The sequence below is a fragment of the Lotus japonicus genome, chromosome 2, assembly GCF_012489685.1.
Source record: "Lotus japonicus ecotype B-129 chromosome 2, LjGifu_v1.2".
In the NCBI taxonomy this organism is placed as follows: Eukaryota; Viridiplantae; Streptophyta; class Magnoliopsida; order Fabales; family Fabaceae; genus Lotus; species Lotus japonicus.
The window spans coordinates 17,941,297-18,013,385 of record NC_080042.1 but is presented as its reverse complement, the minus strand read 5'-3'; the positions used below and the strand labels follow the sequence as shown (position 1 = coordinate 18,013,385).

Here is a 72,089-nt window from a genome sequence, read left to right as displayed (position 1 = left end):
ATCTTCTTAGCTTAGGAATTCCTTTGCCAAAACCTATCTTAGAATTCATGGAGAATGATGCCGGAAAAATCAGATTCGCGAAACTTTCATTTTCCCGCGAATTACCATTTTCCATATATAGCAAGAAAGGTGAGAAAAATTACAAGAACTCCTCCATTTTCTCTCCAAGGCCGCGAGCTCCATAGAAGGAAGAGGAAGAAGAGCTTTTCTTCATTACTTGCTTGATCGTCGATCAATCAGTTGCTACTTCAAGGCTTCGAGGTATAGTCGCTAATCCTTACCTCCGATCGCTTTTTCCATAGCTTTTCTGTAGAGTTTTCTGAGTGGATAGTTTATGGGTTTTTGCAAAACTATCCTGAATCTTTCATTTCTGATTCTAAACCTCTTCTATATGTGCCCAAGATCACTTCTGCCGGATTAGATTTTCCGTTATGTCGTCGGAATTCCGCCGGAATCAATTCTAGCCTAAAATACCCATTTATGTAGTTTTTGAGTAAAGTTCCAACCTTTAGGCTGAAAACTATCGCCTTAGCTTAGTGCTAGTAGGATTAGTTGTCATAAACGTCGTTGGTGACGTCCCTGCAAAATTTTATTTTTGGGATTTCAGTTTTGAAAATCCTAAGTTAAAAATCATGACCAAAATACCCCTGCGACAATTTTTGATCCGATAATTTTTCCGAGTTCAGAATACCCTTAGTTACGGCTTATGAAAGCATAGGAACCAAGTTTGATCGAAGAAAAATCGAGCCCCTTAATTGTGAAAAGTGGCCGAGCCTATTAGAGGGGGGAGGAGGAAATTTCCTTTTCCGAAAACTTGTCCTTTCGCGCTAGTTTATCGTACCTTAGAGTATAGATTACTTCAAATAACCTTAGTAAGTATCGATAGCTTAGTTTCCGATAGATTCTGAGAGTATTCTGTGGTTTCATTGTAAAGGTGCTTTTGAGGATTTCTCTGAGGAACAACACTTTGAGTGCGAGGAAGCGCTTGACGATCTTACAGGAGAACCTTCAGGTGAGGGCTTCTCACTGAATCTCTAGTTAATGATTAGGGTCGATGTTTCGACATTGTTTACTGTTTATGCACTGGAATTGTGTGTGATTGTAAAATGTTTTCTGAGGCTTCGGCTGACAATGTAGATGATTCATCTACTGAATGTTTTTGAGATTGTCTTACATGCTATGTGCTATGTGGGTAATCTAGGATGTGTGGTGCATGCTTTATATGCTAAGTGCTAAGTGTTTATGATGCGATTTATTGATATATGACATGTTGTTGATTGTGATGATTTAAATATGCCCTGTACTGGAATCTGAGATTCTGAATGGTGAGAATAGCGGGCAGGTCATGCCGATTTTATTTTGAGAGTTTTGAGGAAGTTTGATAGGACGAATGAGATTCGGGCCTTGTATAGGGTTTATGGATCGAGACATTCTCTGGAGTCATTTGGGGATTTGAAGATCCCGAGAACTTATAGGAATTGCGATAAGACTAAAAAGGATATTATTTTGAAAAGAAAATTCATAAGACATTAAACAACCTCAAAATCTTTAAGTAATGATAACAACCTCGAAGGAAGGCATTGGAAGTCAAGTCATAGTTTTGGAAAAACGAGGAGTGTCGTCGGATCCAAGTGTTGAGGAGTTTGGTAAGTTCTGAGTATGTTGGTACTCCTTCGCTCGTTGAGCAGTTTGTTAGCCATCCAAGGGATGAGCCGAGAAGCTTCACTGAGGCGTGAGACCTTGTGAATGCGTGATACTCCACCGAGGCGTGAGACCTTGTGGAAAGCATGGATCTTCACTGAGGCGTGAGACCTCGTGAACAACATGAAGCTTCACTGAGGCGTGAGACCTTGTGAATGCGGGATACTCCACTGAGGCGTGAGACCTTGTGGAAAGCATGGAACTCCACTGAGGCGTGAGACCTTGTGAGAGCATGAAACTTCACTGAAGCGTGAGACTTCGTGAGAGCATTGATGACCCGAAGAGTCATCGTGAGTGGTTGCACTCATTTTATGATTATTGTATTTTGTCGCAGAATCGACTTTACCTTAGGGTAAGCTTTTAGAGACATTAATTTAGCTAGAACACGTGGCGACGTGTCGAGTGAGGTCGGAGACGTTGGTTGACTAATCATCCTGCATTCATGCAACATTAATGGGGTATTAACACAGGATGTACTCTGGACCTCGTCGGATTCCATAAATGGTCATAAGACCCGGATTTCCGTGATAGAGCGTCTGTAGACGTCTCTTGTAGCAGACCGAAATGGCAGACCTACGGGTTACGGCTGATCTGGCTACCTTGGTTTGGTGTAAGAGACACGCGGGCAGAAATGGTCCCACCGTTGCTGGTGCTAGGATTGACCCGTTGATGTCCATCCCAGAGGCACGCGAGCGGAAATGGTCCCACCGTTGCTGGTGCTAGGATTGACTCGTTGTTGTCCATACCTTTGTTGGTGTAAGAGGCACGCGGGCAGAAATGGTCCCACCGTTGCTGGTGCTAGGATTGATCCGTTTGATGTCCATCCGTTCCGGATTGCATATTGGTTGACTGGGTTAACCTGCATACATATCACGCAACATGCATACTGACTTAGTTGATGAGTGTGGTTGCTAATTGATAATCTTACTTGGAACATGCTAATTGTTATTATTGTCGTTATGAATTTGTGGAACATGCAACCCTAGGAATGATATCTCTAGTTATAAGCCTAAGTGGCTATCTATTATTTGTACCTATTGGGTTTATTATCTACATAGTTCTTTAGAGTTGACCCTCGCGTCTTCTGTGTGTGTTTTGGCGGACAACGCCTTTTGTCAGATGAATATTGCGGACTGGTACACCATGGTCCACCCTTCGGGGGGGATTAGGTATGAGATGATCGATCAGGACGACCCCGGGTCGTGGGTGGTTGACCCCGCGAGCCACCGAGCGACGTATTCGGGGCGTATCATGGAGGATCACGTGGACAGTGGAGGACTTCTGAGGTCAGGAGTGTTGAGGCGATGCTCTATCAGCTTCAATTTGCCACCGGGCGTTCACTGTGGACCAGGACTTGGAGGACCACCACCACCACCATTGTCTTCAGAAGAGGAGGATCCCTCAGAGGAGATTCCAGAGGATCCCACCGTTGCGATCATCGATGATCAGGGTTCGGGCCCTAAGCCCGTGAGTCCAGCATCGGAGCGCACTGCGGTTGCGAGGGGAGGAAGGATAGGGTTAGTAGACTTGGTCGTTCTGGATTCTGATTCAGACGACAATCATGCTAACACATAGTTTTGAGTTTTGGTATGAGCTCCTCGAGTTAGGATTAGTGTAGGAGTAGAGTTTTAGCTCTGACAGTCTTGCTTCATTTGTTACTTAGGGGACAGGGTAGATCCGCCTATAGCTTTTTGTGTGGTTTCCTTACAGGAATCACAGAGAGTTGGTTGGACTTAGGAGGTCTTATTTTCAGGCCATTGGGTCAGCTGATTCTCAGTTTTGAGGGATGGTGTTGCGGGCACTTCACCCTTTTCATTTGGTTTGTATATATTGCCTACGGGCGTTGTACTTTTCTTTCCGTCACTGGAGGTTACTCGTGACGAGGTTACTACTACAGCGGGGGCTGTTTATATATTGTATATTAGTTCTGATTATTGTTATTGTTGGGTTTTATTTAATTCAGTCTTGTCTTAGTTATTATCGAAAAAAAAATATTTCACGTTTTTCCGCATTAAGTTTACTTTTGGTTACTAAAGTGACGCCACCGAAATCGGGGTGTTACAGATTCAGATGATCCTATCCAGGCTGACCCTTTGCATGAGGCAGACCCTTTAGGCCAACAAGTCCAACCTGACCAAGTTCACCAAGAGCCCGTTCAACCAGAACCAGAACAATCTGTGTCTAACCATTCCTCGGTTAGATCACCACACCCTCTGGTTGAAACTTCTGAACCACACCTTGGAGCCTCTGAACCAAATGTCCAAACTTTTAATATTGGCTCACCTCAAGGTGCCTCTGAGGCCAACAGTAGCAACCACCCAACCTCTCCTGAAACCAACCTCTCCATTGTTCCCTACACATACCTCAGACCAACCTCTCTCTCTGAGTGCATCAGTGTTTTCAGTCATGAAGCTTCATTGATGCTACGCAATGTGCAAGGTCACACTGACCGGAGTGAGAATGCTAACTCTGTTGCTGAAGAATGGAATAGTCTGAGTACTTGGTTAGTAGCCCAGGTTCCTATTATGATGCGGCATCTGACTGCAGAAAGGGATCAGAGGATCGAGGATGCTAAGCAGCGGTTTGCAAGAAGAGTGGCTCTGCATGAACAACAACAAAGAACTAAACTACTTGACGCTGTAGAAGAGGCCAGAAGAAAGCAAGAGCAAGCAGAGGAAGCTGCACGTCAAGCAGCTGCACAAGCTGAACAAGCAAGATTAGAGGCTGAGAGACTTGAAGCTGAAGCTGAAGCCCTTAGATGCCAAGCGCTTGCACCAATGGTCTTTACTCCTGTTGCTTCTGCTTCCATTCCAGCTCATCAATCTGCTCAGAATGTTCCTTCTAGCTCCACACAAACAAGCTCGTCCAGACTCGACCTCATGGAACAACGTCTTGATACTCATGAGTCTCTGCTGATGGACATGAAGCAAATTCTTAAGGAACTTATGCGTCGCTCTGACAAGCCCTAGTCTTAGGATCTCTTCGTTTTCCCTCTTAACTTCATTTTATTTTAACTTCTTTTTATTTTATTTACGTTACTTTAGTTGTTATGCTTTGTTAGTTTTTGTTTATCTTTGCACATACATATATATATATATTTGTCACATGTGTTTGCAAAATTTTCTTTATTCATAATCATTCTGCTTATACATCATACATTTCCTTCTCCCTAAACTCTAGAATGGAGGATCCCTCCTCATTCTTCTGCACTCTCGGCGCTGCTCTGACCTCTCTTTCTCCAGACGATCCAGTGAATACTGGATGTTGTTGAGCTTGATGTTTAGCTCTTCCCTCTCCAGAATCTCTTCTGTTGTCTTGAGCTTCTCTTCTATGATTTCCTTTTCTTCCAGCAGCCTCAGCTCAAGCTGGCTGAGTTCTTGAACTTCCTTCACGAAGGCAAGGAATTCTTTCAAGTCTTTCCTCAGCTCTGAACAAAGGTCCTCTTCAAGCAGTGTCCTCGCTAGCTCCGGAACATGTCCTCCTCGAAGGCCTTCCTTCTGAGCTCTTCTAGTGCAACCATGTATGAAGCCATTTTCTTTTTATGGAATTGATCGAGTGTGAAGCTTACCCTATTCTAAATCGCTTTATATAGGCTTCATTCTCTCATTGGAAGTTATTGCTCCTACAGTTTCTCGAGGTTAAGTCCTTGGTAACTGAAGTTCTCTTTACTCCCGTGGCCGGTGGTAAACGTTCTTCTCCTGCATTAACTCCCTTCTTTACTTCGCGTAACTCTCATTCTTACCGCGTTTATTTCTCCATCTTTTCACTCAGACCTTCTCTGAGGGGGAGTACTTTGTACTTCATGCTGAGTTTTTCACACCCCATTCTTTTTGCTTATGACAAAAAGGGGGAGTACACCCAGTTTTTGATGTGTAAGAGTGTGATTTATTTTTATTTTGGAGAATTTAAGAGTTCCACTTTTATGACCATAGATGTGTCACCGGGCAAATACAAGGAATACATTTCACTTCTTCTGAAGTGATTCAATTTAACTCTGATACCACTTATCGTTGACTCTGAATACTTATGCGCTCTGATTATTCTTTTTCATCTATGTCATGCGCCTTCACTCTGAACTATTATATTATTTAGCTCAGAATCTAGACATTTTTAACGTTTTCATTAAGTCTTAGATTCAGGGGGAGCTATGCTCAGAATCAAGCTGTGACTTGGATTCAGAAGGAGCAAAATAAACTATTCACATCAGGATAAGTCTTACTCTATATCTCTAAACTCTGAGTGAATTCAGTTTATTGTTTAAGAATTGTTCATCAAAAATCTTAGTTTTGTCATCATCAAAAAGGGGGAGATTGTAAGATCAAGTTTTGATCTAGTAGTACAACTCTATGTTTTGATGATTACAAGTTAACCTTTTGATATGAACAATTATGGTACTCTAACGTGTTTTTTCTGAGTGTGCGATTTACAGGCTCTGACCTCAATTCAATCTCACACAAATCAGAAGCACTGTGCATAAAGAGTGACCCAAGCAACGCTTTCGCAACATCTATGTTCACTCTGAACAGTAGAAATGCTTCAGAAGATCTGAAGTTATACAGGCTCTGATAAGGACTCAGTCACTTGAAGTTCTGAAGATCCAGAAGTTCTGACGACCAAGAAACTCTGAAGGTTCAGATGTTCTGATGGTGTAGAAGACTCTGAAGATCCAGAAGCTGAAAAGTGGAAACTCTGATGTCCAGAAGCAAGAAACTCTGAAGACCATGTACTTCCCTCTGAGTTCAGAATCAGAAGATACAACGGTCAGAGGTTCTGTGCTTTCCATCTGACTCTGATCAACTGGCTTCACAAGTTCCAACATGAAGCATTCCCCTGATCAGAAGTCTACTAGGTTTAAAGGTCAAGTCACTATCCAAGTACAAAAGCAAATGTACTATCCTGGCGACCTACCTAACGTTCTCAGCCAAAGCAGAAGCTGGAATTTCCAGAACTGCCCTCCAACGGTAGCATTTCTATGCAGCGTTCAAACCCTAATCCTTGGAGTATAAATAGAGGCTGAAGATTGAAAGATGCGGTTGGAAGAATTACACACGCGCAAGCTATATTCAAAAACTTCTAAGCATTCCTTCATCTGAATTCATTGTGTTTACTATTAGCTTTTCAGAAGCAAATCTCTTGTAAACATTCTTCTTAAACAGTTTGTTTAGTTACCTTTAGGAGATCAAGGTTGATCGGATCCTAGAGAAGACTAAGAGAGTGAATCTTAGTGTGAGCTAAGTCAGTGTAATCGTTAGTCACTTGTAGGTTTCAAGTGCAGTTGTAACTCTTACCTGATTAGTGGATTGCCTTCATTCTAAGAAGGAAGAAATCACCTTAACGGGTGGACTGGATTAGCTTGAGGGATTTATCAAGTGAACCAGGATAAAATCCTTGTGTGCTTTTCTATCTCTTATCTTAAGCACTTAGTTCTCGGAAGATTTGTTAAAATCTTTAAGGTGGAAGTTTTATCTTGAAAACGTTATTCAAACCCCCCCCCCTTTCTACCGTTTTTCATACCTTCAAACTTCTCTCCATGTTGAAGTAGAAGATATTGATGATCGTTTCTGAGTGATGAGCTCTGAGGCTTATTTTTCGCTTAATCGTGTTGAGCTTAAAATCTCAATCATGGTGAGCTATTCTTCGGAATGTTTTGAATTACTTGAATTTACAATGAGATTATTATCTGTATCATGAGATTGTCTCATTCTTCGGAATGCTTTGAAACTTGAAGTGGCAATGAGATGGTTAATTATTTGTCACATGATTTTGTCTTATTCTTCAGAATATTTTTTATTACTTGAAGTGACGATGAGGTAGTGTTGTCCCACGTCATTATCTCGTCTTGTGAGACGCTCTTGATCGGTCCATCTTGGTAGTAGCATATAGTCGCACTATAGGCACTAACCTTTGATTTGCTTGATATCTGAAATGATTGTATGTTGTTGGATGTGTTGTCATCTATCTTGAATTAAGTTGTTAGCTTATCTATCGGAATGTTTTGGATCACTTGAAATTGCAATGATATGGTTTTTTGTCTATCGGTATTAGATATTGTATTAGATATTGCATTACCAGTGTAAATTTGTTTTACACACGTATCCAATAAATTTTCACCACACAAAAAATGCATTTTTTATTAAATAAATTATATATGAATGTATAATCGGTTGTTCTTTTGTGGCATAACTTAATTGGAAGTCGTGTAAATCTATTATACATTAAATATTATACTTGTATTCAAAATGTTTTTTTTACTAGACACTAAAAATACTTTATTTTTCATGTCTTAGATTAATTTCCAACTGAATTTAGAATACTAAAGAGATTAATATTGATGCACGGGCATTTTAACTTTTCTTATATAATGACAACCAATGAGATCTCGAAAATGTGCAACATCTATGAACTAAACCAAATATAAAATTTATTTTTTCAACATCTAATCTGATTGGGTGATTGTATAAGAAATGTGCATTATTCCTCAATATTTAATGTATACTTTATGAAGATTAAAAATGATTTTTTTTACTTGTATGTTTGATATAGTTATCGGAAAAAATTATTGAATTATTTTTAATATGTATAAATATGAGATTTGTTTTTGAAAAATTCGGGTGAGTTCAGCTCTGATCACGATCACGAGTTATTACATGCATCTAGGACCATAGATCAATTAAAAATGTGCTTATGTATTCCTCATCAACACAACCCTCACATCGACAGTGGAAATCAAACAAACAACCTTTTGAAGAAAGTGGTCTATCATTACCATTTGGTCCAACATACATGTGTTTTTTTTTTGTACATCAGAAAGAATACATGTGAATCTAACAATAGTTAAATTTTACTCGGTATAAAAAACGCATGAGTTTTCTTTTTTAATCTTTTTAAAATGTATAACAGAAACATCTAGACCATACTTAATAATAAATTCTAATGTTGTTGACATGAACTACGATCATTCCTTTAAAAAAATACAAGATACAATCTCATATTTAAGACTGTATATATGATCTTCAAAGCATTTATTGGTTCTTCATATGTCAGGATGAACATTATTACTCGCAAACACATATGTTGTTCACACACATGGGTGTTCCTTCACATGACATGTTGTAGCAATCTTTGTTATTAAGACAATGAATAAGGGCGCCATCAGGGCAGCCAGAGCATTTAGGGTCATAGTTCACTTTAACTTCATTCACCACACCAGCCTCTTCTATGGGTGCACCTGAGGATGAAAGTACGACAAAATTTTGCGCATGATTTCAATATTTCATGAAGATTATTATATAAAAAACATCACGAATAAAAATAAAAGATGAAATAAGTACATACCATAGCAAGATGCTTCTATTGCAAGAATAACAAATATGAATGTTGCAAATTTCAACGAAGCCTTCACCATTTCTTCTTGAGTTGTAGTGAGGGAATGAAATATGTAACTTGATAATTTTCCCAGAGAACTTTGCATACAATTTAACTTAGTTTTGAATATTTATATTAGAGGGGAAGATCATAATATTAATGGGATGAAACATTTTATGTTGACTATGAACCCCTAAATAATCATTTTTAAATAAGATCTCAATTTGCAATATGGACGGATTTCTTCAAATCTTCACATTTACAAATTTCCTATACTTAAACCTACCATGTTTGGACTAAATTATCATATATCTATATTTGTTAGAAATTTAGTTAAAATTTTAAACATGACATTCATCAAATATTTTATATTATAATTTATAAATATTATAATATAATAATATATTTTATCTTAAAAGAAATCTTATTAATTCGAAGAATTACAAAAATTTAATACATTATAATAAAGATATTATCAAAAAGAAATCTAAAAATAATAGTATAATATTTCTTAGAAAGTTTAGAATAATATTAAAAAATATTAATATAGTCAAATATAATATTAAAACATGTATAAAATATTATCAATTTGAAGAGTTTAAAAAATATTAATAGAGTCAAATATTTATATTTAATGCATTAGCCTCTTTTGCCTCTTGATTTCGTTGATGATATTTCCAATTTAAAAAAAAAATCATATTTAATGGCATACTTTATATTTTAGTTTTTTTATCAGTCTTATTACATAAGTTATTTTTATTTTTTTTTAAAAGCAAAATCTTTATTGAATAAAGAGTCGAGATTCAAATCCTCTCGACTTTGGAATAATTACAACGACGCAAACAACGACCATAAACAATGATCGCAAACAACGACGACTAACACCAGCAATAAACAACGGCTGCAATCAACGCAAAGCCTTTAGTCGCATTCAACACTTAGCTTCAAGAGCAATAACAACAACTTCGTGACCAACAACTACAATAACGACCACTGGAGGACTATGAGTGCACAAACACCTACCAAACAACGAGATTAGAACAAAAGTTCTTGCTATCACAACCTAGAAACGAAGCCACGAAACAGAATCAAAGCCACCAAACGTTGAACGCTATGCCTAACACCATCTACCACCCCGCTACCCCTAGGATGATCATCTCTGAAGAAAGTGTCTCGTTAAAACCTTACTAGGATAAACCCTGTGGAAAAAATCCTAATAAGGAAAAAAAGTACACATATCAACAAGAGAATCAACACATGTTGAGGGAAAACTGGCAACATCGTCGTCCGCGATAGCCATCAAGGTAAACCAAAGATGCACACTTCCTGTCCTGAAAACAACAAAAGATGAACCTAGATAAAATACCTCCTCTATTTTGAAAATCAACTTTCAAGTAAAGAACTGAAAGAAAAGCAAAAAGAAGGAGAAAACAAAGAATAAAAACACAAGATGTATCTAGTTGTCGTTCCTTCTGTCACACCACTCTGAATCCTCAGCCGCTTCTTACAAAGAAACCATCACAAATGGATAAGGACGGCCAGAGGAAGCCACCAACTGTACTGCAAGAAACCCCAAATCTTCAATCTAGTTTTAGAAATAGAAGGGTAACAGCGGACGACAAACCAACATCGCGCTGATACCCACGCCGTCACCAACGGACACTACCTCTTCTCTTCTGCGGCGAATCACCCAGTTCGCGAGTGTAAGAGAAAGCCCCACCAAAAGACCCCAATAAGAAAGAACCTTTCCGAACAGCGCTGTCAAGGATTGTACATCATTGCGAACAAGAAACCTGAATAGCAAGAGGCAACCACCAGCAGTGGCTCTGCAAGGGAAGAGAAACCCGAGCGTGCTCTTATCTCCCTTCTCTATCTATGTACGATCGTGCTCACGAACAGAGAGAAATGCGATCGAAATAAGCACGAAAGGCATAGGCCCTACAACATCGACTAGCGAAGGCGCGCGACAGCCATAAAAGGACGATGAAAGGATGAAGGCCGGCTGCAAGCCAAACCCTAGCAGAGGCGGTTTTTGAAGGTATGAAAAACGGTAGAAAGGGGGGGGGGGTTTGAATAACGTTTTCAGTATAAAGCTTCCACCTTAAAGATTTTGACAAATCTTTCGAGAACTTAAGTGCTAAAGATAAGAGATAGAAAAGCACACAAGGATTTTATCCTGGTTCACTTGATAAATCACTCAAGCTACTCCAGTCCACCCGTTAAGGTGATTTCTTCCTTCTTAGAATGAAGGCAATCCACTAATCAGGTAAGAGTTACAACTGCACTTGAAACTTAGCTCACACTAAGATTCACTCTCTTAGTCTTCTCTAGGATCCGATCAACCTTGATCTCCTAAAGGAACTAAACAAACTGTTTATCAAAGAATTGTTTACAAGAGATTTGCTTCTAAAAAGCTAATAGTAAACTCAATGAATTTCAGATGAAAGAAAGCTTAGAAGAATTTGAATTTGTCTTGCGTGTATGTGAATGCTTCTAGCCGCTTCTTTCAGTCTTCAGCCTCTTTATATACTCCAAGGATTAGGGTTGAGCGTTGCATGGAAAATGCTACCGTTGGAGGGCAGTTCTGGAAAATCCAGCTTCTGCTGTGTCTGAGACTGTTAGGTAGGTCGTCAGGAAGGTACAGTTGCTTTTGTACTTGGATAGCGACTTGACCTTTAAACCTAGGAGACTTCTGATCAGGGGAATGCTTCATATTGGAACTTGTGAAGCCGGTTGATCAGAGTCAGAGGGAAAGCCCAGATCCTCTGACCATTGTTTCTTCTGATTCTGAACTCAGAGAGAAGTACATGGTCTTCAGAGTATCTTGCTTCTGGACATCAGAATTTCACTAATCAGCTTCTGGATCTTCAGAGTCTTCTACACCATCAGAATATCTGAGCCTTCAGTGTTTCTTGGTTATCAGACTTTCTGGATCTTCAGAACTTCTAGTGACTGAGTCCACATCAGAGTTTGTATAACTTCAGAACTTCTGAAGCTTTTCCACTGTTCATACTGAACATGGTGAATGCGAAAGCGTTGCTTGGGTCGCTCTTTATACACAGTGCTTCTGATTTGTGTGAGATTGAGTTGAGGTCAGAGCCTGTAAATAGCACACTCAGAAAAACACGTTAGAGTACCACAATTGTTCATATCAAAAGGTTAACTTGTAATCATCAAAACATAGAGTTGTACTACTAGATCAAAACTTGATCTTACAATCTCCCCCTTTTTGATGATGACAAAACTAAGATTTTTGATGAACAATTCTTAAACATTAAACTAAATTCACTCAGAGTTTAGAGATATAGAATAAGACTTATCCTGATGTGAATAGTTTATCTTGCTCATTCTGAATTCAAGTCACTGCTTGATTCTGAGCTTAGCTCCCCCTGAATCTAATACTTGATGAAAACATTAGTACAGTCTAGATTCTGAGCTAAATGATATAAGAGTTCAGAGTGAAAAACTTATGACATAGATGAAAAAGGAGTAATCAGAGCGCATAAGTAATCAGAGTCACGGACAAGGTATCAGAGTCTTGGGTATCAGAGTCAAATTAGAATCACTTCAGAAGAAGTGAAATGTATTCCTTGTATTTGCCCAGTGACACACCTATGGTCATAAAGGTGGAACTCTTAAATTCTCCAAAAGAAAAATAAATCACACTAACACATCTTACACATCAAAAACTGGGTTTACTCCCCCTTTTTGTCATAAGCAAAAAGCTTGGGGTGTGAAAAACTTAGCTTGAAGTACAAGGTACTCCCCCTTAGAGAAGGTCTAAGTTTAAAGAAAATGAAAACGATGCAAGAATCAGAGTTAGGCGAAATAAATAGAAGAGTTAATGCAAGATAAGAACGTTTACCACCGGCCAAGGGAGTAAAGAGGAGGGTCAGTTACCAAGAACTTAACCTCGAGAAACTGTAGGAGCATTAACTTTCAGAGAGAAAGTGAAGCCTATATAAAGCGTTGGAGAGAGAGATAAGCTTCACAACTCGAGCAATTTTCAGTAAAAAAAATGGCATCATACATCGTAGCACTAGAAGAGCTGAAAAAGAAGGCCTTTGAGGAGGACTTGTTCCTGAACATTAGGCATCCAGAGGGTACAAAGACCATCTCAAAGCTAACACGGACACTGCTGGAGGAGGACCCACGTCCAGAGTTGAAGAGAGACTTGAGGGAATTTCTTGCCTTCGTGGAGGAGGTGCAAGAACTCAGCCAGCTTGAACTCAAGCTGCTGGAAGAAAAAGAGATTTTTGAAGAGAAGCTCAAGACTGCAGAAGAGATTCTGGAGAGGGATGAGCTAAAAGACAGGCTCAACAACATCCAGTATGCACTGGAGCGTCTGGAGAAGGAGAGGTCAGAGCAGCGCCAGGAGTGCAGAAGAATGAGGAGGGATCCTCCATTCTAGGATTTTAGGAAAAAGAAAGAGAATGTATGATGTAAAAGCGTTTATGATGAATACTAATAAAAAATTAATTTGCATACATAATGTCAGAAATATATATATATATATGCATAGATAATCACAAACGAACAAAGTAAAGATTAATAAGAAAGAGCTAGAGGTTAACGAAATAAAACATAGATAAAGAAAAAGAAATCAAAGCGAAGAGATCCTAAAGCTAGGGTTTATCAGATCGACGCAGAAGTTCCATCATCATTTGCTTCATTTCAATCAGCAGAGACTCATGAGTGTCAAGACGTTGTTCCACAATGTCGAGTCTGGACGAGTTTGGCTGTGCAGAACTAGAAGGAACATTCTGAGCAGCATGAGGATCTGGAGTGGAAGCAGAAGCAGCAGGAGTAAAAACTACGGGTGCAAGTGCTTGGCATCAAAGAGCTTCAGCCTCAGCTTCAAGTCGTTCTGTCTCTAATCTGGCTTGTTCAGCTTGAGCTGCTGCTTGACGTGCAGCTTCTTCTGCTTGTTCTTTCTTTCTTTTGGCTTCTTCAATAGCTTCAAGTAGCTTATGTCTCTATTCTTGTTCATGAAGAGCCACCCTTCTAGCAAACCTTTGCTTTGCAGCCTCGATCCTCTGACTTCCCTCTGCATGCAGGAGCTGCATCATAACTGGAACTTGAGCCACTAGCCAAGTGCCCAGATTGTTCCACTCTTCAGCCACATGTTCAGCATTCTCGCTTAGGTCAGTCTGACCTTGCACATTGCGTAGCATCAAAGAGGCTTCATGATAGAAAATATTGATGCACTCAGAGAGAGATGTGGGTCGGAGGTGAGTGTAAGGAATTATAGAGAGGTTGGTTTCAGGAGAGGCTGGGTGATTGCTGCTGTGAGCTTTCAGAGGCACCTTGTGGAGAGCCAATGTTAAACATTTGAGCATTTGGTTCAGAGGTTCCAAGGTGAGGTTCTGAAGTTTCAACCAGAGGATGGGGTGATCTAACTGAGGATTGGTTAGACACAGATTGTTCTGGTTCAGGTTCTGGTTGAATAGGCTCTTGTTGGTCAGGGGCAGGGTGAGCTTGTTGAGCCAAAGGGTCTGCCTCATGTAAAGGATTGGCCAAGATAGGTTCATCTGGGTCAACTAGACGTTCGGGTCTAGGGCCAGGTGAAGGTATGAAAAACGGTAGAAAGGGGGGGTTTGAATAACGTTTTCAGAACAAAACTTCCACCTTAAAGATTTAGACAAATCTTTCGAGAACTTAAGTGCTAGAGATAAGAGATAGAAAAGCACACAAGGATTTTATCCTGGTTCACTTGATAAATCACTCAAGCTACTCCAGTCCACCCGTTAAGGTGATTTCTTCCTTCTTAGAATGAAGGCAATCCACTAATCAGGTAAGAGTTACAACTGCACTTGAAACCTACAAGTGACTAACAATTACACTGACTTATCTCACACTAAGATTCACTCTCTTAGTCTTCTCTAGGATCCGATCAACCTTGATCTCCTAAAGGAACTAAACAAACTGTTTATCAAAGAATTGTTTACAAGAGATTTGCTTCTAAAAAGCTGATTGTAAACTCAATGAATTTCAGATGAAAGAAAGCTTAGAATATTTTGAATATGTCTTGCGCGTGTGTGTTGCTTCTAGCCGCTTCTTTCAATCTTCAGCCTCTATATATACTCCAAGGATTAGGGTTGAGCGTTGCATGGGAAATGCTACCGTTGGAGGGCAGTTCTGGAAAATCCAGCTTCTGCTGTGGCTGAGAACGTTAGGTAGGTCGTCAGGAAGGTACACTTGCTTTTGTACTTGGATAGCGACTTGACCTTTTAACCTAGGAGACTTCTGATCAGGGGAATACTTCATATTGGAACTTGTGAAGCCGGTTGATCAGAGTCAGAGGGAAAGCACAGATCCTCTGACCATTGTATCTTCTGATTCTGAACTCAGACGGAAGAACATGGCCTTCAGAGTTTCTTGCTTCTGGACTTCAGAGTTTCCACTATTCAGCTTCTGCAACTTCAGAGTCTTCTACACCATCAGAACATCTGAACCTTCAGTGTTTCTTGGTTATCAGAACTTCTGGATCTTCAGAGCTTTTAGTGACTGAGTCCTCATCAGAGTTTGTATAACTTCAGAACTTCTGAAGCTTTTCCACTGTTCATACTGAACATGGTGAATGCGAAAGCGTTGCTTGGGTTACTCTTTATACACAGTGCTTCTGATTTGTGTGAGATTGAGTTGAGGTCAGAGCCTGTAAATAGCACACTCAGAAAAACACGTTAGAGTACCACAATTGTTCATATCAAAAGGTTAACTTGTAATCATCAAAACATAGAGTTGTACTACTAGATCAAAACTTGATCTTACAATCTCCCCCTTTTTGATGATGACAAAACTAAGATTTTTGATGAACAATTCTTAAACATTAAACTGAATTCACTCAGAGTTTAGAGATATAGAATAAGACTTATCCTGATGTGAATAGTTTATCTTGCTCATTCTGAATTCAAGTCACCGCTTGATTCTGAGCTTAGCTCCCCCTGAATCTAATACTAGATGAAAACGTTAGTAAAGTCTAGATTCTGAGCTAAATAATATAAGAGTTCAGAGTGAAAAACTTATGACATAGATGAGAAACGAATAATCAGAGCGCATAAGTAATCAGAGTCACGGACAAAGTATCAGAGTCTTGGGTATCAGAGTCAACTTAGAATCACTTCAGAAGAAGTGAAATGTATTCCTTGTATTTGCCCAGTGACACATCTATGGTCATGAAGGTGGAACTCTTAAATTCTCCAAAAGAAAAATAAATCACACTAACACATCTTACACATCAAAAACTGGGTTTACTCCCCCTTTTTGTCATAAGCAAAAAGCTTGGGGTGTGAAAAACTTAGCTTGAAGTACAAGGTACTCCCCCTTAGAGAAGGTCTAAGTTTAAAGAAAATGAAAACGATGTAAGAATCAGAGGTAGGCGAAATAAATAAAGGAGTTAATGCAAGGAAGAACGTTTACCACCGGTCAAGGGAGTAAATAGAAGGGTCAGTTACCAAGAACTTAACCTCGAGAAACTTTAAGAGCATTAACTTTCAGAGAGAAAGTGAAGCCTATATAAAGCGTTGGAGAGAATGGTAAGCTTCACACCGTGAGCAATTTGTAGTGAAAAAATGGCATCATACAACGTAGCACTAGAAGAGCTGAGGAAGAAGGCCTTTGAAGAGGACTTGTTCCTGAATATCAGGCATCCAGAGGGTACAACTACCATCGCGGAGCTGACACGGACACTGCTGGAAGAGGACCTGCGTCCAGAGTTGGAGAGAGACCTGAAAGAATTTCTTGCCTTCGTTGAGGAGGTGCAAGAACTCAGCCGGCTTGAACTCAAGCTGCTGGAAGAGAAGGAGTGTTTGGAAGAGAAGCTCAAGACTTCAGAAGAGATTCTGGAGAGGGATGAGCTAAAGAACAGGCTCAGCAACATCCAGCATGTACTGGATCGTCTGGAGAAGGATAGGTCAGAGCAGCGCCAGGAGTGCAGAAGAATGAGGAGAGATCCTCCATTCTAGACGTTTTAGGGAAGAAAAAAATGTATGATGTAAACACAAAAAGATTATGAATAAAACAAGAATTTTGCAAACATATGTGACACAAATATATAGATATGCATATATAATCACAAACGAATAAAATAGAATAAGTAAATAAAAAAAGAAACAGAGTTTAAATAAAACAACGTTAGATAAAAAGAAAGAAAAAGAAGAGATCCTAAAACTAAGGTTTGTCAGTGCGTCGCAGAAGTTCCATCATCATTTGCTTCATCTCAATCAGCATGGATTCATGAGTGTCAAGACGTTGTTCCATGATGTCGAGTCTGGATGAGCTTGTCTGAGTAGAGCTGGAAGGAACATTCTGAGCAGCTTGAGGATCTGGAATGGAAGCAGAAGCAGCAGGAGTAAACACAACTGGTGCAAGTGCTTGGCATCTAAGAGCTTCAGCCTCAGCTTCAAGACGCTCTGCCTCAAGTCTGGCTTGTTCAGCTTGAGCTGCGGCATGACGTGCAGCTTCTTCTGCTTGTTCTTTCTTTCTCTTGGCTTCTTCAATAGCTTCAAGTAGCTTATTTCTCTGTTCTAGTTCATGAAGAGCCACCCTTCTAGCAAACCTTTGCTTGGCAGCCTCAATCCTCTGACTTCCCTCTGCATGCAGGAGCTGCATCATAATTGGAACTTGAGCCACTAGCCAAGTGCTCAGATTGTTCCACTCATCAGCCACACTTTCAGCATTCTCACTGAGGTCAGTCTGACCGTGCACATTGCGGAGCCTCAAGGAGGCTTCATGGTAGAAAATATTGATGCACTCAGAGAGAGATGTGGGTTGGAGGTGAGTATAGGGAATGATGGAGAGGTTGGTTTCAGGAGAGGCTGGGTGATTGCTGCTATGAGCTTCAGAGGCACCTTGTGGAGAACCAATGTTAATCATGGGAGCATTGGGTTCAGAGGTTCCACGGTGAGGGTCTGAAGTTTCAACCAGAGGGTGAGGTGATCTAACCGAGGATTGGTTAGACACTGATTGTTCGGGTCCAGGGTCTGGTTGAATTGGCTCTTGTTGGTCAGGGACAGGGTGAGTTTGTTGAGCCAAAGGGTCTGCCTCTTGTAAGGGATTGGCCAAGATAGGTTCATCTGGGTCAACTAGACGTTCAGGTCTAGGGCCAGGATATCTCCTAGGGCTTGGACAAGTAAGGTAATATTCCTCTAAGGTAGACACCTTTTCTTTTCTAACCTCCATGAATTTTCTATTGGATTCAGAGTTATTGGAGGGAGAAGAGTCAGCAACATTGATTGGAAAGGATACAGGTGTAAAGGCTGTTGAAGAGTCTGTATCCGTGGTTCTGACAGCAGGACGTTCTGATGCTCTGGTAACAGAGTGATCAGACGTTCTGGGTGGTGGTTCTGTTTGGTTTGGCTCGGGTTGGTCATGGATGATGGGTTCAGAAGATAATGGGTCGTATGGAATGGTAATGAGAGAGGTTGGATCTTCTGACCTAGAGGGTTGGCTCTGAAGCAAATTCCAGAGAGGTGCTTCAGTAGGGGAAGGTTGAAAGAAGGAAGATCTTGGGGAATGTGGTGGAGTGGTGGTTTGTGCGGCTGGCTGGGATTCAGGAATAGGAGTGAGGGGATTTGAGGAGTGTTTGAGCATAGCAGAAATAAGGAGTGCATCAAATAAATTCAAATCATCATCAGAAGCAAGTGCAGGCTTACTTGAATGTGCTGATGATCTAGTCACTCTGGCAGGAGGTTCAGTCCTTCTGACTTCCTCAGCAGCTGGTTCCACCCGAGTAGGCTTCACCACGATTCTGACCTTCTTCTGCTTCTTCTTAGGAGGACCATCCTCACTATCACTATCATCACCATCATCAGGCTTTCTCTTCGTCTTCTTGACCAGAGGGACATCAGATTCTTCAGAGGATTCTTCCAGAACCATCTTCCTCTGAGCTTTCATCTTGGGAGGAGAAGGAAACTCTGGAGCTGGCGGCAGTCTGCTGAAGAATTCATCAAGATCAATCTCGAATCCTTGAGCCCTGAGGTCTTCAACATAGCATCTGATGGCTTCAGGATTGTCTGCTTGAGTCCACAATGGGTAGTCATTCAGAGGCATCCTTCTTCCTCTGATCTCAGAAGATGTGTCTTCATGAGCAGGAGCAATCTTCTTCTGGACCAAACCCATCTTCTTCAGAGAGTTTGCAGTGAAGACATCGCTGACAATTGTGCTCAAATCCTCTGTGCAACCAGCATTGATCAGATCTTGAATGAGGCCACTCTCAATGAAGAGATCAGACAACAGTCTCCCAAAGGGAATGTACTTGATTGCTGACTTGATGGAGGCAGTAGTCCTAGACTTCCGGATACACTCCTTCAAGTAGGAGAACAGGAAATAAGGAAGGCAGATCTTCCTCTTGTCTTGAATGAAGAACAGCATCGCCTTCTGGTTGAAGTTGATGTAATCTGGGGAACTGCCCTTCGGTCTCTGGTTTATGCAGTTGAGTAGGATCTTGTGCCAGATCCTGAGTTTGGGGTGAAGGTCCATCACCTTGTAACTCGTCTTGCCCGGTTTGAAAGTGGTGTACAGGGCCTGGTTGATTTTGTCTTTGGTGCTGGGTTTCAGCTTCGACTCAGTGAATTGGAACCGATACCCATGAGCAGTGTCTGCACCTAGCAGATTCACAAATGACTTCTCAGTGATGATGATCTTTCTTCCAAGAATGTGAGAAACCACCTGAGTATCATCGCAGTCGGCGTGCTTCCAGAATTCCTTTACCAGCTTCTCATACACCGGTCCTCGAAGTCGGTTGAAGTAATTTCCCCAACCTTGAGCTTGGACTTCAGGACGAAGATCATACCCATTTGCAGCCAGGTTGTCGAGGTCGAATCTCCATTCTGCCAGGACTTGGAGTTCCTCAGGAGCAAATACGCAGTGAACGGCACAGCCCCGTTCTGCAATTGGAACAAACTGCTCTTGAGCTTGAACTTGTTCTTGTGCCGGGTTCTCAGAGCCCCTTTGACCCGTTGCCAAACCAACTACCATGTGAGGGAACTGAGGTGCATCTGCAGTAGATCTTCTGGTTTGTCTCACCATTTTGAAGTGGTTGAAGGTTTGAGGTAGAAGATGAAGTTTGAAAGATGAAGAGAGATCGAGAGAGAAATCGAGAAAAAAGGCGGTTTTGAAAAGCAGAGAGTGCGAGAGTGAAAACCGGAAGTGAACGAGAACGTGTGTGTATAGTGGGTTTTATCAAATAACCGTTGTTGATTCAAAAAGCACTTTAAGATCAACGGTTGAAAATTAAAGATAGATAGTAACAGTAAAATACACAATCACACACAGGAGATAAGCATATCTACACGCAATCATAACAGACTGTCACACGGGCACAAGGAACTATGCATCAGAAATTCTGACACACATGTTGTTGTCTCAGCGTCAGAGTCAGTACCAGTGGGTACACACACTCTGATTGAGTTACCTTCTGGACTAGACATCTTCTGATCAAGAAGTATCATAGTCAGAGGTTCTGATCCATCTTCACTCTGGACAAAAGTCCATGTTTAGATTTTTCAGAATAAAATTAAATCTATCCTCTGCTAAGGGCTTTGTAAAGATATCTGCCCATTGATGGTCAGTATCAACAAACTTCAGAAGAAGTACGCCCTTCTGTACATAATCTCTAATAAAGTGATACTTTACCTCAATGTGCTTTGCCCTTGAATGTAAGATAGGATTCTTACTCAATGAGATTGCAGCAGTGTTATCACAATAGATTGGGATATTGCTCTCAAGGATCTGATAATCCTCCAGCTGATGTTTCATCCAGAGCATCTGAGTGCTGCATATTGCTGCTGAGATATATTCTGCCTCTGCAGTTGATAGTGCAATGGTTGATTGCCTCTTGCTTGCCCATGAGACTAGATTACTTCCCAGAAATTGACAATTTCCGGAAGTACTTTTTCTCTCTGTTCTATCTCCAGCATAATCAGCATCACAATAACCTGAAAGCTTATACTCTGATGTTTTCTTATACATCAAGCCAAGGTTAGTGGTGCCTTTCAAATACCTTAGGATCCTCTTAACAGCAGTTAAGTGGGTTTCCCATGGATCTGATTGGAATCGAGCACATAAATGAACACTAAATAATATGTCTGGCCTAGATGCAGTTAAGTATAGAAGTGAACCTATCATGCCACGATAGAGCTTCTGACATACTTTACCACTTTTATCTTCTTTCTCCAGAATGCATGTAGGATGCATTGGAGTCTTGGCCACTGTAGATTCCAGCATATTGAACTTCTTCAGAAGTTCTTTAGTGTACTTGCTCTGATGGATATATGTTCCTTCTGGTGTTTGATCAACTTGTATTCCCAAAAAGTACTTTAATTCTCCCATCATACTCATCTCAAATTCAGCCTGCATCATCTCAGAAAATTCTTTGCATAGAGATTGATTAGCAGAACCAAATATAATATCATCAACATAAATTTGCACAATTAAGATATCATCTTTATAAGTCTTGCAAAAAAGAGTTGTATCTACTTTACCCCTTACAAACTCATTCTCCAGAAGGAATGAACTGAGTCTCCCATACCATGCTCTGGGAGCTTGCTTCAGACCATAGAGTGATTTCTTCAATTTGAACACATGGTCTGGTTTCTTCTCATCTTCAAAACCTGGGGGTTGATGAACATAGACTTCCTCTGAAATATAACCATTTAGGAAGGCACTCTTTACGTCCATCTGATGTAGAACTATGTTGTGATTTACTGAGAAAGAGATCAATAGTCTGATTGCCTCCAGTCTTGCTACTGGAGCAAATGTTTCTGTGTAGTCTATTCCTTCCTGCTGGCTGTAGCCTTGAGCAACTAGCCTTGCCTTGTTTCTGACTACATCACCTTTCTCATTCAGCTTGTTTCTGAATACCCATTTCGTTCCAATAACATGAACATTCTCAGGCTTCTTCACTAAGCTCCAAACATCGTTCTTGGAAAATTGATTCAATTCTTCTTCCATGGCCAGAATCCAATCCTTGTCCTGAAGAGCTTCATCTATGGACTTGGGTTCAATTAAGGACACCAATCCTTTCAGACTCAGCAAGGTCTCTTCAGAGGGTCTGAAGGCAGATCTGGTTCTGACTGGTTCGTCTTTGTTGCCCAGAATCAATTCCTTAGGGTGAGCTGCAGTGATTCTGCTCTTCTTCAGAGTTTGTGAGTTAGAGGGACCAGCTTCTTCCTCTGGTTCATCTTCCTCTGGCTCAACTTCCTCTGGAGCTTTGCCTTTGTCAGAAACATTAATGCTTAAATCTGCAAACTTTTCAACTAGCTTTGACTGGTCAGAGTCAAGCTTATCATCAAATCTAACATGAATAGATTCTTCAATAGTCTTAGCATCAGTATTATACAATCTAAAACCTTTAGATCTATCAGAGTAACCAAGTAATAGACACTTAGAAGACTTAGCATCAAATTTATGCAATCTATCCTTAGTATTGAGAACATAACAAACACAGCCAAAAGGATGAAAATAAGAAATGTTGGGTTTTATGTTCTTCCACAATTCATAGGGAGTCTTATTCAGAATTGGTCTCACAGAGATTCTGTTCTGAATGTAACATGCTGTATTTACTGCCTCTGCCCAAAAGTGCTTAGCCATGCCAGTTTCTTGGAGCATGGTTCTAGCCATCTCCTGAAGAGTTCTGTTCTTCCTCTCAACAACACCATTTTGTTGAGGAGTTCTGGGACAAGAGAAATCATGTGCAATTCCATAGGAATCAAACAGACTCTCAAACTTGTCATTCTCAAACTCTCCACCATGGTCACTTCTGACACGCACAATCCTACAAGCCTTCTCGTTTTGCACTTGAGCAATGAAGGTAGAGAACACAGCATGAGACTCATCCTTGCGGGTTAGAAACTTTACCCATGTCCAGCGGCTATAGTCATCAACGATAACCATCCCATATCTCTTGCCACCTATAGACTCAGTTTTCACTAGTCCAAACAGGTCGATATGCAGAAGTTCTAACGGCCTTGAGGTTGAGACAACATTCTTTGCCTTGAAAGGGACTTTTGTGAATTTGCCTTTCTGACATGCTTCACAAAGAGCGTCTGAAGCGAACTTCAGATTGGGTAAGCCCCTGACAAGGTTTAGCTTGCTCAGCTGAGAAATCTTTCTCATACTGGCATGCCCTAACCATCTATGCCATACCCACTGCTCTTCATTAACAGACAGAAGGCACTTCACATTCTGAGCCTCCAACTCAGATAATCTGATCTTATAAATGTTGTTCTTCCTCTTGCTGTTAAACAGAACAGAGCCATCGATCTGACTTACAGCCCGGCAGGACTTTTGATTGAATATAACATCATAACCCTTGTCAGCTAATTGACTTATAGACAATAAGTTATGTGTTAAGCCGTCTACCAATAACACATTATCGATGCATGGACTACTATCTACACAAATAGTACCAGTACCAATAATTTTACCCTTTTCATTTCCTCCGAAGCCAACTTCGCCTCCAGGCTTAAGTTTCAGCTCTCGGAACATACGCTTTTCTCCCGTCATGTGACGCGAGCATCCACTGTCCAGATACCATGATTGGTGTTTCAGTGGAGCTATCAAGGATATCTGCAACATAGATAATCTTGTCCTTAGGTACCCACTTTCTGGGTCCTCTTTTGTTAGTTACCCCAGAGGTTCTGATCACCTTGGGTGTCTCAACATAATATTTTAAAGGAATATTTGCATGATATTTAGTCATAGAGAAAGATCCCTTTTTAAGAGGATGTTTAGCAACTTTAGCAGGTACAGGATCAGGCAATATGGTACCAGAGGGAACAAAGCATTCATATAAGGATTTAGCTTTAGACATAGAGGGCTCATTTCTAATTGGTTTAGAATAGCCAATGCCATGCATTCCATTTCTGCTTACGCCATAGATCATTGAAGCCATTAAGCTTCTATCCACGCTTTTAGCTAGGAATCTTTGAAAAGACTTTTCATACTTAGATTCATTTCTACAATCAGAGGCATCACAGGCAACAATTTCTTCTAACTTCGCAATCTGGTTCTTAAGCACAGAGTTAGAATTTACCAAAGCATGATTTTCATTTTTTAAATCAGAAATAATTTTCTCATGTTCAGAAGGAGTCTTGGAAACAGCAGATAAGTTCTTTTTCAACTTTTTATGCTTAGACAATAAAGAGTTATACTTATCCATGATATCAGACAAAGCATGTTTCAGTTCAGAGGTAGAGAAAGAAGCGAATACCTCATTTTCATCGTCTGAGTTAGGATCTCCTTCTGATTCTGAGTCAGAGTCAACAGCTTCCTTTGACTCTGCTCCTTTGTCTTTGACAATTGCCATGAGTCCTTGGACTTCACCATCAGAGTCAACATCCTCTGACTCTGATTCATCAAATGTCACCATCAGACTCTTCTTCGTCTTGAAGTGCTTCTTTGGCTTCTTGTCTTTCTTCAACTTTGGACAATCACTTTTGTAGTGCCCAGATTCTTTGCACTCAAAACATGTGACTTCCTTGATTGAAGACTTCTTCTGACCTGAGGATTCAGACTTTCCTCTTGCCTTTCCAGAGCCTTTGAACTTGCTCTGCCTGTGCTTCCAGATGCGGTTGAGTCTCTTGGAGATCAGAGTCAGCTCATCTTCATCAGAATCTTCTGATGCTTCTTCAGATTCTTCTTCTTCAGCTTCAAGAGCCTTTGACTTCTCAACCTTAGCCTTTTCAGATTTGGATTTCAAGGCTATGGACTTTTTCCTCAGATCTTGCATCTCTGAGCGCTTCAGCTCATGGCATTTCAAAATGCTGATGAGTTCTTCTAAACTCATATTCTCAACGTCTCTCGTGAGCTCTATTGAAGTCACCAAAGGCATCCAACTTTCAGGAAGACACCTAATGACCCTTATGACATGATCTTTTGTTGTGTAGCTCTTGTTGAGAGGTCGTATGCCAGCTACAAGCAACTGAAATCTGGAGAACATTTCTTCAATGGACTCATTTGGCTCCATGATGAAGGATTCATACTTTTGGATCAAAGACAATGCCTTTGATTCTTTGACTTTCTTGTTTCCTTCATGAGACATCTTCAGAGATTCAAAAATGCCTTTAGCAAACTCACGATCTGTAATCTTCTGGTACTCTTCATAGGAAATAGCACTTAGAAGAATTGCTCTTGCTTTGTGATGTTGTGAGTACAGCTTCTTTTGATCTGCAGTCATCTCTGACCTTGGGATCTTCTTGCCATCTGCATCAACTGGACGCTCGTAGCCATCCACAATAATATCCCAGAGATCTGCATCGAAACCCAGAAAGAAACTTTCCAGTCTATCTTTCCAATATTCGAACCTTTGACCGTCGAACATAGGAGGCTTTGCATTGTAACCATCTCTTTGAGTTTCACTGGTGGTGGCAGCCATTGTTTTTCACACCGGCCCGGATCACTGAACACTGTTAGGTGTGGTAATCAGAACTTGCGCTCTGATACCAATTGAAGGTATGAAAAACGGTAGAAAGGGGGGGTTTGAATAACGTTTTCAGAACAAAACTTCCACCTTAAAGATTTAGACAAATCTTTCGAGAACTTAAGTGCTAGAGATAAGAGATAGAAAAGCACACAAGGATTTTATCCTGGTTCACTTGATAAATCACTCAAGCTACTCCAGTCCACCCGTTAAGGTGATTTCTTCCTTCTTAGAATGAAGGCAATCCACTAATCAGGTAAGAGTTACAACTGCACTTGAAACCTACAAGTGACTAACAATTACACTGACTTAGCTCGCACTAAGATTCACTCTCTTAGTCTTCTCTAGGATCCGATCAACCTTGATCTCCTAAAGGAACTAAACAAACTGTTTATCAAAGAATTGTTTACAAGAGATTTGCTTCTAAAAAGCTGATTGTAAACTCAATGAATTTCAGATGAAAGAAAGCTTAGAATATTTTGAATATGTCTTGCGCGTGTGTGTTGCTTCTAGCCGCTTCTTTCAATCTTCAGCCTCTATATATACTCCAAGGATTAGGGTTGAGCGTTGCATGGGAAATGCTACCGTTGGAGGGCAGTTCTGGAAAATCCAGCTTCTGCTGTGGCTGAGAACGTTAGGTAGGTCGTCAGGAAGGTACACTTGCTTTTGTACTTGGATAGCGACTTGACCTTTTAACCTAGGAGACTTCTGATCAGGGGAATACTTCATATTGGAACTTGTGAAGCCGGTTGATCAGAGTCAGAGGGAAAGCACAGATCCTCTGACCATTGTATCTTCTGATTCTGAACTCAGACGGAAGAACATGGCCTTCAGAGTTTCTTGCTTCTGGACTTCAGAGTTTCCACTATTCAGCTTCTGCAACTTCAGAGTCTTCTACACCATCAGAACATCTGAACCTTCAGTGTTTCTTGGTTATCAGAACTTCTGGATCTTCAGAGCTTTTAGTGACTGAGTCCTCATCAGAGTTTGTATAACTTCAGAACTTCTGAAGCTTTTCCACTGTTCATACTGAACATGGTGAATGCGAAAGCGTTGCTTGGGTTACTCTTTATACACAGTGCTTCTGATTTGTGTGAGATTGAGTTGAGGTCAGAGCCTGTAAATAGCACACTCAGAAAAACACGTTAGAGTACCACAATTGTTCATATCAAAAGGTTAACTTGTAATCATCAAAACATAGAGTTGTACTACTAGATCAAAACTTGATCTTACACCAGGATATCTCCTAGGGCTTGGACAAGTGAGATAATATTCTTCTAAGGTAGACACCTTTTCTTTTCTAACTTCCGTGAATTTTCGAAGGGATTCAGAGTTGTTGGAAGGAGAAGAATCAGCAACATTTGTTGGGAAGGATACGGGTGTAAGGGCTGTGGAAGAGTCTGTATCCGTGGTTCTGGGAGCCAGACGTTCTGATGCTCTTGGGACAGAGTGATCAGGGGTTCTGGGTCCAGGTTCTGTTTGGTTAGGCTCTGGTTGCTCATGAATGATGGGTTCAGAAGTTAATGGGTTGTACGGGATGGTAATGGGAGAGGTTGGTTCATCTGGCCTAGAGGGTTGGTTCTGGAGCAAATTCCAGAGAGGTGCTTCAATAGGAGAAGGTTGAAAAAATGAAGACCTTGGGGAATGTGGTGGAGAGGTGGTTTGTGCAGCTGGTTGGGACTCAGGAATAGGAGTGAGGGGATTTGAAGATTGTTTGAGCATGGCTGATATGGGGAGTGCATCAAATAAATTCAAATCATCATCAGAAGCAACTGCAGACTTACTTGATTGTGCTGATGATCTTGTCACTCTGGCAGGAGTTTCAATCCTTCTGATCACTTCAGCAGCTGGTTCCACCCGAGTAGGCTTCACCACAATTCTGACCTGCTTCTTCTTCTTCTTAGGAGAAGGAGGACCATCCTCATTATCACCATCATCACCATCATCGGGCTTGCTGGTTTCATCATGTTTTCTCTTGGATTGACCAGCCTTCTTCTTTTTGGTCAGAGGGACATCTGATTCCTCAGAAGATTCTTCTAGGATCATCTTCCTCTGAACTTTCTTCTTGATAGGAGAAGGAAACTCTGGAGCTGGCGGCAGTCTGCTGAAGAATTCATCGAGATCAATTTCAAAGCCTTGAGCCCTTAGGTCTTCAACATAGCACCTAATGGCTTCAGGATTGTCTGCCTGTGTCCACAGAGGGTAGTCATTCAGAGGCACCCTTCTACTTCTGATTTCAGAAGATGTGTCTTCATGGGCAGGAGCAATCTTCTTCTTGACTAGGCCCATTTTCTTTAGAGAATTTGCAGTGAAGACATCACTGACAATGGTGGTCAGATCCTCTGTGCATCCAGCATTTACCAGATCTTGAATGAGGCCACTCTCAATGAAGAGATCAGACAACAGTCTCCCAAAGGGAATATACTTGATTGCTGACTTGATGGAGGCAGTGGTACGAGACTTCCGGATACACTCCTTCAAGTAGGAGAACAGGAAGTAGGGAAGGCAAATCTTCTTCTTGTCTTGGATGAAGAACAACATCGCCTTTTGGTTGAAGTTGATGTAGTCTGGGGAACTGCCCTTTGGTCTCTGGTTTATGCAGTGGAGCAAAATCTTGTGCCAGATCCTGAGCTTGGGATGAAGGTCCATCACTTTGTAATTAGTCTTGCCCGGTTTGTAATTGGTGTACAGGGCCTTGTTGGTCTCATCCTTCGTCTTGGGTTTCAGCTTTGATTCAGTGAATTGGAAACGATACCCAAGAGCAGTTTCTGCACCCAGCAGGTTCACGAAAGACTTCTCTGTAATGATGATCTTTCTTCCAAGAATGTGAGATACCACCTGAGTATCATCGCAGTCGGCGTGCTTCCAGAATTCCTTGATCAGTTTATCATACACCGGTCCTCGAAGCCTGTTGAAGTAATTTCCCCAACCTTGAACTTGGACTTCAGGACGAAGATCATACCCATTTGTAGCAAGGTTGTCGAGGTCGAATCTCCATTCTGCCAGTACTTGAAGTTCCTCAGGAGCATATACGCAGTGAACGGCACAGCCCCGTTCTGCAATCGGAATAATCTGCTCTTGAGCTTGACCTTGATCTTGAGTCGGATTCTCAGGACCCCTTTGACCTGTTGCTAGACCAACTACCATATGAGGGAACTGGGTTGCATCTGCAGTAGCTCTTCTGGTTTGACTCACCATTTTTGGAGCGGTTGAAGGTTTAGGTAGAAGATGAAGGTTGAAAGATGAAGAGAGATCGAGAGAGAAATCGAGGATAAGAGGTTTTGAAATAGCAAGAGAGAGAAAGAGTAAAAACCGAAAGTGAAGGAGATCGTGTGTGTATAGTGGGTTTTGACAAATAACCGTTGTTGATTCAAAAAGCAATTTAAAATCAACGTTTGAAAATTAAAGATAGATAGTAACAGTAAATACACATATCACACACAGGAGAGAAGCACATCTACACGCAACATGACAGACTGTCACACGGGCACAAGGAACTATGCATCAGAAATACTGACACACGTGTTGCTGTCTCAGCTTCAGAGTCAGTACCAATGGGTACACACACTCTGATTGAGTTACCTTCTGGACTAGACATCTTCTGATCAAGAAGTATCATAGTCAGAGGTTCTGATCCATCTTCACTCTGGACAAAAGTCCATGTTCAGATTTTTCAGAATAAAATTAAATCTATCCTCTGCTAAGGGCTTTGTAAAGATATCTGCCCATTGATGGTCAGTATCAACAAACTTCAGAAGAAGTACGCCCTTCTGTACATAATCTCTAATAAAGTGATACTTTACCTCAATGTGCTTTGCCCTTGAATGCAAGATAGGATTCTTACTCAATGAGATTGCAGCAGTGTTATCACAATAGATTGGGATATTGCTCTCAAGGATCTGATAATCCTCTAGCTGATGTTTCATCCAGAGCATCTGAGTGCTGCATATTGCTGCTGAGATATATTCTGCCTCTGCAGTTGATAGTGCAATGGTTGATTGCCTCTTGCTTGCCCATGAGACTAGATTGCTTCCCAGAAATTGACAATTTCCGGAAGTACTTTTTCTCTCTGTTCTATCTCCAGCATAATCAGCATCACAATAACCTGAAAGCTTATACTCTGATGTTTTCTTATACATCAAGCCAAGGTTAGTGGTGCCTTTCAGATACCTTAGGATCCTCTTTACAGCAGTTAAGTGGGTTTCCCTTGGATCTGATTGGAAACGAGCACATAAATGAACACTAAATAGTATGTCTGGCCTAGATGCAGTTAAGTATAGAAGTGAACCTATCATGCCACGATAGAGCTTCTGACATACTTTACCACTTTTATCTTCTTTCTCAAGAATGCATGTAGGATGCATTGGAGTCTTGGCCACTGTAGATTCCAGCATATTGAACTTCTTCAGAAGTTCTTTAGTGTACTTGCTCTGATGGATATATGTTCCTTCTGGTGTTTGATCAACTTGTATTCCCAGAAAGTACTTTAATTCTCCCATCATACTCATCTCAAATTCAGCCTGCATCATCTCAGAAAATTCTTTGCATAGAGATTGATTAGCAGAACCAAATATAATATCATCAACATAAATTTGCACAATTAAGATATCATCTTTATAAGTCTTGCAAAAAAGAGTTGTATCTACTTTACCCCTTACAAACTCATTCTCCAGAAGGAATGAGCTAAGTCTCTCATACCATGCTCTGGGAGCTTGCTTCAGACCGTAGAGTGATTTCTTCAATTTGAACACATGGTCTGGTTTCTTCTCATCTTCAAAACCTGGGGGTTGATGAACATAGACTTCCTCTGAGATATAACCATTTAGGAAGGCACTCTTTACGTCCATCTGATGTAAAACTATGTTGTGATTCACTGAAAAAGAGATCAACAGTCTGATTGCCTCCAGTCTTGCTACCGGAGCAAATGTTTCAGTGTAGTCTATTCCTTCCTGCTGGCTGTAGCCTTGAGCAACTAGCCTTGCCTTGTTTCTGACTACATCTCCTTTCTCATTCAGCTTGTTTCTGAATACCCATTTCGTTCCAATAACATGAACATTCTCAGGCTTCTTCACTAAGCTCCAAACATCGTTCTTGGAAAATTGATTCAATTCTTCTTCCATGGCCAAAATCCAATCCTTGTCCTGAAGAGCTTCATCTATGGACTTAGGTTCAATTAAGGACACCAATCCTTTCAGACTGAGCAAGGTCTCTTCAGAGGGTCTGAAGGCTGATCTGGTTCTGACTGGTTCGTCTTTGTTGCCCAGAATCAATTCCTTAGGGTGAGCTGCAGTGATTCTGCTCTTCTTCAGAGTTTATGAGTTAGAGGGACCAGCTTCTTCCTCTGGTTCATCTTCCTCTGGCTCAGCTTCCTCTGGAGCTTTGCCTTTGTCAGAAACATTAATGCTTAAATCTGCAAACTTCTCAACTAGCTTTGACTGGTCAGAGTCAAGCTTATCGTCAAATCTAACATGAATAGATTCTTCAATAGTCTTAGCATCAGTATTATAAAATCTAAAACCTTTAGATCTCTCAGAATAACCAAGTAATAGACACTTAGAAGACTTAGCATCAAATTTATGCAATCTATCCTTAGTATTGAGAACATAACAAACACAGTCAAAAGGATGAAAATAAGAAATGTTGGGTTTTATGTTCTTCCACAATTCATAAGGAGTCTTATTCAGAATTGGTCTCACAGAGATTCTGTTCTGAATGTAACATGCTGTATTTACTGCCTCTGCCCAAAAGTGCTTAGCCATGCCAGTTTCTTGGAGCATGGTTCTAGCCATCTCCTGAAGAGTTATGTTCTTCCTCTCAACAACACCATTTTGTTGAGGAGTTCTGGGACAAGAGAAATCATGTGCAATTCCATAGGAATCAAACAGACTCTCAAACTTGTCATTCTCAAACTCTCCACCATGGTCACTTCTGACACGCACAATCCTACAAGCCTTCTCGTTTTGCACTTGAGCAATGAAGGTAGAGAACACAGCATGAGACTCATCCTTGCGGGTTAGAAACTTTACCCATGTCCAGCGGCTATAGTCATCAACGATAACCATCCCATATCTCTTGCCACCTATAGACTCAGTTTTCACTGGTCCAAAAAGGTCGATATGTAGAAGTTCCAACGGCCTTGAGGTTGAGACAACATTCTTTGCCTTGAAAGGGACTTTTGTGAATTTGCCTTTCTGACATGCTTCACAGAGAGCGTCTGAAGCGAACTTCAGATTGGGTAAGCCCCTGACAAGGTTTAGCTTGCTCAGCTGAGAAATCTTTCTCATACTGGCATGCCCTAACCGTCTATGCCATACCCACTGCTCTTCATTAACAGACAGAAGGCACTTCACATTCTGAGCCTCCAACTCAGATAATCTGATCTTATAAATGTTGTTCTTCCTCTTGCTGTTAAACAGAACAGAGCCATCGATTTGACTTACAGCCCGGCAGGACTTTTGATTGAATATAACATCATAACCCTTGTCAGCTAATTGACTTATAGACAATAAGTTATGTGTTAAGCCGTCTACCAATAACACATTATCAATGCATGGACTACTATCTACACAAATAGTACCAGTACCAACAATTTTACCCTTTTCATTTCCTCCAAAGCCAACTTCGCCTCCAGGCTTAAGTTTCAGCTCTCGGAACATACGCCTTTCTCCCGTCATGTGACGCGAGCATCCACTGTCCAGATACCATGATTGGTGTTTCAGTGGAGCTATCAAGGATATCTGCAACATAGATAATCTTGTCCTTAGGTACCCACTTTCTGGGTCCTCTCTTGTTAGTTACTCCAGAGGTTCTGATCACCTTGGGTGTCTCAACATGATATTTTAAAGGAATATTTGCATGATATTTAGTCATAGAGAAGGATCCCTTTTTAAGAGGGTTTTTAACAACTTTAGCAGGTAAAGGATCAGGCAATATGGTACCAGAGGGAACAAAGCATTCATACAAGGATTTAGCTTTAGACACAGAGGGCTCATTTCTAATTGGTTTAGAATAGCCAATGCCATGCATTCCATTTCTGCTTACGCCATAGATCATTGAAGCCATTAAGCTTCTATCCACGCTTTTAGCTAGGAATCTTTGAAAAGACTTTTCATACTTAGACTCATTTCTACAATCAGAGGCATCACAGGCAACAATTTCTTCTAACTTAGCAATCTGGTTCTTAAGCACAGAGTTAGAATTGATCAAAGCATGATTATCATTTTTCAAATCAGAAATAATTTTCTCATGTTCAGAAGGAGTCTTGGAAACAGCAGATAAGTCCTTTTTCAGCTTCTTATGCTTAGACAATAAGGAGTTATATTTATCCCTGATATCAGACAATGCATGTTTCAGTTCAGAGGTAGAGAAAGAAGCGAATACCTCATTTTCATCGTCTGAGTTAGGATCTGCTTCTGATTCTGAGTCAGAGTCAACAGCTCCCTTTGACTCTGCTTCCTTGTCTTTGACAATAGCCATGAGTCGTTGGACTTCACCATCAGAGTCAACATCCTCTGACTCTGATTCATCAAATGTCACCATCAGACTCTTCTTTGTCTTGAAGTGCTTCTTTGGCTTCTTGTCCTTCTTCAACTTTGGACAGTCACTTTTGTAGTGCCCTGATTCTTTGCACTCAAAGCATGTGACTTCCTTAAGTGAGGACTTCTTCTGACCTGAGGATTCAGACTTTCCTTTTGCCTTTCCAGAGCCTTTGTATTTGCTCTGCCTGTGCTTCCAGATGCGATTGAGTCTCTTGGAGATCAGAGTCAGCTCATCTCCATCAGAATCTTCTGATGCTTCTTCAGATTCCTCTTCTTCAGCTTGAAGAGCTTTTGACTTCTCAGCCTTAGCCTTTTCAGATTTAGATTTCAAGGCTATGGACTTTTTCCTCAGATCTTGCATCTCTGAGCGCTTCAGCTCATGGCATTTCAAAATGCTGATGAGTTCTTCTAAACTCATATTCTCAACATCTCTCGTGAGCTCTATTGAAGTCACTAAAGGCATCCAACTTTCAGGAAGACACCTGATGACCCTTATGACATGATCTTTTGTTGTGTAGCTCTTGTCGAGAGGTCGTATGCCAGCTACAAGCAACTGAAATCTGGAGAACATTTCTTCAATGGACTCATTTGGCTCCATGATGAAGGATTCATACTTTTGGATCAAAGACAATGCCTTTGATTCTTTGACTTTCTTGTTTCCTTCATGAGACATCTTCAGAGATTCGAAAATGCCTTTCGCAAACTCACGATCTGTAATCTTCTGGTACTCTTCATAGGAAATAGCACTTAGAAGAATTGCTCTTGCTTTGTGATGTTGTGAGTACAGATTCTTTTGATCTGCAGTCATCTCTGACCTTCGGATCTTCTTGCCATCTGCATCAATTGGACGCTCGTAGCCATCCACAATAATATCCCAGAGATCTGCATCGAAACCCAGAAAGAAACTTTCCAGTCTATCTTTCCAATATTCGAACCTTTGACCGTCGAACATAGGAGGCTTTGCATTGTAACCATCTCTTTGAGTTTCACTGGTGGTGGCAGCCATTGTTTTTCACACCGGCCCGGATCACTGAACACTGTAAGGTGTGGTAATCAGAACCAGGCTCTGATACCAATTGAAGGTATGAAAAACGGTAGAAAGGGGGGGGGGTTTGAATAACGTTTTCAGTATAAAGCTTCCACCTTAAAGATTTTGACAAATCTTTCGAGAACTTAAGTGCTAAAGATAAGAGATAGAAAAGCACACAAGGATTTTATCCTGGTTCACTTGATAAATCACTCAAGCTACTCCAGTCCACCCGTTAAGGTGATTTCTTCCTTCTTAGAATGAAGGCAATCCACTAATCAGGTAAGAGTTACAACTGCACTTGAAACCTACAAGTGACTAACAATTACACTGACTTAGCTCACACTAAGATTCACTCTCTTAGTCTTCTCTTGGATCCGATCAACCTTGATCTCCTAAAGGAACTAAACAAACTGTTTATCAAAGAATTGTTTACAAGAGATTTGCTTCTAAAAAGCTAATAGTAAACTCAATGAATTTCATATGAAAGAAAGCTTAGAAGAATTTGAATTTGTCTTGCGCGTATGTGAATGCTTCTAGCCGATTCTTTCAGTCTTCAGCCTCTTTATATACTCCAAGGATTAGGGTTGAGCGTTGCATGGAAAATGCTACCGTTGGAGGGCAGTTCTGGAAAATCCAGCTTCTGTTGTGTCTGAGACTGTTAGGTAGGTCGTCAGGAAGGTACAGTTGCTTTTGTACTTGGATAGCGACTTGACCTTTAAACCTAGGAGACTTCTGATCAGGGGAATGCTTCATATTGGAACTTGTGAAGCCGGTTGATCAGAGTCAGAGGGAAAGCCCAGATCCTCTGACCATTGTTTCTTCTGATTCTGAACTCAGAGAGAAGTACATGGTCTTCAGAGTATCTTGCTTCTGGACATCATAATTTCACTAATCAGCTTCTGGATCTTCAGAGTCTTCTACACCATCAGAATATCTGAGCCTTCAGTGTTTCTTGGTTATCAGACTTTCTGGATCTTCAGAACTTCTAGTGACTGAGTCCACATCAGAGTTTGTATAACTTCAGAACTTCTGAAGCTTTTCCACTGTTCATACTGAACATGGTGAATGCGAAAGCGTTGCTTGGATCGCTCTTTATACACAGTGCTTCTGATTTGTGTGAGATTGAGTTGAGGTCAGAGCCTGTAAATAGCACACTCAGAAAAACACGTTAGAGTACCACAATTGTTCATATCAAAAGGTTAACTTGTAATCATCAAAACATAGAGTTGTACTACTAGATCAAAACTTGATCTTACAGTTTTAATAATAAATTAGAGATATTAAAGTTTGGCCAAACACTAGTGTAAGACCCAAGTTTTTAAGCTTAGAATAAGTGGAAGAGATTTCCATTTACGATTAGGCTTGACGTATCGTGAAGGAAAAACCTGAACAAAAGTTCATCGGATGGAATAAATTTATGTAGGAGAAAGTTCAGGAAAAGTCTAAGGATTTCATCAAAGTCGATAAAAGTTATAGCACGATCGATATACGCTTAAACCTAGGGCAAAAACACTAGTAAATAGCTAATTTACTCTTAAAGACACGATGGAAACTAATTCCAAAAATCTTTAGAGAAATGTTAGAACTTCTCTTAAATCCATCTATAACAAGCGTTTCAAGGCGAAACCCTAGAATGTACGAACGTCCGATTCCAATCCTCGGAAGTTTGCCGAAACTAAAACCCTGATAGTCCAAGAAACCTAGAATGAACGGTCGAGGAAGACTTTTTCTATTCGGAGCTTCAAATGAAGATTCCACATGAGTACACCCATTTCTCTTGATGTTATCAATCTTTCTTCAGAAGGAAGTTTTCTTTTCCGACATCCACTGCAAAAAGTAACTTATCGGGTAAAATAGATTTACACCGTCTTTGAATTATTCACTTTAATTCCAAGAAACCTCTTTTTAGTTTTGGAATTCTACCGCCAGAACCTATCTTAGGATTCACGGAGGAATGTGCAGGAAAAATCGGAATCGCAAAATTTTGATTTTGAGTTAAATCCTCCGATATCTAAAACAAATCTGTACCGGTTTACAAAATATCTTCTCAAAATATCTTTGATAAATATCTATTCATTCTTATCCGATCTTTGATAAATATCTATTCATCCTTATCCGATCTTTGATAAATATCTATTCATCCTTATCCGATCTTTGATAAATATCTTCCATTTCATTCACTATATATATGTGTAGCTTGAAGAATGAAAAGAAAACAAAAATCTCACCCAAAAACCCACCCAAAACCGCGGCCACAAGAGGAGAAGGAGGAGAAGAGTTTTTCGCCGATTCTTGCTTGATCGTTCCACAGTTCGTTGCTACGCGTAGGCCTCAAGGTACTGATGCTAATCCTTACTTCTGATCGTAAATTCTGCCGCTTTTCTCTATACTTTTATGTGCTCTTAGTTTTGAGGTTTTTGCAAAACTATCCAGATAACTTCATCTTTATATCTAAACATCTTCCCTACGTGCCCAAGAGCATGTTTAGCGAATAATATTACGCCGATTCTCGAAAAACTACCGTCGAGTTTCAATTCTGCTCATAATACCCATTTTTGGCTAAAGTTCCAACCTTTGGGCTTAAAACCCTCGATTGAGCTTAGCGTTAATAAGATTAGTCGTCATAATCGTCGTTGGTATCAACCCCATCTAAATTGTTTTTCGAAATTCTGATTTTGAAATTCTGAGCTGAAAATAATGACCAAAATACCCCTGCGACAGTTTTCGATCCGATAATTTTCCGAGTTTAGATTCACCTTAGTTACGACTAATGATAACCTAGGAACCAAGTTTGATCGAAGAAAAATCGACACACACAATTACCATGTGTGGCCGAGAGCTACCCTAGGAGGAGGAAGAAAATTCTTTTTCGAAAACTTGTCCTTTCGCGCTAGATTATCGTACCTCGGAGTATATGCTACTTCGTGTAACCTTAGTGAGTATCGATTGCTGGGTTTCTGATAGATTCTGAGGGAATTCTGTGCTTTTTACTCTAAAGGTTCTTTTGAGGAATTTCCTGAAGAACAAGGAGCTGATTGTGAAGGAGCGTTTGAAGAGAACCCTGGAAAATCTACAGGTGAGGGCTACTCACTGAACTATTTGTTAATGCTTAGGTGTCGACGCATTCGACTTGATTTACTGTTTATGCACTCAATGATGATTATTCATCTATTGATTGTTTCTGAGTTTGAGTTACATGCTATGTGCTAAGTGGATAATCTAGGATGTGTGATATTTGCCTTATATGCTAAGTGCTGCGTGGTTGTTCTAGGATGTGTTGATATATGTGACATGTTTGTTGACTGTTCTGATTTAACTATGCCATTTCACATATATCTGTGATACTGAGGAGTGAGAATAACGGGCAGGTCATGCCGATTTTATTTTGAGATTTTGGGGAAAGTTTGATAGGACGAACGAAGATTCGGGCCTTGTTATGGTTTTAGTGGATCGAGACATTCTCAGGGAGTTAATTGGGATTATGGGATCTTCGAAAACTCGTAGGAAATACGATAAGACTAAAAGGAAGCTATTTTTACAAGGAAAATTCATAAGATATTAAACAACCTCTAAACCTTTAAATAATGATAACAACCTCGGATGCAAGCTTAGGACTGAGATACTAGTTTTGGAAAATGAGAAGTGTCGTCGAATCCAAGTTTTAGGGAAATTGTAAGTTCTGAGTATGTTGATACTCCTTCGCTCTTTGAGCAGTTTGTTTAGCCATCCAAGGGATGAGCCGAGAAGCTTCACTGAGGCGTGAGACCTTGTGAATGCGTGAAACTTCACTAAGGTGTGAGACCTTGTGAAAAGCATGGATCTTCACTGAGGCGTGAGACCTCGTGAACAGCATGGAACTTCACTGAAGCGTGAGACTTCGTGCAAGTGTGTAAATTCACTGAGGCGTGAGACCTCGTGAAAGCATAAAACTTCACTGAAGCGTGAGACTTTGTGAATGTGTGAGATTTCACTGAAGCGTGAGACTTCGTGAAAAAATAGATGACTCGAAGAGTTATCATGAGTGTTTGCACTCATTTTACGATTAATTGTATTTTGTCGCAGAATCGACTTTTACCTTAGGGTATGCTTTTAGAGACAATAAGTTAGCTAGAACACGTGGTGACGTGTCGAGTGAGGTCGGAGACGTTGTTTGGCTAATCACTTTGCATTCATGCACTAATTTTGAGGTATTAACACGGGACGAACTCCAGACCTCGGTGGATTCCAAAATGGTCATAAGACCCGGATTTCCATATAAGAACACTGCGGTGATTCTTAGTAGCAGACGGAAATGGCAGACCTTCGGGTTCACTGCTGATCTGACTACACTTTGTGTGGTGTAAGAGACACGTGAGCGGAAATGGTCCCACCGTTGCCGGTGCTAGGGCTGACTCGTTGATGCCCATCCGTTCCGGAATTGCATCTTGTCAACCAGCATTGCATTTCATGCAACACGCATACTAAATTAGTCGCTGAGTGTGATTGATACTTGTTAAACCTATTTGATGCATGCTAATTGGTATTATTATCGTCTTTATATTTATTGTGAACTGTACAACCCTAGGATGCTATCTATAACTTATAAGCCTAAGTGGCTACTCCTTATCTTTACCTATTGGATTTATTATTTACATAATTCTTTGGAGTTGACCCTCGCGTCTTCTGTGTGTGCTTTGGCGGACTACGCCCTTTGTCAGATGTCCATGGCGGACAGGTTCACGATGGTTCACCCTTCGGGGGGAACTAGGCTGGAGATGCTTGATCGGGAGGACTACGATTCATGAGTGGTCGACCCCGCTGGCCACCGAGCGACTTACTCGAGATAGGATTAGTGTAGGAGTAGAGTCTTAGCTCTGACCGTCATGTTTCATTGGGGACATGGTAGTTTTCTACCGATAGCTTTTCGTGTGGTTTCTCTACGGAAATCACAGAGAGTTGGTTGGACTAAGGGGTCTTGTTTTAGGCCGTTTGGGCTGCCTTATTCCCTTTTTTGAGGGATAGTGTTGCGGACACTTGACCTTCCTTTTGGATTGTACCTTTGCCTACGGGCGCTACTTTCTACTACTTCCCGTCACTGGAGGTTTACTCGTGACGTGGTTTGCTACTTACAGCGGGGCTGTAATTATTTATCGTATATTAGTTCTGTTATCTTTTGTTGGGGAGTTTTATTTCTTTCAGTCTCTGATGGTATTATCGAAAAAAAAAATATTCACGTTTTTCCGCATTAAGTTTCTTTTGGTTACTAAAGTGACGCCACCGAAATCGGGGTGTTACACAAGGGTCAACTCAAGAATTACATAATAGTACATCCAATAGGCAAATTTTAAGTAGTAGCCACATAGGCTTAGATATGAATGACGACATTATAAATTGTATATCCTGCCAAATAAGAATAAATAACATTTGCTGGCAATTAACATATCTCAAACAGTGTTAATAGGTAACAGATACAATCAGCAACTAAATCAGCATGAATGGTGCATGAAATGCAAATGCTAAGGAACAAGATGCAATCCGGAGGGATGGGCACCAACGAGTCAGCCCTAACACCAGCCACGGTGGGACCATTTCTGCTCGGGCGTCTCTTATGCCAAACAAAATGTAGTCAGATCAGCAGTGAACCCGTAGGTCTGCCATTTTCGTCTGCTACTAAGAATCACCGCAGTGTTCTTATGTGGAAATCCGGGTCTTATGACCATTTTAGAATCCACCGAGGTCCGGCATCCCACCGTGTATTAACCTCAAAATGTGTGCATGAATGCAAAGTGATTAGCTAATCAACGTCTCCGACCTCACTCGTCACGTCGTCACGTGTTCTAGCTAACTTATTGTCTCTAAAAAGAATACCCTAAGGTAAATGTCGATTCTGCGACAAAAGACAATTAATTATGAAAAGAGTGCAATCACTCGTGATAACTTCTCGAGTTATCCGACTCATCTCCATCCGATGGTTGTATAAGACTTCACTAAAGCATGAGACTTCGTGAAAGCATTAGGGGAGGGACGAATTAGGGTTCGATTCCGGAGAGGGAGCCTGAGAAACGGCTACCACATCCAAGGAAGGCAGCAGGCGCGCAAATTACCCAATCCTGACACGGGGAGGTAGTGACAATAAATAACAATACCGGAGAGGGAGTCTTTTGTTTGGCATAAGAGACGCCCGAGCAGAAATGGTCCCACCGTGGCTGGTGTTAGGGCTGACTCGTTGGTGCCCATCCCTCCGGATTGCATCTTGTTCCTTAGCATTTGCATTTCATGCACCATTCATGCTGATTTAGTTGCTGATTGTATCTGTTACCTATTAACACTGTTTGAGATATGTTAATTGCCAGCAAATGTTATTTATTCTTATTTGGCAGGATATACAATTTATAATGTCGTCATTCATATCTAAGCCTATGTGGCTACTACTTAAAATTTGCCTATTAGATGTACTATTATGTAATTCTTGAGTTGACCCTTGTGTAACACCCCGATTTCGGTGGCGTCACTTTAGTAACCAAAAAGAAACTTAAAGCGGAAAAACGTGAATATTTTTTTTTCCAATATTGATGATAAAATTAAAGACTGAAAGGAATGAAACTCGACAACAAAAGATAACAGAACTAATATACAATAATATTTACAGCCCCCGCTGTAAGAAACAAACCACGTCACGAGTATCCTCCAGTGACGGGAAGTAGTAGAAAGTAGCGCCCGTAGGCAATATGTACAATCCAAAGGAAAGAGTTAAGTGTCCGCAACACCATCCCTTAAAAATGAGAATAAGATAGCCCAAACGGCCTAAAACAAGACCCCCTAGTCCAACCAACTCTCTGTGATTTCCGTAGAGAAACCAAACAAAAAGCTATCGGCAGGAAACTACCCTGTCCCCAACTAGAAACATGACGGTCAGAGCTAAGACTCTACTCCTACACTAATCCTGTCTCGAGGAGCTCACACTAGCACTCAGAACTACATGCTAGCGTGATCGTCGTCCGAATCTGAATCCAGAACGACCAAGTCTATGTACACCATCCTACCTCCTCTCGCTACCCCGATGCGCTCCTGTGCTGGCCTCACGGGCGTACGGCCCGAGCCAAAAGCATCGATGACAGCAACAATGGTGAGCTGGACTCCGCAGAAGTCCCTCCCACAGGCTCCTCCTATGAGGGATCCTCATCATCAGAAGATTACGGTGGTGGTGGTGCTCCTACTCCTGGTCCGCAGTGCACGCCGGGTGGCAAGTTGAAGCTCACAGTGTACCTCCTCAGCACTCCCTTCGTCAGGTGTCCCAGTCGGTCGACACGGTCCTCCATAATCCTCCCCGAGTAAGTCGCTCGGTGGCCAGCGGGGTCAACCACCCATGAGCCGGGGTCATCCTGGTCCAGCATCTCAAACCGGGTCCCCCCCGAAGGGTGGACCATCGTAAACCAGTCCGCCATGGACATCTGACAATGGGCGTAGTCCGCCAAAGCACACACAGAAGACGCGAGGGTCAACTCCAAAGAATTATGTAAATAATAAATCCAATAGGTAAAGATAAGGAGTAGCCACTTAGGCTTATAAGTTAGAGATAGCATCCTAGAGTTGTATATTTCACAATGAATATAAAATACGATAATAACAATTAGCATGCATCAAATAGGTTTAACAAGTATCAATCACACTCAGCGACTAAGTTAGTATGCATGTTGCGTGAAATGCAATGCTGGTTGACAAGATGCATTCCGGAAGGATGGGCATCAACGAGTCAGCCCTAGCACCAGCCACGGTGGGACCATTTCTTCTCGCGTGTCTCTTATACCACACAAAGTGTAGTCAGATCAGCAGTGAACCCGAAGGTCTGCCATTTCCGTCTGCTACTAAGAATCACCGCAGTGTTTTTATATGGAAATCCGGGTCTTATGACCATTTTGGAATCCACCAAGGTCCGGTATCCCGCCGTGTATTAACCTCAAAATGAGTGCATGAATGCAAAGTGATTAGCCAAACAACGTCTCCGACCTCACTCGACACGTCGCCACGTGTTCTAGCTAACTTATTGTCTCTAAAAAAGAATACCCTAAGGTGAATGTCGATTCTGCGACAAAATACAATTAATCATAAAAAGAGTGCAATCACTCACGACAACTCTTCGAGTCATCAATGCTTTCACGAAGTCTCAGGCTTCAGTGAAGTCTTATATAATCACGAAGTCTCACGCTTCAGTGAAGTTTTATGCTTTCACGAGGTCTCAGGCCTCAGTGAATTACACACTTGCACGAAGTCTCACGCTTCAGTGAAGTTCCATGCTTTTCACGAGGTCTCACGCCTCAGTGAAGATCCATGCTTTTCACGAGGTCTCACGCCTCAGTGAAGCTTCTCGGCTCATCCCTTGGATGGCTAAACAAACTGCTCAAAGAGCGAAGGAGTATCGACATACTCAGGAACTTACAGTTTCCCCAAAACTTGGATTAGACGACACTTCTCATTTTCCAAAACTCATATTCAATCCTATGCTTGCATCCGAGATTATTATCTTTATTTAAAGGTTTAGAGGTTGTTTAATATCTTATGAATTTTCCTTGTAAAAATAGTTTCCATTTAGTCTTATCGTAATTCCTATGAGTTTCAAAGATCCCTTAATCCCAAGTAATTCCCAGAGAATGTCTCGATCCACTAAAACCATAACAAGGCCCGAACTCCGTTCGTCCCGTCAAACTTTCTCAAAATCTCATAAAAATTTGGCATGACTTGCCCGTTATCCTCACTCTGAAGTACAGCAGATATATGAGTAATAGCATAGTTAAATTAGCACAGTCCAACCATCATGGCACAGATATCAACACATCCTAGATTAACCACGTAGCACTTAGCATATAGAGCAGATATCACACATCCGAGATTAACCATTTAGCAGATAGCATGTGATTCAAACTCAAAAACAGTCAATAGATGAATAATCATCATTGTCAGCCGAAACCTCAGAAAACATTTTCCCAGTCAAACACAAACAAGTGCATCAGGAAGAAAGTTTTCCTAACTTAAAGGGCTACAACTCTCATGAAGGAAGGTTTCCTAAATGAGGTCGTTAAGACCCTCTAAAAATTCACACAAGTTGACAGGAAGAATCTGTCAACCTTCAAACTTAACTTAAAAGTTCATTTTATTCAAAGTTTTGCATAAATGGCACTAAGACAAGTCTAGGGCCTTACAGCTCGCGGGTTTGGGGAAAGAAATGGGTAAGTTTTGCCAAAATTTCTCATTTTCTTGCTATTTATAGGTTTTGGAAAATGCGGAAAAATGAAAATTTCGCGATTCCGATTTTTCCGGCTTCATTCTCCGTGAATTCTAAGATAGGTTTTGGCGACAGAATTCCAAAACTCAAAAGAGGTTTCTTGGAATTAAGGTAAACGATTCAAAGTCGGTGTAAATCTATTTTACCCGAAAAACTACTTTTTGCAGTGAATGTCGGAAGAGAAAACTTCCTTCTGAAGAAAGATTGGAAACATCAAGAGAAATGGGTATACGCGTGTGGAATCTTCATTTGAAGCTCCGAATAGAAAAAGTCTTCATCAACCGTTCATTTTAGGTTTCTTGAACTATCAGGGTTTTAGTTTCGGCAAACCTCCGAGGATTGGAATCGGACGTTCGTACATTCTAGGGTTTCGCATCGAAACGCTTGTTTATAGACGAGCAAGAGAAGTTCTAACATTTCTCTGAAGATTTTTGGAATTAATTTCCATCGTGCCTTTAAGTGTAAATTAGCGATTTACTAGTGCCCTTGCCCTAGGTTTAGGCGAATATTAGTCGTGCTATAACTTTTATCGATTTTGATACAATCCTTAGACTTTTCCTGAACTTTCTCCTTCATAAAATTTATTTCATTCAATAAATCTTGTTCAGGTTTCCCTTCACCATACATCAAACCTAATCGTGAATAGGAATTTTATTCACTTATCCTAAACTTAAAAACTTGGGTCTTACATTACTACCCTCCAAACAGAAAGTTTCGACCTCGAAACTTAGGGTTCAGTAAAAAGTTTTGGATACTGTTCCTTGATCTTTTCTTTCAGCTCCCATGTCGCATCACCGGTGTCTTTGTTCCAAATGACCTTCACTAACTCGATCTCTTTTCCTCTCAACTGTTTTATCCTTGTGTCACCAATGCTAATTGGCGGTGTCTCGAAAGACAGATCATCCTTCAACTCAATGTCATCCAGCTCGATAACATGTGTCAGATCAGCAATATACTTCCTCAGTTGTGACACATGGAATACATCGTGAATGTTTAATAGAAAAGGGTTGTAGTTCAATCTGATAAGCTACCGGTCCTACACGACGAGTAATCTGATAAGGTCCAATGAACTTTGGCGTAAGCTTTCTTGACTTGATTGCTCGACCAACTCCTGTAGTCTGGGTAACTCGCAGAAATACATGGTCTCCTTCTTCGAATTCTAGAGTTCTGCGCCTTTGATCTGCATAACTCTTCTGTCTACTTTGAGAAGTCTTCATTTTCTCTCTAATCTGCTTGATCTTCTCGGTTGTCTGTTGCAGAAGTTCTGGTCCTACTAACAGATTCTCTCCATTTTGATACCAACATAAAGGTGTTCTACACTTGCGGCCATACAAAGCCTCATACGGTGCCATACCTATGCTCGTATGAAAACTGTTGTTGTATGTGAACTCAATTAATGGCAATAGGTTATCCCAACTGCCCTTGTTGTCTAACACGCAAGCTCGTAGCAAATCCTCCAATGATTGGATAGTTCTCTCAGTCTGTCCATCAGTCTGTGGATGATAAGCAGAACTTAATCTCAGCCTCGTTCCCAAAGCCTCCTGAAGAGCTCCCCAAAAATGTGAAGTAAACTTTGGGTCTCGATCGGAAACAATAATTGTTGGCACTCCATGAAGTCGTACAATCTCAGCTATATATATCTCTGATAGTTTCTCCATGTTGTACGTAGTTCTCACAGGTATGAAATGAGCCGACTTAGTCAATCGATCCACTATTACCCAAATCGAATCATATCCCTTCTGAGTTCTTGGCAAAGCCACGACGAAATCCATCGATATGCTATCCCATTTCCATTCTGGTACATCCAAGCTTTGTAGCATACCTGAAGATTTCTGATGTTCCACCTTCGCTTTCTGACAGGTTAAACATGCAGCTACATACTCAGCCACTTGTCTTTTCATTCCTGACCACCAAAAATTCACCTTCAAGTCCTGATACATCTTTTTCATTCCAGGGTGAATGCTCAACTTGCTTTTGTGACCTTCGTCCATAATCAATCTCCTCAAGTCAGGGTTGTTAGGTACGCAAACTCTATCCTTACACCATAGGATATTGTCACTTCCTACCTTGAATTCCGGGTCCTTACCCTGAATTACCAAGTTCCTTTTCCCGAGTAGAAATTCATCTTGTAACTGTTGGTCTCGGATTTCTTCCATCAATCCATTGGCGATTCTGATCATTCCGAACTTCAGTTCTCCCTCGGATAATCTCACATCTAAGCTCAAATCTTGAAATTGTTCCAGCAGTTGCAGCTCTTTAACCATCATTGACGAGATATGCATCTTCCTGCTCAAGGCATCGGCAACAACATTAGCCTTTCCGGGATGATATTGTAGGGTAAACTCGTAATCCTTGAGAAATTCCATCCAGCGTCGTTGTCTCATGTTCAGCTCCTTCTGCTCGAACAAGTACTTCAAGCTCTTGTGATCACTGAATATGGTAAAATTGCATCCATATAAGTGATGTCTCTAGATTTTCAGCGAAAATACGATGGCAGCGAGTTCTAAGTCATGAGTCAGATAGTTCTTCTCATGATACTTCAGTTGTCGTGAAGCATAAGCCACCACTTTCCGATGTTGCATCAGCACACATCCCAAACCTTGATGCGAAGCATCACAATACACTTCATACGGTTCCTCTAGTTGTGGTAGGACGAGTACAGGTGACGTCGTCAAACGTTCCTTCATCGTCTGAAAGCTAGTTTCGCACGCTTCGGTCCATGCAAAAGGTTGATCCTTCCTCGTAAGTTGAGTCAAAGGTCCAACAATCTTGGCGAAATTCTCGATGAAACGACGATAATATCCCGCCAAACCGACAAAACTCCTGATCTCAGTCACAGTCCTTGGTCGTTCCCATGACAATACTGTAAGATCAAGTTTTGATCGAGTAGTACAACTCTATGTTTTGATGATTACAAGTTAACCTTTTGATATGAACAATTGTGGTACTCTAACGTGTTTTTCTGAGTGTGCTATTTACAGGCTCTGACCTCTATCTCATCTCACACAAATCAGAAGCACTGTGCTTAAAGAGTGACCCAAGCAACACTTTCGCATCCTCCATGTTCACTCTGACCAGTGGAAAAGCTTCAGAAGATATGAAGCATATCAAGCTCTGATAAGGACTCAGTTCACTAGAAGTTCTGATGATCCAGAAGATCTGACAACCAAAAGACTCTGAAGGCTCAGAAGCTCTGATGGTGTAGAAGACTCTGAAGAGTGAAGACTCTGAAGTCCAGAAGCAAGATGACTCTGAAGACTGTGTACTTCCCTCTGAGTTCAGAATCAGAAGATACAACGGTCAGAGGATCTGTGCTTCCCTCTGACTCTGATCAATCAGCTTCACAAGTTCCAACACGAAGCGTTCCCCTGATCAAAAGTCTACTAGGTTTAAGGTCAAGTCATTATCAAAGTACAAAAGCAAAGTGTACTATCCTGACGACCTACCTAACATCCTCAGCCAATGGCAGAAGCTGGAATTTCTAGAACTGCCCTCCAACGGTAGCATTTCCATGCAACGTTCAACCCTAATCCTTGGAGTATTAATAGAGGCTGAAGATTGAAAGAAGCGGCTAGAAGCATTCACCTACGCGCAAGAAATATTCAAATCCTTCTAAGCTTTCTTTCATCTTGAATTTCATTGTGTTTACTACAAGCTTTTTAGAAGCACTTTCTTTGTAAACAAGAACTTCTTATACAGTTGTATAGTTTGCCTTTAGGAGATCAAGGTTGATCGGATCCTAGAGAAGACTAAGAGAGTGAATCTTAGTGTGAGCTAAGTCAGTGTATTGTTAGTCACTTGTAGGTTTAAAGTGCAGTTGTAACACATACCTGATTAGTGGATTGCCTTCATTCTAAGAAGGAAGAAATAACCTTAACGGGTGGACTGGATTAGCTTGAGTGATTTATCAAGTGAACCAGGCTAAAATCCTTGTGTGCTTTTCTATCTTCTTTCTTTAGCACTTGTTCTCAAAAAGATTTGATAAAATCTTTAAGGTGGAAGTTTTATCTTGAAAACGTTATTCAAACCCCCCCTTTCTACCGTTTTTCATACCTTCAAATACGGTCTCTACCTTTGCTGGGTCCACAGCTATACCCTCTTTAGAGATCACATGGCCTAAGAATTTTACTTCTTCGAGCCAAAATTTGCACTTAGAAGGGTTGGCGTACAACTCTTTCTCCCTCAGTACTTGTAAAACTTGACGCAAGTGCCCCTCATGATCCTCAGCATTCTTTGATTAAATTAGAATGTCGTTAATAAACACCACGACGAATCGATCTAAGAATGTATGGAAAGTCCTGTTCATGTAATCCATGAAAATGGCAGGTGCGTTTGTCACCCCAAATGGCATCACTAAATACTCATAGTGTCCATAACGAGTTCTGAATGCCGTCTTCTGGATATCCTCAGTCTTTACTCTGATCTGATGGTAACCCGACTTCAGGTCTATCTTTGAGAATATCACAGCTCCTCGCAGTTGATCCATCAAATCATCAATTCTAGGTAACGGATACCTATTCTTGACGGTTACTTTGTTCAGTTGTCGGTAGTCGACACACAATCTAGATTTCCCGTCCTTCTTCTTCACCAATAAGACAGGCGCTCCCCAAGGTGAAACGCTTGGTCGGATAAATCCCTTCGACAGAAGATCCTCTAGTTGAGTCTTCAATTCCACTAACTCCGCAGGTGCCATACGATATGGTGCAATCGAAATCGGCCCTGTTCCCGGTACGATGTCAATAGCAAACTGAATGTCGCGTACAGGCGGCAATCCAGGTACATCGCCAGGAAAAACATCCATGAAGGTGCACCTTATTCAGCTGTCGGTAATCTACACACAATCTGGACTTCCCATCCTTCTTCTTTACCAATAGCACAGGTGCACCCAATGGCAATACACTAGGTTGAATGAATCCCTTTGAGGATAAATCATCCAACTACTTTGCCAATTCTGCCAACTCCGCTGGGGCCATACGATAAGGTGCCATTGATATTGGTCCAGTACCGGGCACAATGTCAATAGAGAACTCTGTCTCTCTGACTGGTGGCAAATCGGGTACATCTTCTGGGAACACATCGTCATACTCATGTACCACCAAGGTATTGCGCACATCACCATCGTGTTTCGCCTCCGCAACGATAGAGTTCACATACGCCGGTGAACCCTTCCCCAAGTTGTACGAATTTAAGTAATCCGTAACGCCGGGATCTGGGAATACTACAGCCTTGTTAGCACAATCTAAGAGCACGTGATATTGCGCTAACCAATCCATTCCCAAAATCACATCCAGCTCCTTGAGCCCTAAACAGACGAGGTTCGCAAAGAACTTCCGATCCTCGTAAATCAACGGACATTGCAAGCATGCCGTGCGTGTAACTAATCGATCGACGGCAGGGGTTGTCACCACCAGATCGAAGGGTAGGTCAGCAGTCAATAACCCCAATCTCTTCGCACAATCCTCCGCAATGAATGAGTGCGTAGCACCCGAATCAAATAAAACCATCAGTGATGTTCAAGCAATAAGACACGTACCCTGGATAAGGTCATCAGTAACAGCAGCCTGCTCGCCTGAAATAGCAAAGAAACGACCTGGAGCAGATGGTCGTCTCCCTCTGGCGGTATTCAGCACTAGTTCTGTCTTAGCAGCACTTGGGCAGTTTCTCTCCACGTGTCCTGGCTTCCGGCACCTCCAACACACAATCTCCTTGCCACATTCGTTGGCGTAGTGTCCTTTCTCATTGCACTTGTAGCAGGTCACATCTTCCTTTGAAATAGGGGCTGCTCCCCTCACAGTATTTGGCACTTGGGCGACTGGGCGCTGGTAAGGCTTCCTCATTGGCGCCTTGCCCTTATCAAACTTCCCTACTGATCTCTGCCCACTGAATCTTCCCGGCTGGTTCTGTCCCGGGCGCATTGGTACTCCACTCTCTGTACGGCCTCTCTGTCGGTTCTCCATAGCCTCAACTTCACGAGTCTTCTCAACCAGCTGTTGGTAGACTCTGATTCCCAAAGGCCTCACAGCCTTCTCAATCTCATTCCTCAGCCCTCGCATAAAACGGTTGCACAGGTAGGTTTCATCCACCTGATTCTAGAAAAAGCGGAAATGTCTGGATAGGGTTTCCAAACGAGCAGCATACTCCCCTACTGTCATAGCCCCTTGCCTCAAGCTGAGGAACTTATTCTCTATCTCTTCCCTTGCTGTCTCAGCGAAGTATTTGTCCATGAAAGCCTTCTTGAAGGACTCCCAATTAATGGCTTCCTGGTTGGCCGTCATCAACTGCTTCGCACTTCGCCACCAGTATTCCGCATCACCTTTCAGCATGAAAGTTGCCAGGTTAACCTTCTCGGCATCCGGAGTATGGAGAGCCTCAAAGATCTTCTCCGTTTCCTGAACCCAAAGATCAGCCTTCTCAGGTTCGGCTTCGCCCTGAAACTTGGGCGGTGCATGTCGGTTGAAATCCGTCCTCATACGGATCTGGTCTTGGGCCAATTCTCTCTCGGCCTGCTGAGCTCTCCTAGCATCTTCTTCAACTCTTCTATTATTCTCTTCAGCCTCCCTTTGTGCCTGGGCTGTCGTCTGAGCCGTAGCAACGGCAACCTGCTGGGCGACAACTTGCGCCAGCTGTGCCATAGCCTGGGCCAACTGAGCATTAGTGGGGTCCTGTCTCGGAGGCATCCTGCTTGAAATAGAACCACGATCTAATGTCAGTGCCCACAATAATAATAAAATTTTAAAAGTAAAATTTAACTACTTTAACCCAGGTACCACGACAATGGTACTACTTCAGACAATCTCAAGCCAAGCAATCATCTTAGCACACAAGTCTACCCAACCTCACCGCGGAAACTTAAAAACTTGTCAAAACAAACAGCAACGAGTTCAAACTCGTGTGCCCAAAGCCCTTAGTGCTCTGGTTTCTCAACCGGAGCTCTGATACCACAATGTAACGCCCCGACTTCTCAAGCGTCAAGTAATTACCAAAATTTCGTAAATAATTTTCGCTGATTCATTTACTCTTCTTTATTTACTGATAAGGGTTCATTTTTTCTTTTTAGAAAACCCTTTATCATCACGTCTCCAGAAAGCTTCTTTATCCTAACTCCGACGAAAGAACAATAAATATAAACAGCGGAATGATAATGATAACTTGAAATAAAGTCATAATCAACGTCGAGCATTAAATAACATCATCATAAAACAACCGTAGAAAATAATGTCGTGGTCACACCCATGTGTGGAAAAACCCATTGTGAAAGTAATCCGGTTACATAAAATAGCCAATTGCCTCCTCAAGTTTAGCAAAATAAGAAAATAAATAACTAAATGAAGTTCCAAGGACAGATATGCGCTCTCACTGGGACCCCCATGCACTCACTGCCCCTCTTGCCCCGCAGAGTCCTTCTACGGAACCTCGACCTCGCCACCCCGTGCTTTCTTCCTCGGCCTTGGACCAACCTTCGTGTTGAATATCCAACGGGCACCACCACCGTAAAGACGTCGCTTCGTTCCAGCATCCGCGTTCACTGAAGCAACGGACTCTTCACTATCCTCGTGCTTAACCGGTGACACTCGTGATTCTTCATCCTTGGGTTGAAGGAACCTCGCTGGCGGGTATAGCATGTCATAGATCCCTCCCCGAATCATCTGACTCTCCACTATGTTGCCGTCCACGTCCTCCCCAATGATGCACACATCTCCGACATAGATCTTCCGAATCCCAGAGGTGTCGGTCCCCCATGCTTCGTCATCGTACTGGTCCTCAAGTTTCATGGTCCACCGATGGACATGTGCCATCGTCGTCGTTCTCGTCATCTACCCCCCCCCCCAAATAAACACATAGCAAACAAGAAAAGGTCAGGTCAAACATAAAAACAATAACAAATCACAGTAAGGAACAGTATATTTATATATATAACATATCTCTTATGGAAAGTTTCAAGTTAATTAGTCAATGCTAATGGATTCCTCACTTCACACAACCCACCAAAACTCCTTGGCCAATCACGTGCGTCCGCAGAGGCACAATTCTCAGAGGGGGACTCACCGTCCAAGACCTCAATCACGTGGATCCACAGTATCCACAAAACACATCACGTACGTCCGCATAGGCACAGTTCTCAAGAAAATCTCCCTCGCGTGCAAGGTACCATCGTTCCCATGGCCCATAGTCCACTCTAGACCTATGTCCATCTCAAATCTCATCATTAAAATTACACTTGCATGCGAGTTATGTCTCATTCTCTTTAAAGTTTGGCTCTATGGTTATCCTAGAGTCTTGTTAAATCTTGTCTCAACTATGTTAGCACAATATCACATTCACAATGAATAAAGGGAATTACGGCTAGGTGAGCGACCCCTTATTCAATTAATTAATAAACACAACAATTTACTTAAGAAATATCATGAATATAAATCTCATGCATCTCAACACATAATTCATAGCAATTCCATTAATCATAGCATCATGTGAACTTGTGCATAAATCGGAAGAAAGAATTTCACCAAAACCCTTAAAAAGAGTCTCGGCCATTTTTTTTTTAAAAGACAGCAGGAACAGCGCTCACTAAAATCGACCTACAGAGCTCGTTTCTCAACCAAAATTTTCGAAATACACATGTCTGGAAAGCTAATTCAAAATCCCACAACTTTCTAGTTTACCACGTTTTCATCTGAAGACCGGAAATAGGTGATATCGGGCCATGAAGTGCGCTGTCCAGTGCAGAAAACTGGCAGGGTCACTTCTGCCCTAAGTTAAAATTTTGGAGATGCAAGTACAAGGTTTCAAAGCCATTTTCCAGCAACTAAAACATTTTATAATCATGTGGAATCATCCATAGGAAAGATTTCAGAACCTAACACATCTCAAACATCATGTTGGACAATTAAGTTTCATGTCAAACTTAGCAAGTATTGCATGGGATCTTCACAAAGCATCAAGAACTAAAGCACGAATAGCATATGGAATAACACATGGCCCATGGCAAATCCAGTAAGAACATGATCATAAGAAGAATCCAGCAAGTTAATCCCAATATCCAACCCTCATGCAAAACCCTCCAACACAAACCTTTCATATCAAGTCATGGCAAACAATTTCCTAATGAAGCTACCCATCCTAGACCAGCCGTTACCTTGAGGGTGATCTGAATATAGAGGATGTAAGGTTCAGAAAGTCGACTCCCCTTGCTGTCCAATGTTCTCTCCACGCGTTCCTCTTCCTTTCCCTCTCTCGCTCGCGTCGCACTCTCTCTCGCAGTCGCTCCCTCCTCCTCTCTGGCTGGCGGCGGCCGGCGGTGGTTGGGTGGTTGCTGGGGTGGCAGCCGGTGATGGTGAGGAGATGGTGATGATGGCTCTCTGTAGTGTTTGGTGTTTCACGTGTTTTGTTTTCTGTTTTGCACAGTAGGGAAAAAAAATAGGATTTCCCCCCTTTTGTTAGTGTGGCTAGGGTTTTCATAACCATAGCTCCCTCTTTTGCAATCCAAACACACTTGGCCCACTAAGCTTCCTCTTAATCTTCTGATTATGATCTTCTGAGCCCACTAATCAGCCCAATTAACACATTAAACAAGGCTTTAACCCAAAGTTTTAAATTAGAGTTCGCAAGGTCTGGACAGTTGGACCTTTGTCCATTAAATCACGAATATCTGGAGCTACAGACATCGGATTAACGCGAAACCACTTGGAGAATTTTTTTAACTTAAAGCGCTACAACTCTCATGAAGGAAGTTTTCCTAAATGAGGTTGTTAAGACCCTCTAAAAATTCACACAAGCTGACAGGAAGAATCTGTCAACCTTCAAACTTAACTTAAAAATTCATTTTATTCAAAGTTTTGCATAAATGGCACTAAGACAAGTCTAGGGCCTTACAGCTCGCGGGTTTGGGGAAAGAAATGGGTAAGTTTTGCCAAAATTTCTCATTTTCTTGCTATTTATAGGTTTTGGAAAATGCGGAAAAATGAAAATTTCGCGATTCCGATTTTTCCGGCTTCATTCTCATGAATTCTAAGAAAGGTTTTGGCGACAGAATTCCAAAACTCAAAAGAGGTTTCTTGGAATTAAGGTAAACGATTCAAAGTCGGTGTAAATCTATTTTACCCGAAAAACTACTTTTTGCAGTGAATGTCGGAAGAGAAAACTTCCTTCTGAAGAAAGATTGGAAACATCAAGAGAAATGGGTGTACGCGTGTGGAATCTTCATTTGAAGCTCCGAATAGAAAAAGTCTTCATCAACCGTTCATTTTAGGTTTCTTGAACTATCAGGGTTTTAGTTTCGGCAAACCTCCGAGGATTGGAATCGGACGTTCGTACATTCTAGGGTTTCGCATAGAAACGCTTGTTTATAGACGATCAAGAGAAGTTCTAACATTTCTCTGAAGATTTTTGGAATTAATTTCCATCGTGCCTTTAAGTGTAAATTAGCTATTTACTAGTGCCCTTGCCCTAGGTTTAGGCGAATATTAGTCGTGCTATAACTTTTATCGATTTTGATACAATCCTTAGACTTTTCATGAACTTTCTCCTTCATAAAATTTATTTCATTCAATAAACTCTTGTTCAGGTTTCCCTTCACGATACATCAAACCTAATCGTGAATAGGAATTTTATTCACTTATCCTAAACTTAAAAACTTGGGTCTTACACCTTGCGCGTGCTACCTGTGTATGGGGGGCTATGTATGCCCTTTTTGTCAGATGTCGATGGCCGATTGGTTCGAGATGGTCGTCCCTTCGGGGGGGACTAGGTTTGAGTTGTTGGATACGGACACCCCGGGCTCATGGGTGGTCGACCCCGCCGGTCACCGAGCTATTTATACGGGGCAAATAATGGAGGACCGCGTCGACAGAATGGGAAAATTCACGCACGGAGTCTTGAGACGCCACACCGTCAGCTTTAACCTACCACCGGGCGTGCACTGTGGCCCTGGAGTTGTAGTACCACCACCACCGTCGCCTGAGGACGAGGAGGACCCTTCGGAGGAGTTGCCTGTAGGAGGGACTTCATCTGATTCTAGTTCACCCACTGTCGCGGCTGCTGTTGATTTGGGATCGGGTACAGTACCCGCCGTACCAGCTGTGAGGACTGATGCAGTCATAAACCTGATCGTCTTGGATTCAGATTCAGACGACGATCATGGTGATGCGTAGTTGGGAGTGGTGTGTTGTACTCCTCTAGTCAGGATTAGGGTAGGAGTAGCGTCGTGGCTCTGATCTTCTGTTTTCTAATTTTGGGGCAGTGTAGGTCCCCGACCTTTAGCTTTTTGTGTGGTTCTCTTTACGGGAGTCACAGGGAGTTGGTCGGACTAGGAGGTCTTCGGGCTGTTTTTGGGCTGACCTACTTTCGTTGGAGGACTGTATTCAGAATACTGACCTTATATTTTGTTCTGCACATATTTGCCGACAGGCACTACTTTCCGTCACTGGAGGATTATTTGTGACGTAGCATGCTACTTACTGTGGGGGTTGTAAATATATCTGTATATTAGTCATGTTTATCTTTCGTCGATACATCCTTAATTCGACAAGTCTTTTATTTACTTAAAACAATTATCGAAAAAAAAATATTCACGTTTTTCCGCCTTTTATTTTCTTTTTGGTTACTAAAGTGACGCCACCGAAATCGGGGTGTTACATTGTGGTATCAGAGCTTGTCGAGTCTTTCGGGAGTCTTTGGGAAATAGGTCTTCTGTGCTAGGTTGTGTGACTCTGCAAAGAGTGAAAATTGATTGTCTGCAAGCGATTTTTCGCTTAGAATTGATTGAAGTTATTGCTTAATCATATTGTATAGTTATGTTAGATGATATCTTATGATGAGTACTAACTGTTTGTTTGACTTAACAGAACATGGTGAACACTAGCCAACTAGCTGAGATGATGACCACTATGGCCCAAGTTGTGACTGCACAGGCTAATGAAAATGCTATGAGACGTGCGGCTGAGGAAGCACGTGATCAGCATCAGCGTCAGAGAGAAGTAACTCTGGATCAGAATAAGGGATTGAATGACTTTAGGAGACAAGATCCTCCTAAGTTCACTGGTGGAACCGACCCTGACAAAGCGGATCTTTGGATCCAGGAGATTGAGAAGATATTCGGTGTATTGCAAACTGCTGAAGGTGCCAAGGTTGGCCTGGCTACTTATCTGCTGCTTGGTGATGCTGAGTACTGGTGGAGAGGCGCCAGGGGAATCATGGAAGCCAACAATGAGGAAATCAACTGGAATTCTTTCCGAACTGCATTCCTGGAAAAGTATTTTCCAACTAGTGCTCGGGATGAGCGAGAGGCACAATTTCTAACACTTCGTCAAGGGAGCATGTCAGTACCTGAATTCGCTGCTAAGTTGGAGTCTTTGGCCAAGCATTTCCAATTCTTCAATGATCATGTGGATGAGCGCTACATGTGTAAGCATTTCGTCAATGGACTGAGGCCGGATATTGAGGATTCCGTGAGGCCGTTGGGAATCATGCGTTTTCAGTCGCTTGTTGAGAAAGCCACAGAAGTTGAACTGATGAAGAATAAGAGGTTGAACCGTGCTGGAATGGGAGGACCAGTGAGATCAGGTTCTCAAAACTACCAAGGAAAAGGGAGATTTCAGAACAAGAAGCCGTATCAACGTCCTATTGGGAGAGGGTTTACCCCAGGATCTTACAGACCTATGGCTGGTACTGCTGGCGGTTCTGGAAATCAGGCTGTGAACCGAGATGTGAATTGTTTCAAGTGTGGAAAGCTGGGGCACTATGCTAATGCGTGTACAGACACGAGGCCTAAGTGCTTTAATTGTGACAAGTTTGGACATACTGCGAGTTAGTGTAGGGCACCCAAGACTGAACCGTCTGTCAACACTGCTCGAGGAAAGCGCCCTGCTGCCAAAGCAAGAGTTTACACCATGGATGGTGAAGAGGCTGAAGGAGTTGATGGTCTGATCAGAGGGAATTGCGAGATTGACGGTAATCTCCTAACTGTACTTTTCGATTCCGGTGCAACGCATTCGTTTATTTCTAGGGAGTGCGTGACCAGACTGAAACTACCTGTTACTGCTTTGAGCTTTGATCTTATTGTCACTACACCTGCTAAAACCCTACTTGCTAATGCTGCATGCATGTACTGTCCGGTGACATATAGAGATAGAGTCTTTCATGCTAATCTAGTATGCATAACTCTCAAGAACTTAGATGTAATCCTAGGAATGGATTGGCTAAAGAAAGTGGTATTTCCTGACTTTGATCTTTTCGAGTATCTATCTGCAAACCATATTAGTGTTTCTTTGAACGAAGGATCTCAAGAGTATTCTTTATTGCTGAACCTGGAAGGTAAAGGGAACCCGAACGTGAATGGTATTCCAATTGTGAGAGATTTCACCGATGTTTTTCCTGACGATGTACCTGGATTGCCGCCTGTACGCGACATCGAGTTTGCTATTGACATAGTACCGGGAACAGGGCCGATTTTGATTGCACCATATCGTATGGCACCTGCAGAGTTAGTGGAATTAAAGTCTCAGATCAAAGATCTTCTGTCAAAAGGATTTATTCGTCCAAGTGTTTCGCCTTGGGGAGCGCCAGTTTTATTGGTAAAGAAGAAGGATGGGAGATCTAGATTGTGTGTTGATTACCGACAACTTAACAAAGCAACCGTCAAGAATAGGTATCCGTTGCCTAGAATTGATGATTTGATGGACCAACTTCGAGGAGCTGCGGTATTCTCAAAGATAGACCTGAAGTCGGGCTATCATCAGATTAGAGTGAAGACTGAGGATGTTCAGAAGACTGCATTCAGAACTCGCTATGGACACTATGAGTATTTGGTGATTCCATTTGGAGTGACAAATGCACCTGCTATTTTCATGGACTACATGAACAGGACCTTTCATGCATTCTTAGATCGATTTGTCGTAGTGTTTATTGACGACATTCTGATTTACTCAAAGGATGCTAAGGACCATGAGGAGCACCTACGCCAGGTTTTGCAAGTGCTGAGGGAGAAGGAGTTGTACGCTAATCCTTCCAAGTGTGAATTTTGGCTTGAAGAAGTTAAATTCTTGGGTCATGTAATCTCTAAAGAAGGTATAGCTGTGGATCCAACAAAGGTAGAGATAGTATTGGCTTGGGAGCAGCCAAAGACTGTGACGAAAATCAGAAGTTTTGTTGGTTTAGCTGGATATTATCGTCGTTTCATCGAGAACTTTGCCAAGATTGTTGGACCTTTGACTCAACTTACGAGGAAGGATCAACCTTTCGCATGGATCGAAGCTTGTGAAACAAGTTTCCAGACGATGAAGGAACGTTTGACGACGTCACATGTACTAGTTCTGCCACAACCAGAGGAACCGTATGAGGTCTACTGTGATGCTTCACATCAAGGTTTAGGATGTGTGCTGATGCAACATCGGAAAGTTGTAGCTTATGCTTCACGACAACTGAAGACTCACGAGAAGAACTACCCAACTCATGATTTAGAGCTAGCTGCCATCGTATTTTCACTGAAGATCTGGAGACATTATTTATATGGATGCACTTTTACCATATTCAGTGATCATAAGAGTTTGAAATATTTGTTTGACCAGAAGGAGCTGAACATGAGACAACGACGATGGATGGAATTCATCAAGGATTATGAATTTACTTTGCAATATCATCCTGGAAAGGCCAATGTTGTAGCCGATGCCTTGAGCAGGAAGATGCATATCTCGTCAATGATGATTAAGGAGCTGCAATTGATGGAACAATTTCGAGATTTGAGCTTAGACGTGAGATCATCCGTGGGAGAACTGAAGTTCGGTATGATCAGGATCGCAAATGGATTGATGGAGGAAACCGAGACCAACAGTTACAAGATGAATTTCTACTCGGAAAAAGGAATTTGGTAATTCAGGGTAAGGACCCGGAATTCAAGGTAGGAAATGATAATATCCTACGGTGTAAGGATAGAGTTTGCGTACCTAACAACCTTGATTTGAGGAGGTTGATTATGGACGAAGGTCACAAGAGCAAGTTGAGCATTCATCCTGGAATGAAAAAGATGTACCAAGACTTGAAGATGAATTTTTGGTGGCCAGAAATGAAGAGACAAGTGGCTGAGTATGTAGCTGCGTGTTTAACATGTCAGAAAGCGAAAGTGGAACATCAAAAACCTTCGGGTATGTTACAAAGTTTGGATGTACCAGAATGGAAATGGGACAGCATATCGATGGATTTTGTCGTAGCTTTGCCAAGAACTCAGAAAGGTTATGATTCGATTTGGGTAATAGTGGATCGATTAATCAAGTCGGCTCACTTTATACCTGTGAGAACTACCTACAACGTGGAGAAACTGTCGGAGATTTACATAGCTGAGATTGTACGCCTTCATGGGGTATCGACTAGTATTGTTTCTGACCGAGACCCAAAATTTACTTCACATTTTTTGGGAGCTCTTCAGGAGGCATTGGGAACGAGGCTGAGATTAAGTTCTGCTTATCACCCACAGACTGATGGACAGACTGAGAGAACTATCCAATCATTGGAAGACTTACTACGAGCTTGCGTTTTGGACAACAAGGGTAGTTGGGATAATCTATTGCCATTGATTGAGTTCACTTACAACAATAGTTTTCATACGAGCATAGATATGGCACCGTATGAAGCTTTGTATGGTCGCAAGTGTAGAACACCTTTGTGTTGGTATCAAGATGGGGAGAATTTGTTAGTTGGACCAGAACTTCTGCAACAGACAACAAAGAAGATCAAACAGATCAGAGAGAAAATGAAGACTTCTCAAAGTAGACAGAAGAGTTACGCCGATTAGAGGCGCAGAACTCTAGAATTTGAAGAAGGAGATCATGTGTTTCTGCGAGTTACGCAGACTACAGGAGTTGGACGAGCGATTAAGTCAAGGAAACTTACACCAAAGTTTATTGGACCTTACCAGATTACTCGTCGTATAGGACCAGTTGCTTACCAGATTGCACTACCACCATTTTTATCAAACATTCACGATGTGTTTCATGTGTCGCAACTGAGGAAGTATATTGCGGATCCGACGCATGTTATCGAGCTTGATGACATCGAGTTGAAGGATGACCTATCTTTTGAGACGCCGCCAATTAGCATTGGTGACACAAGGATAAAACAATTGAGGGGAAAAGAGATTGTGTTGGTGAAAGTCATTTGGAACAAGGACACTGGTGATGCAACATGGGAGCTGAAGGGAAAGATCAAGGAACAGTATCCGGAACTTTTTGCTGAACCTTAAGTTTCGAGGTCGAAACTTTCTTTTTGGAGGGTAGTAATGTGAGACCCAAGTTTTTAAGTTTGGAATAAACCAAATGAAATTCCTATTCACGATTAGTTTGATGTAACGTGAAGGAAAACCTGAACAAGTGTTTATTGAATGGAATAAATTTGTGAAGGAGAAAGTTCAAGAAAAAGCTAAGGATTGTATCAAAGTCGATAAAAGTTATAGCACGATTAGTATTCGCTTAAACCTAGAGCAAGAGCGCTAGTAAATAGCTAATTTACACTTAAAGACACGATGGAAACTAATTCCAAAAATCTTCAGAGAAGTGTTAGAACTTCTCTTATTGGTCTATAAACAAGCGTTTCGATACGAAACCCTAGAATGTACGAACGTCAAATTCCAATACTCAGAAGTTTGCTAAAACTAAATCACTAATATTTCAAGAAACCTAAAATCAACGGACGATGAAAACTTTTTCTATTCGGAGCTTCAAACGAAGATTCCACACGCATACACCTATTTCTATCGATGTTTTGAATCTTTCTTCAGAACGAAGTTTTCTCATCCGACATCAACAGCAAAAAGTAGTTTTTCGGGTAAAATCGATTTACACCGACTTTTGATCGTTTGATTTAATTCCAAGAAACCTGTTTTGAGTTTTGGAATTCTGTCGCCATAATCTATCTTAGAATTCTCCGAGGAATACGCAGGAAAAATCGGAATCGCGAAATTTTCATTTTTCCAAATTTTCCAAAACCTATAAATAGCTAGAAAATGAAAAATTTTCAAAAAACTCACCCATTTTCACCCAAAACCCGCGAGCATAGGAGGAGAAGGAGGAGGAAGTGATTTTCGCCGTTTCTTGCCCGATTGCTGCACCGTTCGTTGCTAATCGAAGACTTCGAGGTGTAGATACCATCTCTCACTTCTGATTGTCAATTCTGTCGTCTTTCTCTATGTCTTTCTGTGCTCAAAGTTTTGAGCTTTTTGTAAAACTGTCCAAATAACTCGATTTCTCTGTCTAAACTTATTCCCTGCATGCCCATGAGCGTGTTTAGCGGATTACATTTTGCCGAATGTCGCCGAAATGCCGCCGGAATTCATTTCTGTTGGAAAAACCCATTTCTAGACAAAGACTCATCCTTTAAGCTGAAAACTCACGACTTAGCTTAGCGCTAGTAGGATTAGTCGTCATAAACGTCGTTGGTAACGTCCCCATCCAATTTGTTTTTCGAAAATCCAGTTTTGAAATTCTGAGCAGAAAATATTGACCAAAATACCCCTGCGACAGTTTTCGATCCGAAAATTTTTCTAAGCTTAGATTCGTCTTAGTTACGACTAATGATAACCTAGGAACCAAGTTTGATCGAAGAAAAATCGGCGCACACAATTATGATGTGTGGCTGAGAGCACTCCTAGGGGGGAGGAAAATTTCGTTTTTCGAAAACTTGTCTTAACGCGTTAGATTGTCGTACTTCGGAGTTTATAATGTTTCGTGAAACCCTAGTACTTATTGTTTGCTGAGTTTCTGACTCATTGTGATTGATTTCTGTGAATTTGCCTAAGGTTCGTTTGAGGAACTTTGTGGAGTTGAGGAAGAAGATTGTGAAGGAAAGTTCGAGGAGCAAGCTGGAAAACCTACAGGTGAGGGCTACTCACTGAATACTAGATAATGCTTTAGGTATCGACGAATTCGACTTGATTTATTGTTTATGCACTTAATTGTGATTGACTGGGAAATGTTTTCTGAGGCTTCGACTGACAATGATAATCATTTATCGCTGGAATTGTTTTTGATATTGATTCACATGTTATGTGCTAAATGGTTAATCTAGGATGTGTTGATATTGATCTACATGCTATGTGCTAAATGATTAATCTAGGATGTGTTGATATATGTGCCATGACTGTTGGATTGTGTACTTTGATTATGAAATTACACATATATCTGTTGTACGTCAGAGTGAGGATAACGGGCAGTTATGCCACACTCATCATGAGATTTTGGGAAAGTTTGACGGGACGAACGGAGGTTCTGGCCTTGTTATTGTTTTAATGGATCGAGACCTTCTCTGGGAATTACTTGGGATTATGGGATCTTTTAAACTCATAAGATTAGAGATAAAAACTAAATGGAAACTATTTTACAAGGAAAATTCATAAGACACTAAACAACCTCTGAACCTTTAAATAATGATCACAATCTCAAATAAGAGCTTAGGACTTGAATATTAGTTTTGGAAAATGAGAAGTGTAGCCGAGTCCAAGTTTTGGGGAACTAATAAGTTTCCGACTATGTTGATACTCTTTTGCTCGATGAGCAGTTTATTGTTTGGCTATCTAAAGGATAAGCCGGGGAACTATAAGTTCCAAGTACATTGGTACTCTTTGCTCGCTGAGCATTTTTTGACCATCGGATGGAGATGAGTCGGATAACTCGAGAAGTTATCACGAGTGATTGCACTCTTTTCATAATTAATTGTCTTTTGTCGCAGAATCGACATTTACCTTAGGGTATTCTTTTTAGAGACAATAAGTTAGCTAGAACACGTGACGACGTGACGAGTGAGGTCGGAGACGTTGATTGGCTAATCACTTTGCATTCATGCACACATTTTGAGGTTAATACACGGTGGGATGCCGGACCTCGGTGGATTCTAAAATGGTCATAAGACCCGGATTTCCACATAAGAACATTGCGGTGATTCTTAGTAGCAGACGAAAATGGCAGACCTACGGGTTCACTGCTGATCTGACTACATTTTGTTTGGCATAAGAGACGCCCGAGCAGAAATGGTCCCACCGTGGCTGGTGTTAGGGCTCACTCAATGGTGCCCATCCCTCCGGATTGCATCTTGTTCCTTAGCATTTGCATTTCATGCACCATTCATGCTGATTTAGTTGCTGATTGTATCTGTTACCTATTAACACTGTTTGAGATATGTTAATTGCCAGCAAATGTTATTTATTCTTATTTGGCAGGATATACAATTTATAATGTCGTCATTCATATCTAAGCCTATGGGGCTACTACTTAAAATTTGCGTATTGGATGTACTATTATGTAATTCTTGAGTTGACCCTTGCGCGTGCTACCTGTGTATGGGGGGCTATGTATGCCCTTTTTGTCAGATGTCGATGGCCGATTGGTTCGAGATGGTCGTCCCTTCGGGGGGGACTAGGTTTGAGTTGTTGGATACGGACACCCCGGGCACATGGATGGTCGACCCCGCCGGTCACCGAGCTATTTATACGGGGCGAATAATGGAGGATCGCGTCGACAGAATGGGAAACTTGACGCACGGAGTCTTGAGACGCCACACCGTCAGCTTTAACCTACCACCGGGCGTGCACTGTGGCCCTAGAGTTGTAGTACCACCACCACCGTCGCCTGAGGACGAGGAGGACCCTTCGGAGGAGGGACTTCATATGATTCTAGCTCACCCACTGTCGCGGCTGCTGTTGATTTGGGATCGGGTACAGTACCCGCCGTACCAGCTGTGAGGACCGATGCAATCATAGACCTCATCGTCTTGGATTCAGATTCAGACGACGATCATGGTGATGTGTAGTTGGGAGTGGTGTGTTGTACTCCTCTAGTCAGGATTAGGGTAGGAGTAGCGTCGTGGCTCTGATCTTCAGTTTTCTCATTTTGGGGCAGGGTAGGTCCCCGACCTTTAGCTTTTTGTGTGGTTCTCTTTACGGGAGTCACAGGGAGTTGGTCGGACTAGGAGGTCTTCGGGCTGTTTTTGGGCTGACCTACTTTCGTTGGAGGACTGTATTGAGAATACTGACCTTATATTTTGTTCTGTACATATTTGCCGACAGACACTACTTTCCGTCACTGGAGGATTACTAGTGACGTAGCATGCTACTTACTGTGGGGGTTGTATATATATCTGTATATTAGTCATGTTTATCTTTCGTTGATACGTCCTTAATTCGACAAGTCTTTTATTTACTTAAAACAATTATCGAAAAAAAAAATATTCACGTTTTTCCGCCTTTTATTTTCTTTTTGGTTACTAAAGTGACGCCACCGAAATCGGGGTGTAACAGAATTATTGTTGCAATAGTGGGAATCGTTGCGTAACCATACAGAAGGGGGTGTTCTGGAGCCTCATACCATATGCACTGGACTGGACTATATGGCTGGAGAGGAATGTTGTTATCTTTCATGGAAAGACACTACAGTTGGATCAAGTGTGGGATGACCACGCTGCAAAAGTTTTTTGGTGGGTGAGGGCTGCAAATTTGGAGTGTTCCTATGGGATTTATGATTTCAAAAGCCTCGTCTGGTGGTGGAGTGGTGTGTGCCGGAGGTGGGGGTGCTCAAGTTTAATGTGGATGGGGTTGCGCTGGGTTCACTAGGTCTGGCTAGTATTGATGGTGTTTTGCGTGATTGGAGGGGAGAGATCCTGGGATTTTTTCTAAGTCAATATGGGTTTTGTATGCGCATGAGGCAGAGGTGCATGCTATTCGGGCAGCTATGGATTTTTGCAAGGAGTTTGGCTTTCGTCATGTTTGGGTGGAAAGTGATTCCACATTGGCTGTTGGGTGGGTGATGAGGCCAGATGTGAGGCCATGGAAGCTTTTGAATGAGTTGCAGGCCATTGATGGGATAAGGGAGGAGGTGGACTGTCTTAGAGTGTCTCATGTGCTACGGGAGGCTAATGGAAAGGCCGATCAGTTGGCTAAAGAGGGTGCGGACAAGGTGATACCGGAGTGGTGCTGCTGCAGTAGGAGCAGTTCCGTTATGCAAGCAGAAGGAGAGAGGGGTGTCATGTTGGGAGAGTAGTATGCTGGGCAATTTTGGGTATGGTGGCCGCTTGGGGTCGGGCATAGACAGAATGACAGTAGGAGGAATGGAGTCCAGATTTGTTACAGTTGATAAGGAGCGAAACATGCTGATGATGTTTTTGATGTGCCCGTGCTGCTTGTGTACTAGAAGCCGTGTGCTTTATTAGTTTTACTTTACCTATGTTTACCAAGGCTCATTTTTAGAGACCATGATGTATCTTGTTTGTTTTGTACTGGAGCAGGATGGTGACTCCAAGTTAGTGGTACTCTTTTTCCTTGCTAGGTTTTTATCCCATTGGGTTTTTCCTAGCAAAATTTTAATGAGGTTCTACCTTAGGATCTTTCTTTTATACCACTGCGGGTTGGAGGTGGGTTTCCAGTACACTTTTGGCTGTACTTGGATCTTTTTGTAGACGCTCATATGAGCTTGTACTTTGTTCATGGCGAGTGTTTTTGGCTCAGGCCTTCTTTAATAATATTCATTCCATTTTAGAAAAAAAAAATAGAAGAAACTTTAGTATAATTTTAATCCTTGTGCAACATGTTATCACTCTTAAGTTGTTCTTTTTAAATATATTTACTCATAAAATAATTTTAAGAAACTCTATAGGCATACGTTGACTCGAGGATGAATTTAACAAGAATTGGCCAGCTTGCCTTTAGGAGTCTTCGCCTTTTTAGGTTGGTTGTGGCGGGTTTTCGGAGTTTATCCCTGGCATGATGTTTTTTATTAAATTTTAGTTTTTACCCCTTTTTTTTTGTTTTCTTTTAGTAGGTTGGCAATTTTTGTTTCCTGCGGCTTTGTGGTTCTATTTTACTCATTTCTTACGTGAGGGGGTTGTTTACACCTTTTAATTGATAGTAAATCTCTTTTATTTCTCGAAAAAATTCATAAAAATTAAAAGATTTCTTTTAACAATTTAAATGTTAAATTACTTTCACGTTAGGATAGCAATGTGTAGGGTTTGGGTAGGGTACTATAGTACCCATCCCTGTACCCGCGTTTTTAAAAGTTACCCGTACTCGTTCTCATACCCACGTGGGTAGCAATTTGATTGTCAATCCCCATGCCCTCTGTGTACCTATATGTCCGTACCCATTACCCGCAACTTAGTTAACAAAAATATAATTTTCATTTTCCAATAGAAAATAATATAACTACTATGATAAAATAAAGAGCATTAATAAAAAATGCAAAAGACTATCAAAATCCCCAAATGTTTAACAAGTAAAATCATTGACTTTAAAGAGTAAGCTATAACTCTAATTAAATTTGTTAATATATATACTTAGAAATGTGTATATATATTAAAAATAATTAATAAAGTGTGTGCGGGTATGGGGCGAGTTTGGTACTATTGTACCCATACCTGCACTCGTACCCACTATTTTTTGCGGGTAATTACTCATACCTGACCCCATACCCATCTAGCGGATTTTTACCCTACCCATTGTGAGTATTTTTAGCGGGTACCCAATGGGTCCGAAACCCATTGCCATCTGACATGTAAATAGTTATTCCATATTTTTTCTTTGATATGTTTATTCCACTCTTAGATTGTTATAGTTCTTTATTTTACCCTTGAAATTATATTACAAATACGAATTGAAATAATGTAAATTTAGAAAATAGTTTAAGAAATCTTAAAACATTATTAATGTGATAATATTTGGTGGAGTATAAGGTGCAATACACAATAGGTATTGCACCGTAGGGATGGCAATTTTGCCCAAACCCATGGGTACCCGCCCCAACTCGATCCGATTTGACGGGCAAAATCCGAGTTGACTGGATTTGGGTTTGGGTTTGGGTTTTGCCCGTTACTGTAGCCATTTATGGGTTTGGGTTTGGTATTAGTTAAATTCGTGTCCATACCCGCCCAAACCCGAACCCAAAGATACCTGAAACATAAAATTACAAAAAAACCCTCATACATATATATATTTATAAACTTTGTTCTTAGTGTTTGATGATTAATTGTACTTTTGTTTGTTTGAGAAAGTAAACTCTATACTAATGTTATCTCACTTTAGTGATGGATGAGGATGATGAATAGTATTTGTTTTTTTTTTCTTTCTATGAATTTCACTTTTTTTTATATGAAAGTAAGTTCTAGATTGAGTTGCTACGTAACTAATGGGTTTGAGTTTGGGTTTCGGGTAAATCCGAAACCCAATGGATTTGGGCATGGATTTCATTTTATCGCCCATAAAGTTTGTGTTTGGGTTTGGGTTTGGGTTCTGGGATTTGGGTTTGGGTTTGGTAATTGTAAAACCCGTGCCCAATCCTACCCGTTGCCATCCAGCACCGGTGCAAGAGGTCTTCACAACCACACAAATGGAATATTCCATTTAGATGTCATACCTTTAACTTGTTAAACCTTAATTTTTATATATACATTATTTTAATTAAAATTTTGTTTTTGACTCTAATGCCCTCTCCTCTTCCATTTGTGTTGTCACCTTTTCTCATCTCCTCCAAGCTCGGCAACCACCCTTACACGGCCAGCCACCACCCTTTGTCGCACCGGAGCACTCCGATCAGAACACCACCCCCTCTGCCAACTTTCTTCCTGTCGTTTCCACCATACCCAACCTTTCTAAACCTGGCAACCCAAACCTTCAAACCAAAAACCCCAATGACAAGGACCAATCACCATAGCCACCCAACCCATAACCAAACCAGATCCTTCTCCTGGGTCCTAAACCAATACTTCATCAACCAAGCCAGAAAGTAACCCCAACACACAGATCCGGATACTAGAACCATCGCTCCTTCGATGCGTCTCTTCCAAAACAGCCACCACTAACTGGGTCGAAGCCACTGATGCACCTTTAGACCATCACCACCATTGTCATTCCATCTCGTTGTTCATCTCAAACCCAACAATCGTCGCGCCGTTGAAGCTCCTCCATCAAATTGGGGAGGAATCGAAAAAAGTAGGGACTTTGAGGGTTGATTTGGAAGCAGATGCTCCTCCGTCTCTCAACCACTTTACTAGCGAACCGCCGCCATCTCCGGCAAACCACTAGATCTGGCTATGGAAGGAGATTATAAGTATGAGAGGTGATGGTATTGGGTTGGGATTTTTGTTTGCGGTTATTTAAAATTGGGGATTTCAAGGGAAGAAGAAGGAAGAAAAGCTGATTTGCAACTCCTCTACGTTTTCTTCCATTTGCATTTCATGTTCTTGATCAGTTTTTGCGCTTTGTTTCAAGGGAAGAAGGAAGAAAAGCAGATCTGGTTTTGTAAATCTCTCTCCTCTTGTAATTTTGAATATTTTCTTTTTGTTTCACTTTAGGTAGGTTTTAGATCTAATTTTAGTTTTCTTTTTCATGTGTTTTTTAAATTTCTAGATCACTGTTGTTAAAGGTGAAGAGGCTAGAGGATGAGAAAGAGAAGGAGATGAAAAATCTGGGTTATGTTTTAATGCCATTGAAGGTTGTTTGCTCCCAGTGTTCAATTTATAATTTTGTTGCAGAAGTTGAACATAGCATTACACGCATCCTTTGCTACTCTTGATGTGTCATTTTGAAAGAGGTTTGAAATCCACTTACAACCAAGAGTTCGTGAATCAATTTGAAGGTGGGATTGAGGGGATTATGACCATGATGGGGTTGTTAAGATGGATGCTATATTGGCAGCGTGGGTGAAGGAGATGGAGGTAAGGGTAATCTGGATTTTCTAGGAGAGTTTAGAAGGGTATATTTGTAATATGAATTTTTTTTTATCAGCAGGTAACTATTACCTGTTATAATAGGTTAAATTTGATCTTGCATGGTGCAAGACCTAGAGTGCACTTGCACCCTAACCCCACCATAATATTTCAAAAAATACTAACATAATACAGTTAAATATAGTTAAATATAAAACTTTACATTTGTGCGGAATATTAATATTTTGGTGTCTTTTATTCCGGTGCAACATGTTTCAACTCTTAAGTTTTATTTTCTAAGTATATTTACTTAGAAAAAGCAATTGTAATACAAGTTCTTTTGTCTTGAATATTTTAGCGCAACCTCTATCTCTCGTTCTCTCATCACTTTGCTTTCCTGTCCGAAATCTCACAAATGTTGTTGCTGGAAAGGTGAGAATCAGAGATCCTGACTCGCGAGTTGTGATTACTGACGATCTCTTACCTTGCCGCTCACTCGATTTTCTCTATTGTCTCTAAATTGTAGATCCACCAGTAGGAAAGTGAATACATAAGGTTTCTTTAACTCAAATCCTGCGAATCTCTAACTGAGTGAAAGAAAAATGTTTCCACAGGTCCATGCTGAGTAAGAGGGAGAAAATGCTTATGCATCCTCTGCGTGTGCGATGGTTGGCGGTGTGTAGAATGATTGTAGAAGTGAGGACGAGGATGAGAACGATGATGTGGAGAAGGACAATGAATAAGATCAGATGGTTTGACGGGTTGGTGGTGGTGGTAAAAAATCTTGGACCAACCTTTTTGTAGATGGCATTCACTACTACAGAAATCACCTTTTGCCACGCCTCAATTGCCACGGTTATAGGTGGAATCGTGGCAAAAGTTCTGTTGCCACGGTTATAAACGGAACCGTGGCAAAAGAGGACAATATTTTATTAATTTTTTTAGGAACCGTGGCAATAGATTTAGCCCAGTACACTCGTTTTTTCCCTCCCACTCTCCAATTTTTTCTGAAAAGAAAAACCCTAACCTTTCTCGTTGTTCCCTCTCTTCCTCTCTCCTGCTCGATTTGTTCTCTCTGTTCCCCCCTTCCCTCTCTATTCGCTGTAATCACCCCTCCTCTCCCTCTCGTTCTTTCAGCTTGCACCAGATCTATTCGGTTTCATCGCATTGTTCATTCAGCAGAAATAGAGCGCGGGAGAGAGAGGTTGGAAGAGAAGCCGACAGGGAGGTTGGAATCGGCAGTGGCGCGTTTGGAGGCGCCATCCGTCGGATTCCAGGGAGGAGGAGGAGGTGGCGACGTCGCTGATGCGGCCACGGATCCGTCCATTATTTCCTTCGACGACCTGATGGGACAGTATGTGGCTAGGGTTTCCACCGCTTCAGAGAAGATCGGTGGACCGGTCCTGGAGGTCACTAAGATCCATCCGCTTGTAAAGTTCTTCACTTCTCGCGATTCCCCTTCACTCTCTATACTCGCCCACGAGCCATAGTTCTTCATCGATTGAGCTCTATCTCAGGGCGCTCTATTTCTGCTGCTTCATCTTTAGGTGTCAAGGTTTGTATCTCTTTCTTATTTGCTGCCATTTCTTTCCAATTTTAGGTTCAAACTCAATCAGGTTTAAAATTCGCGAGATTTAATCTATTTTTAGATTGTGCCTATTCAGATGTATTTAGTTTGATAGTTTCTTTCATTGGGTTTGGACATCAGGGAAGCTTATTCAATTGATTCTATGCGTTATTCATGAACCAAGGTGAAAAGTCTATTCAAATGTTACTTTTATATGCTGATTTATGAATCTGTTCCTTTTAAGACTATTAGTTTTTCTTCTGAAACTAATGTTATCATTCTCTTCACTGTGACCATGCGAGCCAAAGAAGGAACATGACAGATCAAGAGTAAGTACCGGATGATTTGGCTTACCAATTGCTCCATGAAGTGCAGCGAGACATTACTTATTTGCAGGTCAAAATTTCAGAGCTAGCCTGAGCTAGCCTGTGTATGTGAAAAAGAAGGGGAGAAGAGAGAAAAATGCTGAACAAAGTGGTTTGATAAACTTTACAAAGACTTGCATTGTTATCTAACTGTTAAAGAGAATTGAAATTATTAGAGTATAAGGCAATTTTGCTTTGCTATATACATTGATACTGACTAACAAACTTAACCAGCTTGTAACTAACATGCAATTATGCTTTAATAGAAATTGTGTGATTTAGTTATGTGTGATGAAAAAGCTGTTGAAATTGAGCTATTTAAACTGCTTCTAGGGACTGTTATTTTCATTCTGAATTGCAGGGAACAAAGATGACACGGGGACTTATTGTTGATGTAGACTGGACTTTATCAATTATACATACTCATGTGTAGTTTAATATATATCCTCTTTGTCTTTGTGGAGCTTGGGCTTTTATGCATGTACTACATATTACAACGGTTTCTTAACCGTGGCAATAGAGTCCACATATGCCACGGTTACGCACTTGACCGTGGCAATTGCCGCGGTTACGGGATTGACCGTGGCAATATGTGGCCTCTATTGCCATGGTTACCCTTTACGACCTGTGGTAAGAGGCGAATCAATTGCCACGGTTCGCCGATAATTGAGCAATTGCCATGCTAGCTATCGCCACGGTTGAACCGTGGAGAAAGGGCGTGCGGAACCGTGGCGAAAAGCCTTTTCTGTAGTAGTGATTCCTTTGAATAATGGCCATCATCTGATCATAGAGGTGTCCTCTCAGTTCAAAGTTCTTTCAAATGTGCTTATTCTACAATGGAGAAAAGTAAGGAGGAGGTTTTTTGCTTAAAGTTCAAACATTTTTCTATAGAGGAAAACAAATTTAATGCTATTAAATGTCTCCAGGGGATGAAGTTGGGAGAATTGTCGATCTTTATTTCAGTGGCTAGTTTCCACACAAGAAGGGGTGGACTTATATAGGCATGCACACCTAGGCCGGGGGAAATTTGTCGAAGTTTGGCAGGAGGATCTCTCGCTAAGTTCGATATATAAATTTTCATGAATTTCTGCCTCCTCTGTGGTGGTCGAGGGATGTGGTGTTGGGGAAGAAGGTGATTCGTTGGATGCGCGCTTTTCACCGGGATGAGAGAGAAACTTTGCAAGTTGTTTGTCATTCCAACAAGGTGAGCCCTAGGATTCTTGATGAGTTAATGTTCCCAGAAATTGTTTTAGCTTATTGTTTTCCGAGGGGGAGTTGGTTCTTGCTAGCGGTGAAATAAAAGGTGGTTCAATTAACTCCTTCGTCATCTTGTTTGCTGCACGCCTTCAAAGGTAAGACTTTGATGAGCGTGAATGGGGTTTCCTATTTTTATTTCCCATTTATCGATTGTTTTTAGGGAGGTTTATATGTTGTTAATCCTTTCTAAGGAGGATTTGATTGCAAGCTATTTTTTTTCCTTGGATGAACGGGTTTTGGATTGGCTTTATTATTTCGGGAACAAAATGTACTCCCCTATCTCTGGGTTTTAGATCAGGCGATAGATGTGTATCAGGTCTATTTGATGAGTCATAAGGTTTTTGTTCTGGTTTCTTCTGCCCCTTCTGTTGCAGCTTTAGATAGATCTCCTTCATGTCTCTTGGTCTAGTGGGGGAACATATCTTTCGGTGAGTCTTGGGTGTTGACACCAAGTGGTCCTGGGTATGTGGGAAAAATCAATCTTCTCCATTGACAGATGTAGATTCCATCCCAATGAAGAGGGGGAAAAAGAAGAAGGGGCCAGGTAGGGGATCTCGTGGTGTCTCAAAAGCGGAGGTCCTGACTGAAGATTTAAGACCTATAAAGAACTAATTAATGTTGTTGTTGGTGGATTTTTTTGAGCCACAAGGTGTTATGACTAGGGCAAGGGGTTCCCTTTTGATGGAGAAAAATTGGGTTTTGTGTATGATTGTACCAATGATATTCCTCCAAATCAGATTGCGGCCAAGATTTTTGCGCGCATGCTTAGGTGAAAGTTTGTGGGATTATAGTAGTTGAGGCGGTTGGTTGTAGCTATTTTGTGATGTTGGTGTTGGAGCTAGGTCAGATTATCTTTTTTGTATATCCTGGTCTTTCTTTCTTTGTTTTTGGGTCTTTGGGTTTTGCGGGTCTTATTGG

At 41.4% G+C, this 72,089-nt stretch overlaps 2 protein-coding genes across 2 annotated transcripts; both read right to left on the bottom strand.

Annotated features, from left to right (window-relative positions):
* Positions 1-48,250: 48,250 nt before the first annotated feature.
* Positions 48,251-48,817, bottom strand: LOC130736162 (uncharacterized). The gene has a single exon (XM_057588007.1). It carries the CDS (start codon positions 48,815-48,817, stop codon positions 48,251-48,253), a length of 567 nt encoding a protein of 188 aa, XP_057443990.1.
* A 9-nt stretch (positions 48,818-48,826) lies between these two features.
* LOC130736161 (uncharacterized) lies at positions 48,827-49,366 on the bottom strand. Its single transcript, XM_057588006.1, has one exon. The coding sequence runs from the start codon at positions 49,364-49,366 to the stop codon at positions 48,827-48,829; it is 540 nt and encodes a 179-aa protein (XP_057443989.1).
* Between the last annotated feature and the right edge of the window lie 22,723 nt (positions 49,367-72,089).

What these genes read in the sequence shown, in the direction of transcription:
- LOC130736161 (XM_057588006.1), bottom strand. Translation starts at nt 49,366, where the DNA reads ATGCGAGGGCTGAGGAATGAGATTGAGAAGGCTGTGAGGCCTTTGGGA.
- LOC130736162 (XM_057588007.1), bottom strand. Translation starts at nt 48,817, where the DNA reads ATGGTTTTATTTGATTCGGGTGCTACGCACTCATTCATTGCGGAGGAT.